The sequence below is a fragment of the Papaver somniferum genome, chromosome 5, assembly GCF_003573695.1.
Source record: "Papaver somniferum cultivar HN1 chromosome 5, ASM357369v1, whole genome shotgun sequence".
NCBI lineage: Eukaryota > Viridiplantae > Streptophyta > Magnoliopsida > Ranunculales > Papaveraceae > Papaver > Papaver somniferum.
In genome coordinates this window covers 114,663,204-114,735,292 of record NC_039362.1, presented here as the reverse complement: position 1 = coordinate 114,735,292, position 72,089 = coordinate 114,663,204, and the positions used below count along the sequence as shown (strand labels likewise).

The window sequence follows — 72,089 nt, the reverse complement described above, 5'->3', positions numbered from 1 at the left end:
ACCGAGCGGAAGTTGTTCACCTTGAGCCAATTTAATAGCGAAAGGAATTACAAAAGGCTTCAACAAGGTACCAGCATCTTCAAACACATCTCTGGACAGCCATAATCACAAGAAAGCAGCAATAGACAACATACTGTCGGGTTCATCAAGAGGGGCGTCTCGTGGCCACCAATGTGTCAACCAATGAGCGTAACAACCTTTACCAAAAACCTTGTTGATTCTCTCCATCTCAGCTGTTAAAGTTTTGGAAACTGCTTTCTCTTCAAGTTCTTCAGGAAAGTTACCTGTAATTGGAAGATGCAATAAAGCAACTACATCTTCCAAGGTAATAGTGAACTCTCCCCAGCTGCATATAAACGTGTGAGTTGGGATGCACCAGCGAGCAAGAAGAGATACAATACCTCGTGCGTCATGAAAGATATACAAATCTCCAGATGTTTGAACGGCCCTGGTAATTTGTGCTCTATCCAACATAGCTCTAACACGAGGAAATCCAAGCATGTGTCTAGACCATCCCGAGAACTTCTCTAAAGGGCGTTGAGAAAGATTGAATTCAATCATTGAAGCCTGGAATAATCCTCGTTCAAGACATAACCGAATAGCAGCACGAGGAGTCACCAATTTCTTTTGAGTGACCGTCCTGGGATTGATCAGAAGGCGATATACCGGGGACTTGAGACGATTTTCGGGCTCCTGAACCTCAAAGAAAGCGTCATCTATGTTTTGGACATTCTTGACTCCAGGTGTTTCGTATTCCTCACCAACGTAAGTCTCATCCGTGCATGTTTCCTGTATGGAGATATCATCATCTGCACACCTTTCATCTCTGGAAGCGTCATTGGATGGAGAATCAGACATCCTCGCAAATCTGCTGTGAAATCCACACAATGTTTCAGTCATCCGCGAATTCAATAAGATGATGGAATCATGCAAATCAAAACGCCGGTGTCTACAAACGGTAAATCTTGAACTCTTACCTCTTTCAATTTCACTAACAATAGTGTTTGCAATACAAGAGTTAACACACGAAATCAATTCGTTCCTTGAAACCTGCAATAACGAACAACACTTCATTAGTTCATGGAAAATGATTTTCTCATAAAATCATGTACATAATTTTCATAATGTGAACATTCGCACAACTGAACTATGATATTTACAATAAGACATGACTTCATCACAAATAAGTTGTATAGTTTAAAGGTTACTCAAAACCCATGTCTTGATTTTACAAAATAATAATTAATGCAATTTGTTCATATAAATTTTCAGAATTTATCTAATAAGAACAAATCCATGTGAATAAAAAAATGTCATCATGTTTCACATAAAATATGTCACGGATACATATATATAAAAAAAAATCTATTTTCCTTCGTATTAGCGTTTTATTAAAAACGAAGGTTTATGCTAGTTTTGTGAAAGCTCACACCTATTGTGATAAAATACTAATTCTCATGAAAGCTCATAAATAAAGTTTTATCACTAGACAAAAGTTCACATACATAAAAATATATATCTATTTTCCTCGAATGAGCATCGTCTTCTAAAACGGGGTTTATTTCGGTTTTGTGAAAGCTCACATCTATTAAGGTAAAATCTTGGTTCAAATGAAAGCTCATACACTAAGTTTTATCACTGGACCTAAGTTCACATACATATAAAAAATTCCTTCTAAATCAGGGATTATTATTAGTTTTCAAAACTAACGATCGAACGAACATACGTTTAATAAATAAGTGTTTTTCCACAAAACTCACATCAACATATACCCATGTATATAATTTTAACATGATGGAAGCTTGAACATCTCATGAAATCAGCAAACTTTGAAAAAAAATAAAATTGCACGTACCTGGTCGGCGCCGGCGGGTGAAAGACCGGCGAATTTTCTCCTACTGCTCTTGCTCGGCGTGAAGATGAGAGGGAGGTGAAGGTGGTGGTCGGTTGTGGGAGAAATAAAAAAAAGAAGGATGTAATTCCTTTTATACCTAATTTTATCTCCAAAACCTAATTCCTTAAGGATTTCCCTTTTGGGCCCGGCCCGTGAATCCTAAACCAACCAAGGTTCCACCATTGAATCAGCGGTTCTACACCAATTTATGTTCACTGGATGATGCTCTATTATGCCGCTGTGTTTCCACTCAAACCATGGTTTGCTCATTCAGTCGAAATCCGGTAATATCTTATCTTATGACTAAGTTCAATTACTTATCTTGTTTATACTTGGAAAATCACTATTCAATGCTGACTGAGGAACATGATTGTTCCTCACTAAGAAGGGGACTTAATGTAGATGGTGGATTTTCGACAAAGGGTAGAATTGTAAAACTATACTCCAAATTCGACAACCGGATGATTATTGAGACTCATGTCTCTCATTAAAGCATGAAAGCTCATGTCATAAATCTCTGACTGAGAAGGCTGTCTCTCATAGTACGTGTAGATGTGTAGTCTCTCAGCTGAGGCCACGGCACATTTCATGAATATTGAACAATTTCAGTAATTACTCCGGATCCGGCAATCAGATGAGTATTGAGACTCATGTCTCTGTACATGAAAGCTCATGCCACCTTTGATGGAGAAAGTCTCTCAGATAAGATGAAGATGTGCAGTCTTTCAGCTGAGGCCACGACACATCTCGTACTGTGTAGAATCGAAAGATTGGGCGGCTCCTAGACAGCATGCCTGCTAGTATAGAGCGACAACGTCTTCGGGATGTAACCAGATTTTCCCCGACTATGCAAGAGGAATATGATACTCCAACAAGTTCATATTGCTCAACCCTCAGATAATTAATGCTCCTAGACAGGAAACCCTTCTTGTATAGAGCTGGCAATTAATTATCTTAAATCGTCTGAATATCCAGCAATATTCTACGAGCCATCACCTGAATATCCAGCAATATTCTACGAATCGTCAATTAATCGCCTGAATATCCAGCAATATTCTACGATTCTTCGTTATATTTCATCACTTCAATTCGTGGTTCTTCCCAGCAGAATTCCACGGGTTAGTGATAAATACTCAACGAGACAGGCACCTAAGCATCGAATAAGCCCTGACAAAAATGGTGCAAGTGTAATTAACAAATAATGCACAGACCAGCATTTTGAATGCGCAAACGAACATTTCGGAAAATACGAATGAACGAGGAACCTATGCAAAATAAGAAGGAAAATAGTAAAAATATTAGCAGAGGCGTCAGGGGACTGGGCTCACCAACCGGCCGGTCATGCCGTGACCAGTCCCATGCCTAATTTTATATTTTTATCATATTTTACTAATTTCCCCTAAAATCACCTAATTTCATGTATTTTTCTCTAAAATCACATGATTTCATCAAAAAATAATAAAATTAGGGAAAGGTATCATGGGACCGAGCACCAGCCGGCCGTTCCTGGGCCGTGTCCGGTCCCACACCTCACGCCCCATTATTTTATTATTTCCTCTTAAATTATGAAAATTCCCTTGATTTCATGAATTTTCCCTAAAATCACCTAATTTCATGTATTTTTTCTCTAAAATCACATGATTTCATCAAAAAATAATAAAATTAGGGAAAGGTGTCGTGGGACCGAGCACTAGCTGGCCGTGGCCGGTCCCACACCTAACTCCCATTATTTTATTATTTCCTCTTAAATTATGAAAATTCCCTTGATTTCATGAATTTTCCCTAAAATTACCTAATTTCATGTATTTTCTCTAAAGTTATAGAAAATATTAAAAAATTAGGGAAAACTTGTGGGACCGGGCTCTAGCCGGTCGGCCATGCCCTAGACCGGTCCCACACGCATATTATTTTATTATTATTTGGTGTTTTGTTTCCTGATTTCATGAAAACTCCCTGATTTCAACAAAATATCTTGGTTTTCAACAAATACTTTTGATTTTATGAAAGTTAGCTAAAATGATCAAAAATTACATAAAATTGGAAAGAGTGGCTTGGGACCCGCGCTCATGGCCGACCGGACATGCCTTAGCCATGCCGGTCCTACACTCCCATTCCCTATTTTATTATTATTTTATCTCACATGAGAATTCCCTAATTTCACAAACTCTCCAGTTTCATGAAATTTCCCTCAAATCAGAGAAAACACATAAAATCACATAGAACTGGGATAAACATGTGGGACCGCGTCTGTCAGCCGGCCGGCCATGCCCTAGCCGTGCCGTTCCCACACCTTGAAATCCCATGTTTTATTTATTATTTTCATCATCTCATGTATTTTTGCCGGTTTCAGGAAAACCATGGATTTTGCATATTTTCTCCAGATGTTGCTCAAACGTGCATCAGAAAATATCAAAATTCTCAGGACTGAAGCACGGACACTATGGTGACACGGGCACATCCCCTTGACCGACCAAGGGTGACCCTGAGGCTTGCAAACATCTGGTCCCGCATGTTTTAATGATTTAAACCTAATTTGCTCAGTTGCTCATATTAGGTTCGAACTCTTTCCAAACAATTGGAAGTTCGCTCAAACGACCATCTACTGGTCCCACGACCGTCAAGAGCCGGTCTCATGACCTCTTGGTCGGCTCCTCATATTTTCTACATCAGGTTTTATGATTTGTTTCTCACACGAGCAATATTTCAGTAAATGATTAAACCAGCATTTAATCATTCTTTCACCAATTGGTCCTCAAGAGACTTTGGTATTTTTGCTCATTCGAGCATTTGGGTGTTATATAGTGAACCCGTCATCCCATGCACTCGGTCCTATGTGATTTGCAGTAAATCATCATCTCAGTAAAATTAGGGTTTTGAATCCAGAACTCTGCAGAAACGTGATTCTGATTCGAACACTCTGATAATTTTATGTTGATTCCATGATTAACATTCGTATTTATTTTGCTCGACTCAGCAGTCAGTAACTTAAATTAATATTTTATTTGGTCCAGCTACCAACAATTCATCAAAAGAACAATATTTGTTCAAACTAGCAACATTTGCTCGAACTAGCAATATTCGCTCGAACCGGCAATATTTAGTCAATTAGCAATATTCGCTCAGACTAGCAATATTTTCTCAAATCAAAGAATAGTGGCTCAACTATCAATATTCAACAATTAAGCAACACAGTTTTGCTCGTCTTAGGTTATGATGATACCTCGTCTCAGCAGACACGTTAAATTCATGAGTTTCGAAACATTTGCTAATCATGTTCAACTCAGCAATACATGGACTCATCGTTCCATAAAATCAGCAACTGACTCCACAATCACGAGATTTCAATCGTGTCACATGGGGGGATATTAACTAGGGTTTTGGTCTGGCGGTCTACGGCACGTGTGTTCACCCACGATGAGAATGTGAGCAAGTCGTGCAATCAGTTGGAAGAGTTAGCAAAGTAGTGGGTGGAAAGTTAACCAAGTCTCCGCACAATGAGTAATTGGTTTTAACACGATTTCCCCATTTCCCACTCTCTGATTCCAACAACTGTCACACTTCATGGGATCATGGTGTTTTCAACTCCGGCATTATAAAATGTCTCTGAATCCTGATTGAAGACAGAGGTTTTTCGAACAATCAAACAACATTCGCCAAAACGAGCAATTTCTCATAAAATTTCATACAGACAATCTTTCGTCTACACGAACTCATAGAAATTACTCTCAATTGAGCAAAATTCAATCATTCAGAGCATTTTCACGCTGAATTCACAACACACCTACAATCTCAGATCACCATTGATCTCACGCATTTCTCAGCTTCCTTCCTACAGATCAACCCATCCTCTCTTGTGACCGAATTGACTCTGGAACGGCCATTGCTCTTGGTTTAGGCCGGGGTCTTACAGATTGATCTCTCGAACTTAAAACACTCCCTTCTTGCAGTGCATCTGTGTGAGGTTCAACATTTTTCTTGGTTCAAGGAGTCTCCACACGGTCGACTCTTCAATTCCGTAAAAACCAGCAAATCGTTTTTCCCCACTCACACCTTGGTAACAAAGCATTCAATATTCACCGTTAGATGAAAAACTGATTAGACTCAAGCTAATATCTTTCAACCGTTAGATCGAAATTATCTTGTTACACATAAATGAAAAGTGACTTCATTTAGATATGCGTAACCGTACCTAAATGTGTACACCCCTTGTTGGCTTAACAGTAGTTAATCAAAGTTAGCCATATGAACACTTTCATATCAACCTTATTCATCTTAGCCATAACTAGTTCAAATGACTCGAATGAAACTAGTTGTAGAGTTGTTCAATCATTATATTCTCATAGAAGTATACAAGACACAATTGAAGCAAAATAGATTTTGATTCACTCGAACAATTCATGAACATTATATCCACATATTGCAAAAGATTGCATCCATTAATATATAAATGTATTAGTTCATGAAAAAACTGATTTTTGAACTTAACCTACTCAAGTATGCAAACGGGTACGCATACCTAAGTGGTCGGACTTAGTTTGGGTTCGCCAGTATGCGAACGGGTACACATACCTCCAAAGTTAGTTGAATTTCCGGACATGAGCTTTACGCCAGTACATATACGGGTATGCATACTAAGTTCCCGGACTTTCATTAAACCAACCAGTACGCATTATGGTATGCATACTATGGTTTCCGGACTTGGAGTAACTTGCAACAGTTAGCATACAAGTACGCATATTGTGCTATATCCAATCATGGTTAATTATTATAAAATCCCATTTCAATCATCGAAACATTCTTAGAAGACGACAATAGATGTCTCACACAAACTATTAGCTTCAAAGCAATTTTCAAGTGATCGAAAGATCAATACAAAACATTCTAAGTCTTCATCAAATGACTGTCTCACACAAATCATGTAAGATGTTACCAGGCGATTTTCACATGATCATCTTTTGACTTTCGTCAAGAATATAAAATGAACTTGGTTAAAGCGAAAGCTTACCAACACATATTTCGAGAAATATGTAAGCGAGTTAAACTCAACTCGAAATATTATATGTGTATAATCGAAGTCTATATAGCTATACGACTTTTGTCTCGAATATGAGATAGAGTAGATAGACTTTTGAGTGATAGATGAGTTCAATCCTTCACATACCTTTTGTTGATGAAGTTCCACAAGCTCCTCTTAGTATTTCTTAGTCTTCAATCGATAAACGCCGTGAAGTGTAATGCTCAACTACACTTACTATCTTAATCCGAGACTTACCTATAAGTAGAGTAGAAATAAAGACTTATAGTTTTGGAAACTAAACTTGACAACAAGCTTGAGATAGCAACGCTTGCGAGTTCGACCGAGCAGTGATCTAACACTTTGTATACCTCGGGATTGGAATTTTGAACAAGTTTAAGCACATTTGCCAAACCACTAGCCCTCTGTTGCAGTTTGTTGACATACCTTAATTTGTGTTTGTACTTGAAACATTTTGTGAGTCCGTGACCCTCAATGGTACATTAAGGACACGTCGTTTTGGATATTGATTCAGGAGTGGCATAAGCAACTAAACAAAGAGTACCTAAAAATTAACATAATTTTCATTAGTATATGAAAAACCCATTACATCCTCCAATGATTTTGATGAAAAATCATCAACCAAGTTATCAAGAGTGATATGAGTATTGGTACATTCCTCAAAATTGATAACCTCTTGACCTTTCATCCTCTTCGGAATCATCACGATCAGATGTTTCATCAAGTGTTGCATCCAAACTCTTGTTGCCATTGTATTTCCTGTGATTTGGACACTCATTAGCTAAGTGACCGAACCCTTTACACTTGAAGCATTGAGGCATATCCTTATTGTCATTATAGTTAGTCTCTATTTTTGACCGAAATACGACTATGTGGCTTAGCTGATGTAGGAGGATTTTCTCTAGTGAAGCTTTTATTTCTCTTCCTAAGAAGTTCTGTAAACTGTCTTGCGATCAGTGAAACTGAGTTATCAAGATATTCATCTGTAAAATCAGGGTCAACAAGATTGTTCATAGAGTTGTCAAGACTTTCACTTTTAAGAGTTTCAGTGTTTTTCAGTGCCTTGAACGCAATCACCTTTCCGGCTTTATATCGCAGCTCATAATCAAAGATCTTTAACTTTCCAACTAATGCGTTTCTAGAAAATGTAGCAGCGTTATTTCCTTCCATGATGGTATGTTTCTTAGACTCGTATTTTGCTGGTAAAGATCGGAGAATTTTCATCACAATGTCTTTTTGGGGAATATTCTTCCCTAACGCATAACATGCATTAACCATTCCATAATTTTTTTGATTGGACTCATCAAACGAATCTTCATCATACATACAAAGATTTTCCCAGTCATAATTTAGGTTTTGAAGCCTAGCTTCTTTTCCTGAGGTATCTCCTTCGAATACGGTTTCTAAAATATCCCAAGCATTTTTAGACATAGTGCACGAAGTCAGGTGCTGAACATATTGACTTATGGCGTGGATAATAGCATTTAACCCGTCAGAATTATGCTTTGTAGCACTTATCTCGGTTTCACTATATTCTGTTAATGGCTTCGCAATAATGGTTTCGTCTCTAACTGAAAAAACAGGGGTCTAACAACACCACCCAATATTTCGCTTAGCAATCTGTATGGACTAACTCCGAAATACTTTGCTAGAGAATCAACTAGACAGTCATACTCAATCTAGATAAAAGTATCTCAAGGAGTTAATATATCTCTCTTGATTTGATTTTTACTCAAGCTAAAAACAATAGCGAGTCTTTATCAAATTCAAGGATTAACTTGGACGGTACCAAAGACCAATGTCCAAGTGTTGATCAATGAAATCAACAACCACAAGGTCGGATATCTAATCGATTAAACTTTAACGCACAACCTGTGTTATTTCAATTATAAAGATAAAAAATATAATGCTGAAAATAAAATAACACAGACACCAGAAATTTTGTTAACGAGGAAACCGCAAATGCAGAAAGACCCCGGGACCTAGTCCAGATTGAATACACACTGTATTAAGCCGCTACAGACACTAGCCTACTCCAAGCTAACTTCAGACTGGACTATAGTTGAACCCCAATCAGTCTCCCACTAATTCAAGGTACAGTTGTACTCCTACGCCTCTGATCCCAGCAAGATACTACACACTTGATTCCCTTAGCTGATCTTACCCACAACCAAGAGTTGCTGCAACCCAAAATCGCAGACTTGATAATAAACAAATCTGTCTCACACAGAAAAGTCTATCAAAGGATAAATCTGTCTCCCACAGAAAAACCCTAGGTATTTGTTCCGTCTTAAGATATGAAATCAAGGTGAACAGGAACCAATTGATAATTCGGTCTTATATTCCCGAAGAACAGCCTAGATTAATCAATCACCTCTCTACAATCCTTCCTGACTACACAGGAGGTTTGTCGAGGAATCACAAACAGTGAGACGAAGATGTTTGTGACTTCTTTATCTTGCCTATCGGAGAACTCTCACGATCTCAAGCCAATCAATATATTGTCCTCGTACGATAGAATATGCAAGATCAGATCACACAACTACGATAAAAGTAGTATCGGTTTGGGTTCACAATCCCAATGAAGTCTTTAAGTCGTTAACCTGGTTTTAGAGAAGAAAACCAAAGGTTAGAGGAGAATTGACTCTAGCGAGAGCACTAGTATCACACAGACGTGTGGGGATTAGTTTTGCCCAATGCTAGATGTCTCCTATATATAGTCTTCAAATCAGAGTTTTTCCTGAGTTACAAAGCAATCCATATTCACCGTTAGATGAAAACATGATTTAGATTCAAGCTAATATTTCTCAACCGTTAGATCGAAAACTTAGCTTGTCACACACACTTGTGATATACGTCTATTGGGTTTGTGAAAACCATGCCCAAACGTGTACGTGTATGTTGGTTCAACATAGTAACCCAAAAGGTTAACCATATGATCATTTCATATTAACCTTGTTCTCGGACTTAAGGCAACCGGCAGAGTTTTCCAAACTCAGTAGAAAATCTCGGCAAGGAGACTTCCGCCAGTTCGCGGACTAAACACGCAAACGAGTTTTTGGAAAATCCCAGCAAAAATTCTCGGCAAGAGAAATTCCGTCAGTTCGCGTACTGAGTTCGCGGACTTGGCAAAGCCAATTCCTCCGTTTCTCTCAATCAACAAAGTTCGCAAACTTCGGATTAAGGAATAAGACTTATGCACATATGTGTTACCACACAATGCATATATCCATCATTGGTTATATTGACCTAAAATCTCATTCCAACCATTGAAACATTCTTATAGGACGTTATATAGTTGTTACACTATTTCTCGTCAAAGCGATTTTCAAAGTGATTGAAACAATATGACTTTCGTCATTAGGTGAAGATAAACCCGATCAAAGCGAAACGCTTTACCAACACATGATTTCGAGATATAGATAGGCGAGATATACTCGGATCGAAATATCAAATGTGTATGATCCAGTCTATATAGCATACGAATTCTGTCTGATAAGAAGTAGGAGATAGAAGAGATAAACTTTTGAGTGATAGATAAGTTCAAGTCTCCACATACCTTTTTGTTGATGAAGTTCCACGGTTCCTTGAGTAGATCTTCGTCGTTGTATGATGAATCGCCATGAAGTCCTTGAGCTCAACTACAGTTTTCTATCCTAGTCCGAGACTTAGCTATGTAGGCTAGAAATCAAGACTCATAGTTTTGATCACTAACATTGACAAACATGCTTGATATAGCAATGCATGCGAGGTCGGCCGAGCTATGCTCTAACAATGTCCCCCTTTGTCAATTTTAGTGACAAAACTATTAATACATATGGAATACAAAAAGATAAACTTTCGTGGCTCCTATTCCATAGTCTAATCTTCAACGTTCCCTGAAATCTTCGTCCTTCCAAGTACTCCAATGATCCCAAAGGTTGTAAGTTTAGCATCACCGTTGTTGATGATCCGTAGCTATAACAATGAGAGAAATCGAGATTCTCGATCATCATTATACAGTGACATAATATTATTATGTAACATCAAAGTCCAATTGTATCACGACTTTAACAATAATACTACGTTGATATGTATCACTCCCCTTTAGTCAATACTCCATCTCACATGGAAACCACTCCCCCTTACACAATGATCCAAAAACCATATGTATATGTAGTAGAACTACACATTAGTTCTCCCCCTTTTTGTCAATAAAATTGACAAAGGTACAAGAACGAGATCCTAATGAAATTTACGAGAAGAAACTTTCTTTCATATACTAAAAGAAAAAATACATACCAACTTAATTTAGATGCAATCATAAAGCCGAAGCTGAATGCATTCATCAAGGAGTTTTAAGATACAAGATAACCCCTATAAAATTCCACGAGCCGCACACCCCACAAGATATTACCATTAAGCACAAGTTCAAAAGAACTCTCCCCCATTTGATGTCATTCCCGAGAGAACAACAAGAGCGACCTTAATTTCGAAAGAAAAGAAGGATTTTTAATTGGACACCAAAAACCATAGGAATAATTTTCTATATCCAAAACTCAATCAAATTAACCACAAGTAAACCCATGATTAATTAGTTTAAATACACAACTAAATCAAACCACAAAAGTGATCAATTTAATTGAAAGTGCTCAACATAAGTAAACTTACGGAGCTACGACTAAGGTAATCATACGGAGATGACTAACTTAATCGTTCACATACTCAACATAAGGAAAACCTTGCGGAATATACGACTACATTAACCAATAGAACATGATAAGTATAGCCGTTCATATACTCAACACAAGGATTTGTGGAATATATGAAAACTCAACTAGACTAATTACAAGAGAACCCATAATTAATCTAATTGGAATGCAAACAACCAAACTAATCACGAAAGTAATCAATTTAATTGTCAAAAGATTTGCTCAACAAAAGAAGACTTTCAGAGCAAATAACTAAATAACCAACCAAGATGATTAATTTAGTTCATAATGCTCAACATATAGCATATTATGGAACAAGCAACCAGCCAATAAGAAAAATCGACTTAGTTGTATCGTGCTCAACATAGGACACACAATGGATCCTTCACGGTAATACAAAAAGAATGGATCAATGAAGATCAATACCGTGGATAAAATACAAGGATATATTCTATTTTCTATCATAACGACATAATTGACTTTATCCTTGTCACACAAAAGATTTTATCCTATTTTCCATCAAATACATGATTGCATAGGCATAAATTTTGTATTTGTCAAAAGTGCTTTCGTCCTTTCATCAATACGAATACCAATTCATGAACGACTTTACTTTTGACAACATATGGGACCTTCAAGTTCACGAACGAAAACAATACATATCCCATAATCAAATTGCAATATCACAAAATCATAAAGAACAATACTGCAATAACATCATCCTCCAAATATTTTTAGAATTTAATAAACAATAAACCTAAAAAATAACATAAGAAGATGAAAACAAAAAATAGCTATGTGTAGTCACAATCATCGCTATTAAAAGCACTAGTTATTCTTCCTACTAAACCAAAAAAGAAGACATACTAGGCAACTAAAAAGACTCAGTTTTCCTTGATGATTTCATACCTCTGAAATGGTCCATCAAAATAGGAGTCACTGATATCCTTGATCCTGTTGACTGTAGAGACACCATGTTCAAATGTTGACTTTCTGATCAATAGTGCGAGCATAATGGCGAGCCTTTGCGCAGTCAATGATAACTTTCTTCTGATTCCTGATCAAGATATTCTGAGTACCAAGGATTTTTGCATGTCCATCAATAAGCTGGTTTATCTGCAGTTGAAGGTTAGCAAGTTCGTTCTTGACTTCATTTTGAACACGAAACAGATCCTTGACAGATTCTCCAATCCAAGAGTTATACTCTTTTCTTTCAACCATCTTCTTCAAAATAAAATCTTGACCATAATCACATTCTTTGTGATCATCCTCAACCATAGGGTTAACTTCTCTTTGGAAACAGATTCCATAGAGTTCCTTTATGAAGAATAAAGAAACACATATAAGACTTATATATGTTCATGAGTACCCTAGATGGAAACCCTAAAGTTCCTTGAGGAGACACGGACGTTTGTGGGCCAGGAAAAGTACAAATGGCCCAAAATAGGAAAACTGCATACCATGTTGCTTTCAAAGAAACTCTATCTCCAAAAGATCACAGTGACAGAAGAAAGAAGTACTAACAACATTACATCATAAGATATACAAACTAGAGAAAAACAACACAATACTTGAGTATCTCACAAATCCTCATTCTTGTATCTCTCAAGTTAGACACAAGAATAGACTTTCTGCTACTAGGTAGCAGAGGGAGACATAGTCTTACCATAGGTTCTGGGAGAATAATAGTTATTTCCTCTAGAATATCTGAATTTAGCATTTCTTGTCCTTCCTTGGAAGTTTCTAGATACGGGAGAACGTCTCACAGTCCATCTGGGAATCACAGGTGAGGAATCTTTCTGATAATAAAGTCTGGGACCTCTAGAAATAGGTTCTAGGGGATTTTCCGTAATTGGTCTCCATACACTAGACTTAGATTTACCAAAGTTGTTCTTATAAGCACATGACATGCTTTCATAGGTAGTAAAATATATACCACTAAAATTTAACAATGTCCTGTAATGATTTATAGGAGAGAGATCACTTTTATAAGATGCCTGGTTTCCTGTGAAAGGGAGCTTTACTGCAGCAGTCGTCCGACTATTTACTCCATTGACAGTAGAAAGAAGCAATTTGTGAAGTTTAAAAACTTGTTTCTTTCTGGCAAAACAATGGATAGCATAAGGTACAGGTTCGTGGAGGAGAATTAACAACAGGCACTTATTTGAACTTCATATCCACCGGAGAAGATTGTAAGTTAAGAAAACTTTTCTTGACACAACCTTCATCTGGAGAAAACTTCATTCTGTACAGTAATTTATGAGAATTAGTTTGTGCAGAAGAACTTTTCATTAAGAAAGAGTTTTCCTTTTCCAAGGATTTGCACTGTCTATGGGCTAGAGCAAGTGAGGCTTCAAGTTTCTCTTTCTCAACACGAAGTCTGTCTAGATCGGATGAATGCGTCTTGATCAAACATTTTTCTCTAATTGAGCCTTCTTTAACCAGCTTTTCAAGATCACAAATCTTTTCACGCTGTATATTGTTTTCTTGAAGAAGTTTCTCAATTTCCTTAGAGAATGACCCTATAATGTTGTAAAGTACCTGTTCACGATCAATAGACCTCTCAAATTCACCAATGAGTTGTACATAATCCTTGATATCAACAAACTCTGTAGAATTTTTTGTAATTCTGATGAGCTCCATTTTAGCTTTAGCTATTATGTCCAATGTCTCATTGGAGGAAGAGTGGGTGACACAAGATGAGACAGTCTTCCTACCTAGGGATTTAGAAGAATCAGCTAAGGAGTGATCCTTTGAGGTATTTCCGAGACACTTGACAAAGTTAACAGCTTTAGGAGGCATTTTGGTATGCGTATGAGATTCTGTCCATAGACTCAGATTGCCACAAACACAGATTTATAAGGTATTTAACGTGTTTGCCTGCTCTGATACTAATTGAAAAAGCGGGGGTCTAACAACACCACCCAATATTTCGCTTAGCAATCTGTATGGACTAACTCCGAAATACTTTGCTAGAGAATCAACTAGACAGTCAAACTCAATCTAGATAAAAGTATCTCAAGGACTTAATATCTCTCTCTTGATTTGATTTTTACTCAAGCTAAAAACAATAGCGAGTCTTTATCAAATATAAGGATTAACTTGGACGGTACCAAAGACCAATGTCCAAGTGTTATTCAATGAAATCAACAACCACAAGGTCAGATCTCTAATCAATTAAACTTTAACGCACAACCTGTATTATTTCAATTATAAAGATAAACAATATAATGCAGAAAATTAAATAACACAGACACCAGAAATTTTGTCAACGAGGAAACCGCAAATGCAGAAAAACCTCGGGACCTAGTCCAGATTGAATACACATTGTATTAAGCCGCTACAAACACTAGCCTACTCCAAGCTAACTTCGGACTGGACTATAGTTGAACCCCAATCAATCTCCCTCTAATTCAAGGTACAGTTCTACTCCTACGCCTCTGATACCAACAGGATATTGCGCACTTGATTCCCTTAGCTGATCTTACCCACAACCAAGAGTTGCTGCAACCCAAAATCGCAGACTTAATAATAAACAAATCTATCTCACACAGAAAAGTCTATCAAAGGATAAATCTGTCTCCCACAGAAAAACCCTAGGTTTTTGTTCCGTCTTAAGATATGAAATCAAGGTGAACATGAACCAATTGATAATCTGGTCTTATATTCCCGAAGAACAACCTAGATTAATCAATCACCTCTCTACAATCCTTCCTGAATACACAGGCGGTTTGTCGAGGAATCACAAACAGCGAGACGAAGATGTTTGTGACTTCTTTATCTTGCCTATCGGAGAACTCTCACGATATCAAGACAACCAATAGATTGTACTCGTACGATATAAGATGCAAGATCAGATCACACAACTACGATAAAAGTAGTATCGATTTGGCTCACAATCCCAATGAAGTCTTTAAGTCGTTAACCTAGTTTTAGAGAAGAAAACCAAAGGTTAGAGGAGAATCGACTCTAGCGAGAGAACTAGTATCACACAGTCGTGTGGGGATTAGTTTTGCCCAATGCTAGATGTCTCCTATATATAGTCTTCAAATCAGAGTTTTGCCTGAGTTACAAAGCAATCCATATTCACCGTTATATGAAAACCTGATTCAGATTCAAGCTAATATTTCTCAACCGTTAGATCGAAAACTTAGCTTGTCACACACACTTGTGATATACGTTTACTGGGTTTGTGAAAACCGTGCCCAAACGTGTATGTGTATGTTGGTTCAACATAGTAACCCAAAAGGTTAACCATATGAGCATTTCATATTAACCTTGTTCTTCTTCACCATAACTAGTTCAATTGATTCAAATGAACTAGTTAGAGAGTTGTTCAATTGCTATGAGATCTTATGTAACTACACAAGACACAATTGAAACAAAGATGATTCGATTCGATTGAATCGGCTCATGAATTTATAGCCACGGTTTGCATAAAGCATTCCTTAGTAATTTAAGATTCATGTTCAGAGCACATCTTTAGATCATAACCCACTCAAGTATGCAAGCAAGTTCGTGGACTTAAGGCGGATACACTGGTCAAGACCCATCTGTCGAGCTGCTCTATCAATGTTGTATTCTTCTACCTGGAATTCTCCATTCATCACTGATACTAAGAAACCGGGAGTACAACTCAATATAAAAGATCTTTCTCCATCGCTCAAATCATCACCAGTACTCAACATGACATTCTCTTCAGAAGTATTGAAAGTGATCAATTGCGAAAAAAAGGAAGGAACCGACACCCATTTTTTAGCTCTTATTCTTGGAAGATTCCTTCTTTGGTGTGAAAAATCATTATAGAACTTACTATCATCAAAATATGAGACTAAGTTAGAACCCTTACCTGAAGAGGTTTGTCTGGTGGAGTTTGACAGCCTGTCAATGAGATTTGTCTATCTTGCAATTATTAGATTTAGATTATCTTCCGTAGCTGCATTGTGCAACTGGCAGAGTTTTCCAAACTCAGCAGAAAATCTCGGCAAGGAGACTTCCGCCAGTTCGAGGACTAAACACGCAAACGAGTTTTTGGAAAATCCCAGCAGAAATTCTCGGCAAGAGAACTTCCGTCAGTTCGCATACTGAGTTCGCAAACTGAGTTCGCGGACTTGGAAAAGTCAATACCTCCGGCTTCTCTCAATCAACAAAGTTCGCAAACTTCGGATTAAGGAATATGACTTTGCACATATGTGTTACCACACAATGCTTATATCCATCATTGGTTATATTGACCTAAACTCTCATTCCAACCATTGAAACATTCTTCTAGAACGTTATATAGTTGTTACATTATTTCTCGTCAAAAAGATTTTCAAAGTGATTGAAACAATATGACTTTCGTCATTAGGTGAAGATAAACCCGATCAAAGCGAAACGATTTACCAACACATGATTTCGAGATATAGATAGGCGAGATATACTCGGCTCGAAATATCAAATGTGTATGATCCAGTCTATATAGCATACGACTTTTGTCTCATAAGAAGTAGGAGATAGAAGAGATAGACTTTTGAGTGATAGATAAGTTCAAGTCTCCACATACCTTTTTGTTGATGAAGTTCCACGGTTCCTTGAGTAGATCTTCGTCGTTGTATGATGAATCGCCATGAAGTCCTTGAGATCAACTACACTTTTCTATCCTAGTCCGAGACTTAGCTATGTAGGCTAGAAATCAAGACTCATAGTTTTGATCACTAAAATTGACAAACATGCTTGATATAGCAACGCATGCGAGGTCGACCGAGCTATGCTCTAACACTAACAATTTGTAGTTGCAGGAAATCCTACAACACACCCCTTGTAATAATTTGTAGATCTAAACATAAAAATGATGATAAGAATGCTAAAATTGTAAAGAGACACAAGGTTTACGTGGTTCGATCAATTTGATCTACATCCACGGGGTTAGGTTTTACTATGATTATTTGTAATTACATCTTGATTACATGGAGACTCCATTAATGGGTATTTGGAGCTCTAGGTTCTTGAAGGAGGAAGAAGAAGGAGATAATAATAATACAACCAATTCTACTTTCTCTCCTAAAGTGTGCCTCTCTTTCTGATTATCTCTCCCCTTTCTCTCTCTTTATATAGGTGTTTACATAGTGGATGACAGCTAATGTACAACTAACATTTCCCCTAATTTCGGATCTGGCTTGCGGTATTTTTGCAAGCTTACAAATGTAACATTCGAAACATTCCTAATTTTTGCAAGATCATCACACTTTTCTCATGTTTAAGTTGATGTCATCTGTTATGTCGTTTCTGAAATCATCCTGCGATGTCTTCGCGATGTGTTGTTAATAATTTCGCAAGCATATTCTTCTGTGCGAGATTCTGATCCTACATCTTGCCTCTTTTTTCTTGAATATTGCTTGAAAAGCGATCTTTAAGAAAAAATCCACCTTGTTGTAGTTGTTGGAGGAACGAGCGAAAGAATATCGCACTTGAAAAGTACGTACTTGCCTCTATTCTTTTGTGAAGTTCTGGAACGTTGCGAAGTAAATTAGAAGTATCATCTTTTGAAGTATGCGAAGTATGAAGTATCCTTGAAGAAGTATAAGAAGCATGAAGTATCCTTGATGAAGTATAAGAAATATTCAATTCTCGAAATATAAGAAGTATCCGTCCTTGAATGAGAATAATAAATATTGCCTCTATTCATGCGAAATTATTACTCCATTTTTGGTGATTCTTGTCGAGAAGATAAAGAACATAAAATGTTTTCTTGGTAATCCATAGTTGCCTCTGTTCTTTATCTATGAGGGTAAAATCTTTGAGAAAATGTTGAATGTGCGAATTGCTTTTTCATTCTCATCTTGCCTCTGTCTCATGTTTTGTGCTCATGCGATAGTATAATCTCTTCAAGTTGCTTATAATTGTGCGAAATAATCATATCGTTCGGAATAATCACATTCTGCGAAATAATCACATTCTGCAAAATTCGGACACACTCTGTGAAATTCTGAATAACCCTACGAAATTCTAAATAATCCTGCGAAATTCTGAATACTCCTGCGAAATTCTGAATAGTTCTGCGGAATTCTGAATAGTTCTGCGAAATTCTGAATAGTTCTGCCAAATTTTGAATAGTTATGTGAAATTCTGAATACTCCTGCGCAATTCTGAATAGTTCTGCGGAATTATGATTAGTTCTGCGAAATTCTGAATAGTTCTGCGAAATTCTGAATAGTTATGCGAAATTCTGAATAGTTCTGCGAAATTCGGAATGGTTCTGCGATATTATTTCGTAAAGTTTTGTAAAATACTTATGCGAATCTAACGCTTATGTTATGAAATGTGTATGCGATGCTTATGCCATGAAATGCTTATGCGATGCTTTGATGATGCGAGTGTGATGCTTGTATGATGTGAATGCTTATCTATTGCAATGTATAGTCAATGTTTATGTTACTTAGCTCATTCTGCCGTCTAAAATTGATGTAGCTTTAAATTGCTTCCATTCTTCATTTCTCTGAATGTTTCTTTAGTGTATGCATTCATCTTCGTGTAGTTATTGTTCTTCACAAGTTCTTACTTGTGTTTCATCTTTCCTCTTTCCTGCACTATTAGTATCTCATAACCGTATGATCATAATATCAAGTCTTCGGCATTTTCACTGCCTCAGTTTCATTTTCATGTACATATTCGCAAGCTTATTTGCTTACTCATTTTCTTATGTGGTCTTATTTTGCCTTCCTAGTTAAAGGTCTTATTTTGCCACCTCTTGTCATTGCGACAAAATCGCATGACGTCTTTGCACTTTCATGCAAAAACCCATTGATCTTGTCTTAACTTTTTCTTTTGTATTATTGCCTCTTCAGGATTGTTGCGGCAATATGACAGGCCTAAATATTCTTGCAAAAATAAAGCCCCATGGCATTTCCGTCTTGCGACGAAATCGCAGGACGTCTTTACACTTTCATGTAATGACCCATTGATCTCGTCTTATCTTTTTCTCTAGTATTATTGCCTCTTCAGGATTGTTGCAAAAATATGGCAAGCATTAATACCCTTGCGAGTAAAAAGCCTCATGACATTTGCGTCTTAAGACACTTATCAGCTCCCTAATGGAGGGTGCCGCCCTTATCTCCCTCCTGGTTGCCCCTTCAAGGAGGCATACTTCTACCATACAAGGTTAGCTCCTCCCATCTGGTCTTAACAACAACCAGTTGTTTTCGTAGCCTCTTATCCCTTTTTCCTATATGGCTTATGGTTACGATACTACACCCTAAGTGGGGTTTTCTTCGGGCCGAGTGCAGTATAAGCCAAGACTTGTCAAGAATGGCAAGGACGCTTCAAACGCCCCTGACACTCTTGACTCAACCGTGTACCTCGGCGCCTTGATCAGATTCTGCACTCCTTGGGAGAGTCCTTATTACCTTAGTCGCCCAACCTAAGTCATATGCTTAAGCCGAGAATCCAAGGTGCCTCTCCCGGATGGGCTTTATTGACCCCAAATCTCCATGACTCAGGTTCCAGGGGCGGTGTAACCTTTCCCTGAGCCATGCAACAGGTACCCCCTTATATGACGTACTTTAGGTCTTACATTTTCCTCTTGCGAAATTTTATTCACGGACTAGGGTGTACGCCATAAAGGTTCGCCCCTATCTGCGAAATTTTATTCACGTTTCCGCGAAATTTTCGCGTCTCTTTGTTTCTACAAAATGTTCGCGTTTCTTTATTCTCTCATTCATATTTTCATTTATGTCATCTCTTTCATTCTCATAATATCATATCATTTGAATCAAAATAAACATTCAAGAGAAATTCTAATACATGGTAACTCTGAAATCTTTGTAGTTGTGAAATCTTTGTAATTCTGCGATTCTATCGCGTTTTGTAAACCAAATCAAAAATCTTTTTATTCTCTGCAAAAGAAATATTCTAGAGAAATATATAAATTGAATTTTCTCAGTTTTCTGTAATTTTGAAATATCGAAATCTCTGTAATTTTGAAGTCTTTGTAATCTTGAAATCTTAGTAATCTTTATAATCTTTGAAATCTTGAAATCCTTGTAATCGTGTGATTGAATCGCTTTTTGTAAATCAAATAAAAAAATGTTTTTATTCGTTCTTAGTATAAAGTAAAATGTTCAAGGAAGTGATACTTATCTTTCATGTGAGTCGCTGTCAAAGAAGTGAATAAATGCCTTGAAATGTATGAATTTCGCGCAGCAAAAAGAAGTGTGAGAAGTGAGACTTGAACCCTTGACCTTCTTCTTGGATTTTCTCGCACCATACGAACTGTGCTAAGCCTCTCTTGCGAAATAATCAAAGTTCTTGCGAAGTAATCAAATTCCAACCGTGTGAGAGGCACTTCTGTATAAATTTCGTATAACAAAAATAAACATGTGAGAAGCAAGAATTGATCCCGCGACCTGCTGCTTGCATTCATGCCTCCTGACAAACTGTGCAAGCTTCTTCTTTGTGAAATATCTCTGCGAAATTATCATCAACTCTCTTCTGTGCGAAATAATCATCAACTCTTTTATGTGCGAACCAAGTGTGCGAAATTTCTCATGCGAAATAATCAAAAAAAAATATGCGAGTGGCAAGAATTGATCCCATGACATTCTCTTTGCGAAGTATCACACTGAACCATCTGTGACAACTCTGTTGTGCGAAATAACTAAACAACTGTAAACCTTTATCCTCATCTTCACTCTTAATAGCTTAAATATAAATATGTGAAAAAGGCACGCGTGAGGTGGGAATCGAACACGCGACAATGAGCTCATAAAATTCGCACATGACCAATTGTGCTTCCTCTTGTTTGCGAAATAATGAAACAATATTGTGAAACTATTCATTTTTTCGCTCTCTGTAAAAAAGAAGAAAACTATGTTCGCAGGCGAATTCGAATTTCCGACCACGAACGCACATACTGCTCTCTGGACCAATTGTGCAAGAACCTCTCTGCGAAATTAACGCATAACTTTTTTCCGTATTCTTTTATTCTCCCATGCAAATGAGAAGAAAATGAAAAATATGTGTCTCTGTGAATTCGAACCCGTGACCTATTTGTTGTTCGCTCAGCCTTGAACCATCTGTGCGAATTTCTGTTTGTGACAGAAATCACAACTTCTGACTGTTATCATTATCTTCGTCTTTCCTTTGTTTCTTCACAAAATGCCTCTTGCTTTCTCCTGAACATGAAAATCTTCCATTGAAACTTCCATTTTTTCCTTAAATTTCACCACAACAACTAATTTTTTTCTCTCTCACTCTTTTCATGTCTTTGAATTGTTGATGATGTTTACTCCCTGAAAGTGTGATTTCTTCCATAAAATTTCCATTTTTGAACCTAAATTTTGTAGATCTAGAAAAATATGAAAAATAGCTAATCTTCATGGAAATTTCTTGAACCAACAAGTTACAGGAAGGATAAATCCTTTGCTCGCTCCCTGTTTCTAGCGCCAAAAATGTAGTTGCAGGAAATCCTACAACACACCCCTTGTAATAATTTGTAGACATAAAAATGATAATAAGAATGCTAAAATTGTAAAGAGACACAAGGTTTACGTGGTTCGATCAATTTTATCTACATCCACATGGTTAGGTTTTACTATGATTATTTGTAATTACATCTTGATTACATGGAGACTCCATTAATGAGTATTTGGAGCTCTAGGTTCTTGAAGGAGGAAGAAGAAGGAGATAATAATAATACAACCAATTCTACTTTCTCTCTCTACAGAATGTATCCTCTCCTAAAGTGTGTCTCTCTTTCTGATTCTCTCTCTTGCCTTTCTCTCTCTTGCCTTTCTCTTTATATAGGTGTTTACATAGTGGATGACAACTAATGTACAACTAACATTTCCCCTAATTTCGGATATGGCTTGCGGTATTTTCGCAAGCTTACAAATGTAACATTCGCAACATTCCTAATTTTCGCAAGATCATCACACTTTTCTCATGTTTAAGTTGATGTCATCTGTTATGTCGTTTCTGAAATCATCCTACGATGTCTTCACGATGTGTTGTTAATAATTTCGCAAGCATATTCTTCTGTGCGAGATTTTGATCCTACACAATTGTCGGAGGAATGTATCATGTAACCACAAATTTCCATGTCTGAAAGTCACGGCTTGTAGAAAGAAACGCATAACAATTTTTCAGTATAAGTAATTTATGCCATCAGAGGATGGAGGTACGTTTATCGAGATTGTACTCCTGTCCATATAGTCATATTGCTTCAAACACAGACTTATTAGGTCTTAAACGTGTTTGCCTACTCTGATACCAACTGAAAATGCGGGGTACCAAAATACACCACCAACTTTTTCTTAGGGAACATGTATGGACAAACCTAAATACAATTTCGAGAGTTCAACTTAATGAATCTCAATCAAGGAATAATATTCAGAGTTATATCTCTTTCTCCCACAATCAGAAAGTTTACAGAGACTAGTCCATGAACATGATTTACGTGCAAGAGTATCTGGTCAATTCCAAAGATAAATATCCAAGAATCAATAAAGTCATATCCAAAATACAAGGATGGAAGTATCTACTTTAATTGATTTACGTACAACCTGTGATATTTCAATTATAAAGATAAACAATGTAATGTGGAAAAGAAATAACACAGACACCAAAAAATTTGTTAACGAGGGAACCTCAAATACAGAAAAACCCCGGGACCTAGTCCAGATTGAACACCAAACTGTATTAAGCCGCTACAAATTTTATCCTACTACAAATAACTTCAGACTAAAATGTAGTTGAGACCGAATTAAACCTTCACAGAAATTCAGTGACAATCGCACTCCTTACGCCTCTTGAACCCCAACATGACTCCACGCAAGTGATTCCCTTAGCTGACGTCCTTTACGGCCTAAGAGTTGCTTCAATTAAATTGAAGAGTTCAAACCAATATGCTTCCCACAGATAAGCCTATATGTGATTTCCTTTTTGATCGATAGATCATGGTGAGACTGGAAATCGATAGCAATAGACAAAGTCTAGATAACCTCAAAATTCGGTCTTATGACTCCTGAAGAGCATCCTAGATTCTTATTCACCTCACAAGTATTAAACCTTTGGAATCACAAAGTCTGAGACGAAGAGAACTTTGCGATTTATATCTATCTTGTTTGAGTGAGAAGATCAACAATCAAAACAAGATCAGGATACTCAAACTATCAAGCTAAAGATAGTTGGACCTGGCTTCACGAATCCCTAGGTGAAGTCTTTTTAGTCGCTAAACCCTAGAATGGTTTGAGGGAAATGGCGACTCTATTTTACAACTAGGATACACAAAGATGGTGTCGGGGATTCAAAAATCCCATTGGCCTGACTTTCTCCCTTATATAGACTTTCAAAGTATAGGTTGCTTTAATTGTTAGCTAAGATAACTTTGGAACCAAGAAAAAACATTAAATGAATCTATGAAATGAGATTAACATACTAAGATATATACTCTGGTTAGGATGAACCGTAACTGAACTGTGTACAAAGGCATTGTTCATGGACGGTTACCCGAAACTAGCCGATTGAACCATAAGCTTAATCATTTTTATATAACATTTAAGACTTTAAGCTTGAGCCACAACCATAGGTTAAATGAGATCAATCATGTCTATACAGTGTTTTATAGATTTATTCAAATGCCAATTATCTCACAATAATAATTTCTTATGCATTTGAAAATATTCGACAGGCCAAGTACGTGTATCAGGTACATGTACTCTACCTTGTTCATGACTATTTTTGTCATGGTACATGTACCGCGTATGTGTACCCTTAAGGAAAAAACGATTTCAGGAACTCATAGAACTTTCCGGTTTGCATACCGGGTATGGATACTACACTGGTTTCAAAACCAACAGTTCCTTTACGGTATGCATATTAGGTATGCGCATCATTCCTGGTTCACGAGCAACATATGCGCATACCTGGTTCACGAGCAACAAACTTTTTATGGTATGGATAACAGGTATGCGTACCTGAAAATTATTGTAGAACTATATAGCTACGTCGGTACGTGTACTGGGTACATGTACTATGACTCCGGGCCTATAACAATTCTCCCAGTATGTGAAACTGGTATGCATACTTTCATGTATCCAGATTTACAATAGTTCTATATTTTTCTCTAAATTAATTCGAAACATTCCTAAATAACATCAATGACACATATCACTGTTCCAAGCTATTTTCGAATGATAATATTGAATCACGATTTAGATTATGAATAATAAATTGTTTTCAACCGAAATTCATCAAGTATGAACAAATGTTCATTAAGCTTAGTCATATATATTTCGAGAACGAACTACCAAGATAAACTTGACTCGAAATTCTTGATATGCTTGTGATAGTCTAATTAGTCATGCAACGTAGTCTCATAGATAGAAGGATGAATATAACTTGAGAAATATGTGGTTCAGTCTTCCCTTACCATTTATTGAAGAAGTTATCCAAAATCTTCGGTTGATCTTCTCCTTCAAACGGTAGAACACAGTGATGTCCGATTCTCAACTACACACTTCTATCCTAATCGAGACTTGACTAATTGTATACTAGAAATCGAGACATAGTTTTGATCAACTAAATTTGACAACAAGCTTGATATAACAACACTCGTGAGTTCGACCGAGCAATGCTCTAACATTATTGACTTATTGATTTGGTATCTTCTTTATTGTTGGGTATAAATTGCTTTTTCTTAATGAAATTTGGTGCAATTGTTATATTTCCATTGGATTATCTTTGTTTCATTTTCTTCTGGTTAAGAAAAACCATGACAATTCAATGATTTGATTTGTGTCTACTGTTTTTGCTTAACAAAATACAGAATCATTTGTTTTAGTCTCTTCGATTCCGGGTAAGAAAAACTAAGTTAAATTTGTTTTAGTTTAGGCTAATCAAATGTAGGATTAAGTTATTCAAGTCTAATCGAAGTCCTTGACAAGAAAACTAGTTAACTAACTTAGTCTTTGTCTTGTCTAAAGGAAGGTCTAAGTTATTTTATGAATAATTAGAACATGATAAGAAAACTTTAGTTAATTCTGATCTCTTTTTTGTGTCTTATCGAATTATGCAATTGTACATAGACAATCGGTTCAGTTAAGAACTAAGTTTTTTAGAGCATTGCTCGGTCGAACTCGCATGCGTTGCTATCTCAAGCATGTTTGTCAATGTTGTCTTGATTTCTAGCCTATATAGCTAAAGGTCTCGGACTAGGATAGAAAGTGTAGTTGAGCTCAAGATTCCATGGAAATCATCATACAAGAGAAGGACTACTCAAGGAACTGGTGGATCTTCATCGACTAAAAGGTATGTGGAGACTTGAAATTATTTGTCACTCAAAATTCTATCTACTCTATCTCCTACTCTTGATACAAAAGTCGTTTGGATATATAGACTTTCATTATACACATTTGCTATTTCGAGCCGAGTGTAACTCGCCTATCTATTTCTCGAAATATGTGTTGGTAAGCTTTCGCTTTTGCGAAATTCATCTTTACCTAGTGACGAATGTCATGTTATGTTTCAATCACTTTGGAAATTGCTCTGACGAAAAATGGTCTGTGAATAACGGCTATATAAAGTCCTCTGAGATGTTTCAATGATTGAAATGAGAGTTTAGATTACATAACCATTGGTAGGATATAAGCATTGTTTTGGAAACACATATATGTATAAAGTCCTTATTCCTTGAACCAAAGTTTGCAAACTTTGTTGATCAAGAGAAACGGAATGTGGCGTGAGCCAAGTCCGCGAACTCAGTCCGCGAATTGGTGGAAGTTTTCGACCCGAGAATTTCTGCTAGAGTTTGTGAACTCCTTCCGTGAGCTTAAGTCCGCGAACCCAGTCCGCGAACTTGAGCAGGTTATATCTAAAATCAGTTGTTCTTGAACTCATGTTTATATAAACTAATGAATGCTTTTGCAAACCGTGGCTATAAAGTTCATGAACCGATTTGAGTGAATCAAACCGTTTTTGCTTCGATTGTGTCTTGTGTAGTTACATAAGATCTAAGCAATTGAACAACTCTCTAACTAGTTCATTTGAGTCATTTGAACTAGTTATGGTGAAGAAGAATATGGTGGATATGAAAGTGATCATATGGATAACCATTTGGTTAACTATTGTTGAACCAACAAATGTTAATGTTTGGGAACGGCTACATAAACCCAAAATTGGACATTTCATTTGTGTGTAACAAGCTAAGTTTTCGATCCAACGGTTGAGAAATATTAGCTTGAATCGAATTAGGTTTTCATCTAACGGTGAATATTAGCTTGCTTTGTTACCAAGCTAACATTGATTGCAAATCCTGATTTGAAAGACTATATAAGGGAGAACTCTAGTAACTGGGAAACCTAATCCACACACCTTATGTGTGATACTAGTTGCATAGCTAGAGTCGATTCTCCTTTAACGTTTGGTTTCTTCTTCTAAAACCAGGTTAACGACTTAAAGACTTCATTGGGATTGTGAAGCCAGACCGATACTAATTTTCTTGTAGTTGTGTGATCTGATCTTGCATCTTCTATCGTTACGAGTACAATTGTAATAATTGGCTCGAGATTTATATCTCGAATAGGCAAGATAAAAAAGTAATCACAAACACTTCGTCTCATCGTTTGTGATTCCATAATATTTCTTTTTTTTTCGCTGCGTCGATTAGGATTATTGTGAGGTGATTGATAATACTAGGTTGTTCTTCGGGAATATAAGTTCGGTTTATCAATTGGTTCCTGTTCACCTTGATTTATCAAAATACGGAACAAAACTCGTAGGTATATTCGTGGGAGACGGATTTATCTATTACCGTAGACTTTTCTGTGTGATACAGATTTGTTTATTAAAGTCTTCGACTTTGGGTCGTAGCAACTCTTAGTTGTGGGTGAGATCAGCTAAGGGAATCAAGTACGTAGCATCCTGCTCGGATCAGAGACGTAGGATCATAACTGTACCTTGGATCAGTGTGAGATTGATTGGGGTTCAACTATAGTCCAGACCGAAGTTAGTTTGGAGTAGGCTAGTGTCTGTAGCGGCTTAATACAATGTGTGTTCAATCTGGACTAGGTCCCGGGATTTTTATGCATTTGCGGTTTCCTCGTTAACAAAATTCTGGTGTTTGTGTTATTTCTTTTCCGCATTATATTTTGTTATATAATTGAAATATCACAGGTTATGCGTTGTTCAATCAATTAGAATATCCGACCTTTTGGTTGTTTATTTAAATTGATTGACACTTGGATATTGGTCTTTGGTACCATCCAAGTTATCTCTCTAGTATTTGATAAAGAATAGCAGATTTCTATTTGCTTGAGTATATATCAAATCGAGAGATTGAGATATAAACTCTTTGATATACTTTTTATCTAGATTGAGTCTGACTGTCTAGTTGATTCTCTAGAAAGTATATTGGAGTTTGTCCATACAGATTGCTAAGTGAAATATTGGGTGTGGTTGTTGTACCCCCACTTTTTCAAAGTTATCTTAGTTGATCTACCAGACTAAGGGAAAATTGCTTCGGGAAATTGTTTTCTTGATAACATACTAAAACAAGATTACTTTTCTAGTTTCGGTTTTAGTATTGGTTATCTAAAATGGTATGTGAAACCTTCGTGGTTAACTCTCGTAGGTTGTACAATTCTTATGGATTTGTAAGATCCTTTCGGTTTGCTCTTTTGTTTATTCGTTCCTTTGTCATTTTTGTGACAAAAGGGGGAGAAATATATGGAGTAAACAAGTGATTTATGATCACTAGGAAAGGATACATGTGCTTAAACGTTATATCTAACGAAAAAGTAAAGCATAGACTAAGGGGAGAAACATATCATCTTGATGTGTAGTATTTCATACTACAGAAGGGGAATAACAAGGATGTTCGGATTGAATATTTACCTAGCTTTCCTTTAGGGGGAGTAAATCTTTTGTTATTCAAATGTCAACAACGGTATTTATTTTTTGAATATGTGCAGGATATCCTGCTGTTGAAACTTGGAATCAAGCATATGTAGAATGAGTTATTTTGTAATTCGTTTATCTCCATATGTAATAGACTATTATCACTAAAATTGACAAAGGGGGAGATTGTTAGAGCATTGCTTGGTTGATCACACCAAGAGTTGGTATGTCAAGTTTGGTTGTCATATTTTAGTATCAAAACTCATCTAGAATAGCTTGATTAGTTACTAGAGTCAACTTTGTTTAGGTTAGACTAGAAAGTCTGGGAATTTTGAGACTTACAAGTATTACTCTGAAAACCTGAAGAATGTGAAAAAATAACGACTATAACGAAGACATCATCCTTCCACTTGAGGTTAGTAATACTGACTTGACTTGTTTCCACTCCTAATGTATCTTTCAAGTCGGTTTATATTGAAAACATTACATATGAAGCTATATTTATGGCACTCTAGGGATTAGACTTGGTCACATCATTATGATCAAAGTATCAAGGAATTATGTTGAATTACGAAGTATAACGCTTATCTTTTGAACTTCATAAATACGACATCAGTATAATCTATGTATTTAGTTACTTGAATAAACTATTGGACTTAGCAAAAAAAAGATTATGTGTGGGATATAGATGTCATTTCATCCTAGGAAACTATGTATTATTACATTGGTTTAAGGAAGTAGATGTATGAATTTGTTTCATAATCGAAAGGGAAATCAACAAGTGTATTGGTCCGGTTTTTCATTGAATAATATTTGGATGACCAATGCAAGATGACAAGGTAGAACCAATCTTAAGTTATGTTGAGAATCAAGGTAGAACCGTCATATCCTATATTGTGTGACGAGGTATAACCGATCCTAACTAGTATTGGGAGACAAGGTATAACCGGTCATAACCTATATCTAGTGACATGGTGTAACTGATCCTAACTAGTGTTGAGAGATAAGGTATAACCGGTCATAACCTATATTGTATGACAAGGTATAACCAATCCTAACTAGTATTAGGAAGCAAGTATAACCGGTCATAACCTATATTTGGAGTCATGGTATAACCGGTCCTAACTTAGTTTGGGATGCTAGAACTGGTCCCAAGAGCAAAACCGAGTTTCCAATAATCACATATTTTTTTATGTTGTGTGGGAATTTGGAATTAGGGTTTGCTAAATATTATTTGAACATGTGCATAAATCTTATCATTATGTTAGAGCATAGCTCGGTTGAACCCACCAAGTGTTGGTATGTCAAGTTTGGTTGTCATATTATAGTGAGCCAAAAATCATTTAAAGAGTCGCTTGATTATGTGCTAGAGTCAACTTCGTATAGGTTAGATTGAAAGTACTAGGATATGAGACATTACAAGTATTGCGAAGACTTGAAGTAGTGAAGAAGTAAGGAGCTACAACGACAACATCATCCTTACACTTGAGGTTAGTGATATTTGACTTGAACTGTTTCATTCCCTAACGTATCTTTCAATTCGTGCATATTGAAAACAAAACTGCGAAGTATGAATGATTATACTCTAGTTAGACATAGTATTAAGGAATACAATACGAGGTTTATTGATTAACCATTAAACTTTGTAGATAAGACATCGACATAATCATTTGAATGCTATTGTGATTATGTATGGGTATAAGGTGAAGATTTCATCCTAGGAAACAATGTTTTACATTTTTTTAAGGAAGTAAATTCATGAACTTGTTTTGTGAATTGGAAGAGAAATCGCCAGGCATTATTGGTATTGTTATTCATTGCATATCTTTTGAACTACCAATATGTGTGATTAATATAACCGCTCATGACTTGTTTATGTTCTTGGTAAAACTATTCACAAAGGCCTGACTTTTGTATTGGTATGACTTTTATTAGTGAAACCTATCTTAAGTAATCACCTGTGATGGTATGATCTATTTAGTGTTATTGGTATGACCGACTCTGGGTAAAGGGGAACCGATCCTAGTAAGAGGTGCAACCTATCACAAAGGGGAATCGATCCTTGTATGAGGTGCAGCAAGTTTTTAGCAGAAAGGGGAACCGATCCTATGGACATGTGCATCAAGTACAAGTTAGATACCATATATATGTGGGGAACCGATCCTAGTACTTAGTCAACGTAATTTTGGTAACTAGCGTGACAATGCAAAATAGTCACATGAAGGTAAAACCGAAACTTGTTTTGGTAGAACCATGAAACCCATGTTTAGTGATTGAGTGTTCTTGATCAATCACGTAGTTCTTGGAAGTCAGATGAACCAATTCTAAACTTATTTGGAAGTGTGGCAAATCGGTTTCAAGATTGTAAGTATGAAAGAGGACTTACAAAGTAAAGATGTCGACATACTTTGAACATGTGCAGTAACGCTTATCTTTAATTGTTCAAAGATATTCCTTAATAGCTAAAGGAAGAAAATCCCGGATCGAATAAAATAAATTGAGAATATTTTATTTAAGGTTCTTAATTTTATTTTTGGAAAATGAAAATTAGTAATGTGCATTTACTAGTTGGAGATTTTCTAAGGATTTTCGGTCATTATTTGGATAAAGCATTTTCAAGAATTATGGAAATCGAATCTGGAATATATTGCATATCTTGAGAATATTTTCGGTTTTGGAAATTCCTTGGTGTCCAAACTTCCTTGGTCTATAAATATAAAAGTTTGCATTTCGAGCAAACTAATCATCAGAGACAGCAAAACTATCTCAGTTGTGCTGCTACTGGTGAAGCCGCCTATTCGGATCGGAGAGTAACCTAATTAGGCGAAATCTCTTACGACCGCTCAGTTTAAAGACTTCTTTGGGATTGAGAAGCTCTATTAGTACCGTTGGTGGCAAACTAGATAACTGCGGTTTATCTTTTGTTTTCGATTGATTTGATTGACTAACGGTGGTTGAACTTTGATTTCTAGTTTGTTTATGCTTGAGAATCTTCTCTTCTGATATAAGATTCACTCAAACTAGATCGAAGTTTCAACGGGGATCTTTAGACTGTTTGTATATCTAAAGACGTCTTGTGATAATCCATTGTTAACAGACTCCTTTCTATGCCTGATTGATCACAAGAGATTTAAGTCGATTATGTGCAGGTGTTTATTGAAGATCTAAGAAGATTTGAAGACAAAGAAGACTTTGAAGATTTCTGATTTGGGTTCATAATCTTTAGTGTGCACAATACTTGTTTCGATAAAAGAGGATCCAACTATAATCGGTTTATCATTGTGGTAGATTAGATTGATTAGTTGTGTAGATCGGCATCCATACAATTCTTTGTGATTAAAACTATTGATTGCAAAATCTTAACAATTACGTTGGTAGTTGATGATAAGATAGATCTAAGAACCTGACAAAGGAGTTTTTTGAGATAAACAGAAGAGCCTTTTGTCGAACTCACATCACTTGGTTGAAAAGAGTTGATACCAAACAAATTTGTTGTTCCTTTACTGTTTGGAATACGAACCAAAGAAATTGTTCCAAGTACGTGACTTATTACAGGTCGGAGGCGTGGGAATACAGACAGAACTAGGTGAACTATAGGTTTAGTTGATTGCTCTCAACTATACGAAGTTGGTTTGATTTTGTATAGCGGCTTAATCCTGAGAGTATTCAATTCTGGAAAAGGTCCCGGGGTTTTTCTGCATTTGCGGTTTCCTCGTTAACAAAATCTTGTTGTGTCATTTACTTTTATTTTCCGCAATTATAATTGTTGTTATTATAATTTAAAGTAAATTACACAAAAGTTAATTCCTATTTACTTGATAAGTAATCCTATTGTGTTTGGTTAAGTCCGAACCTTTTATCAAGTAAACATACTTCATTGTTGTATTGTCTCTATCTCGTATCCATAGACGATCATACCAAGTGTGAACCAATTTGTTCTATTGTATCGACTCAGTCTATAGGCAATCACTTTCGGAGAAAGGACTTATAGGTGGAAAAGTTTTAGTTTGAGGTATATTTGGGTACCCTCGTCTTTTCAATTGGTATCAGAGCAGGCAAACATGAAAAGATCTAACAATCTGTGTTTGGTGCGATCCAACCTATAAGAAAATGAATCTAATGAGTGATTCAGTTAACGTAAGTCAAGATGAGAAATCTTCACTTGAAGATAACATCTTCTGTGAATCTACTGAACATGCTGACCCATATAATGTAGACTCTGGTGATTGGAAAACTTGCCTAAAAAAGCAACTTGATGAGATTTCTGAAGATGGTGACTCAGAAATTGATCAAGATGTTGAAGATTATCTATCTGAATTTTCCTCATTACTAGGAGTTGTCTCCACAAAAAAACTGTCTTCCTCAGATGTAATTGGACTTCTTCTATGGATATCAGAATTCCATATATCTACTTAAAGACTACAAAGAAAGTCTACACTCAAAAACTCTTGAGTTTGAGAATCTCAACAGGAAATATTACTTGTTGAATAAGAAACTTGTTGAGTTAGAAGCAAATCCTCTTGAGTGTATAACATGAAACAATCAACGAGTAACGAACACCATGAGCCGGATTTCTTCATAAAAAATCCTCTTGAGGATCAACTTGATGAAGCTCTTGAAAGAATCAAGGTCTTAGAAGAGGACTCAATGATATCACAATCAATTTATCTTCCATGTTGGACAGGGGCGGATCTACATGTTGACTTGGGATGGCTTAAGCCAGCCCAAAGTCAAGGAAAACTCAACATTTTACAGTGGTATTGAGTTTGATAAAAAAGATTCATGCCTAAATTATAGGCTTAAGCCACCCCCAAAAATTCAATTAGTTTTAAAGCCACACCTAACTTCATTTTCCAGTTCCGCCACTGATGTTGGATGCAGGGAGAAGTCATGGCGACAAACGTGGATTAGGATATGATGAAATTGATACTTTTTCAATCAACAAGGAAGTAAAATTCTTAAAGGTTGTTTGCCCTTCCACTCCAGAAAATCCACCTGAACAAGCTTGTACGCCTGAGACACCCAAGTGCTCAATTGAGATTCCGACGGAAACCATCTCCAGAAGCAGCAGAAGAAGATTCCAACCAAGGATCAACATAGTAGCCGAACATCTCATAAAGGTAAAAATAAAAACTTTATTCCTTTCAATAAGCATTGTTATTATTGTAGAGATAAAGGTCATATGCAAAGGGATTGTAAAATTCGAAAGATGCAAAACGCTCTATCATTTGTATCTAAAGAATTGAAAAGTGTCATCTCCAAAAACCTCTCAGATCATCACTGTCCTGTGAGACAAACGAATTTTTACAAAAATTCAAAATCATATCCTAAAAGAAACATTTCTAAAAGGAAAAATTATAGAAAAGGTAATACTTTTATCAATGGGGATATGAGATCTGATTTTTCAAGATGGAAAGATGTAATGTCACTAGAAACGAAGAACCTTCATTCAAAGTCCACCTACAAGTGGATACCAAAATCTGAGAAGGTTTCCAAAAGGAAGTCATCTAAAACAATCTCTAAGAAAAACAATCCTGTTGTAATCTTATACAAAGATGACTATGAATGTCTAGTGCTTAGGCACAAAAAGGATCTAGAGATATCTAGTGATATCAATGTGAAAGCATCTTTCGATGATTTGCTACACTGTAGAAAAACAAAAGGGGAGTTAACCTTAACTCTATGACTTCTCAAAAATTGCGATAGCCTCTTCGCATGTTTAGGCTAGGTTTTTGTTTCGATTTTTGTGTAGAAAAGCTTTCCTATTTGAGCTGCTTCCTTGAAAAAGGAAAACCAGGGTCTATAAATTGGTACGATTATTCTCTTGCAATATCACAATCTTTTGATACAATGCTTTCCTCTTATAAAGATAGTGAGGAAGACTTAACTGATGAACAGAGAACCAATCTCATTATGACTGTTCAGCATCGACACTGGCTCAAAGAAAGAATTTCTCAAACAAGAGGTGTTCTTGCTGAAATCTAGGTTCTAGTTGAAGAACTTGAGAAACATGAAGTGGTTGCAGACAAGTCTCTTGAGACATGCTTCAAAAGTTTGAACACTGAAGAAACCTTAGTGAACAATAAGAGCACCACTAGAGATTAAGATATATGTTGTAACACTTAATCCAGGAAAATAGACATCATTTTTTGATTTCTTTTAATGATTGTATTAGGTCTATTATGAATAAAACTATCTTACTATTATGAATAAAATTATTTTATTTATAATTTTTCTTGTGATAGTTTTTGATTTACATAGCATGTGCTTGAATGCTTTATGTTATTGCTATGTATGTTTATGGGATGTTTGATTTCGATTTTACTACCTTGATATTCGATTTCATAATGTTGTGAACCCATATGGTTTGGGTCTTTTTGATTCAGCAGGATTAAGTTCTATCCCATGTTGGTAGGCTTTATCAAAGGATCATGAGGGGTTCTGATAGAAACAATATGTTGAATCGTTTGGTTTAGTATAAAAGCTATGTGTTTCGAGGTTTTCAACTTTTGCTTGCAATAGTTAAAAACCGGTTTTCAACCTTTCTCTGGTAAAGGTTGGTTGTTGTTATTCTTTAATTTCGCATAAGGATGACAACATAATGATATTTCGTTATCAATTCTCCCCTGGAAGAAGATGCAATTTTTTTTCTCGGTCAACAAAAAATAGAGTAAAAAAACGAAACTGTACAGGGACTAGGTCTTACTAGCGCATAGTCGTGAAGCCATCATTAATAAAAGACCTATTTGAAACGAAAATACACCTCTCCAGGCCATTCTACAGAAAGAATGAAACCTGGCCCACCCTTATAAAACTCAAAAATATCTTCAGCCAGCAAACATGCTTGCTTGGCCAAAGCATCAGCTGAAAAATTAACTTCCCTATAGCTATGAATATAGCGTATATTGGTATAGAAGCTCTTCGCCATTCTCCACTTCTGCATTAGTTGCCAAGGCAATTCACCTTTTTGAAACGCTTGGATGCAACTCATCGAATCTGACCGAATACAAAGGTTTTTGACACCCTATCTTTTGGCTAGCATCGCACCATAAATAACAGCACATACTTCCGCATAAAAGTTTTCTGCCAGCCAAGACCGACACTAAGGACGCCAAGCACAGCCGAGTTGGAATCACGGAAAGTAACACCAGAACCAGCTTGTCCTGGATTTCCAAGTGATGCACCATCACAACAAATCATAATTTCACCTGGGTTAAGAGAAGACCAACTAACCTCAACTAGAGTGGATATTTTACAAGCTCTATGTCGCACCTTGAAATAGTTCAAAATGCGCAAGTCATCCAAATTGTTATACACATGACCCTTCATCCGAATTGAGTTATCACGAATTATCTGATAAACTCTCCCTTTAAAGCCGAGCCAATGAACCGCAATATCTTCCAAATAAACCTTATTCCGCAGCTTCCATAATTATGTGACAATTGCAAGATTAGCAACAAGCCACAGATCCTTGATCATCCTGTTGCGGCCCTTTGCAGCCTTATAAGAGGCCACAAGATCTTCATTTGGCTTCAGTTTAAAAATTCCATCCGCCCAAGCCCAAATCCGCTTAACAATTCTGCAATGCCAAGTGATATGACTCATAGTCTCACCGTTCTTCCTGCACAGACGGCACATAGTAGGCATGCTCCTACCAGTCTTCTCACCATTCTTCTTCAGTTGCACAACATTGTTTTGCCCATACCTTCCAATATTGTACACTCAAAGTAGGATGCACAACTTTCCTAGTGAACAAAGTCCCAATAGGCAGAACTTCAGTTGGCGCCTTAATAGCAGCCTTTGCAGACTTAACTGAAAAAACGCCCTTGCTATCCAAATCCCAAATCTTGTAGTCTTCACCACCAGCAATAAGAGGTAAATTATCAACATCAATGTTGCAACGCAACATCAAATTTCTTGTTCTTTGAGGAATGACCCAAGCACCCTCAACAATAATATCACTAACCTTGGCCTTAAAATCATTAGGGCCTTTGGAAGTGATTCCAAGCCTCTCCAAAATCGAAAAATCACCACACCAATTATCAAAAAATAGGGAAGTATTAGCACCATTACCAATAATTGAGCGGGTATGTCTCTGAACAAAATTGTAAACCAATCTGATTCCTGGAAAAACCGAAGAACCAAGCTTATAGTCAATCAGGTTGCCATTTGTTTTGAAGTACTTCGCCCTCAAGAATCTGGCCCAAGTTTTATCTGAGTCCCTAATAGAAACCCACAACTACATAAGCATTGCCTTGTTAACATCCAAAAGCTTTCGAATACCAAGGCCACCTTCACGCTTTGAACAACACAAATTATCATAAAAAACTGTAAAGTATTTACGGTTTTTTATGATAATTTGTGTTGTTCAAAGCGTGAAGGTGGCCTCAGCATCACTAGACCAAAGAAAATTTCGAATGGTCCTCTCAACCTGTTTAATAACCGTACATGGTAACTTATACACCTCCATGGAATGAATAACATAGCTTGAAATCACCGATTTTATCAAAACTAGCCTAGCTTGAAAAAATAAAAGCTCACCCTTCCAACCAGACAACTTGTCCATAATCTTCTCTACTACTTGACGAACATGAATATGTCGAACAATGCCAGGCTTCAATTGAATTCCCAAATATTTATCAGGGAATAAAGATCTTTCCATGCCTAAATAATTTGAAATAGCAATCGCGCGAGAACCTCTATCACCACCATAGTAAAACTTGCTTTTGGCATAACTCACGCACTGGCCAGAAGCTCGTTGATACATCCCGAGCATATCCTTCAAATTCTGCAGGCTATGAAGATTGCCTCTACAGAAAATAAGAATATCATCCGCAAAGACAAAATGTGTAGGCGCCACACCTTTCTTACTGACCATAGTGTGCATACTACGAGCTGCAAACATCTTAGAGAGATTACAACTTAAGACATCCTCAATAAGAACAAAAATCAAAGGTGATAGGGGATCACCTTGCCGCGAACCTCTAGAAATACTAAAGAAACCTTAATCATTACAGAAATCCGAGCAAAACTTAGAATATTAAGAAGCCACTTACACCAGGTCTCGGAAAAGCCATATTGACGAAAAACTTCAACTATGAAATCCCAACTGACAGTATCAAAGGCTTGGGAAATATCCAGTTTGAGTTCAACATTTTCATGCTTCATTTCCGTGCTGAACTCATTGATCAATTCCGACGCCAAAGCTATATTTTCATGAATATTCCGACCCTTCATAAACGCCACTTTCTCCTCAAAAATCAACTTGTTAAGCACAGTACCAAGTCTGGTAGCCATAATCTTTGTAATGATTTTGAAAAAAAAAAGTTACTTTACCAATTGGCCTATAATCTTTTATAGCATCAGATTTATTATTTTTTGGGATTAGAACAATAAAACTAGAGTAAATGCCATTGGGAATTTTTCGCATCGCCCAACAGTTTGCAATGTCATTAAAAAGATCTCTAGAAATAATATTCCAGCAATGTCTATAGAAAGAACTTGTAAAACCGTCAGGGCCAGGTGCCGAATCCGCGCCTAAGTCGAAAACTGCAGCCTTAACTTCATCCAAAGAAGGAATAGCATCCATAAAAGCACTTTCAGCAGATGAAATGCTTTCATGCTCAGTATCGAAAAGCTTTGAATCAATGTCAACTTCACCACCGTTGAATTTTGCTTGATAATGATTAACAATGTAATCATTAATCTCATCCTGCAAAAACAAAGTAGAGTTAGAAGAAACTTTCAGTTCAGAGATTGTATTTTGGCTCCTCCTCATGCGAATGCTATTATGGAAAAATCGAGTGTTTTGGTCACCATCCTCCAACCAAGTAACTCTGGATTTCATTTTAAGCATAACTGCCAACTCCGTACGCACATCATCAACAACCTTTTTAGCATCCGCAACCTTCACAAATTGTAATTCATTCCTATGATCATAATCTAGCAGATAACTCTCAACTTCAAATCTTAGTTCAACTTGTCTTAAACGAAATTGAACATCACCAAACACCGTTCTATTCCAAATCTTCAAGGCCTCCTTTAATCTTTTCAATTTAGAAGTAAACACAAAAGGAGGCGCACCCTCAAGAGGCATCTTCCAATTTTCTTCCACCAATTGCATAAAAATAGGATGTGAAAGCCACATCTTTTGAATTCTAAATGGCACTCGGCTAGGCCTTGGATTTTCAAAAGCAAACCCAAAAAGAGGAGAATGATCCGAACAAATCCTAGGCAAAGCCTTACACCTACGATTTGCATATTTATCATACCAAGCTTCATTAACAATCGCTCTATCATGCTTAGAGACAATTCTTTGCAAACCACTCCCGCAATTGGTCCAAGTATACTTTTTTCCAATAGCATCAGCTTCAACCAAACCATTGTCAGAAATCCAGCTTCGAAACTCATTCATATAAATTTCTTTAATCGGCCTACCACCCTTCTTCTCATCCAAGCGCAAAACGCAATTAAAATCCCCCAACACCAACCAAGGAATAGATATAAAATCAAGCCCCAATTGCCGCTAAAGTCTTCTCCTTGCCACCGTATCACAAGAAGCATGAACTGTCGTGAAAAAATCTCCAGAAAAATTCAAAGTGATAGCTTGTTTTGAAGAGGACAGCACATCTGTCCTGACCAGAGAATTTCACCACAAGACCCAAATGTTACCCTTTTCACCATCAACCTCATTATTAATAACATCTTCACAAAAATCAAACATTATTAACTTCCTAACAAAACGCGTAGTGCAAAAAAACCTGCGGTTCCGCAATACAAATTATGTCAGGCTTATGCAAGTGATAAAGCTCTTCCAACTTGGCCCTTGCACCATCCTTATCCAAGCCTTGAGTATTCCAGTAAAAGACACGCATTATTTAACTCTATCCTTCGGAGGGCTTGCCGAACCCCTGTTTGAGTTTTTTCCCCCTCGAGTAGTAACTTGGCTAACATTAGGCACAATGACAGGCTTCTTTTTAGTAGCTTTTGGGTTTGTGTTCTTTTTATTTTTAGCTTGATCCTTCTTCTCACGTTCCCACTGCTCTTGCAAAGCATTCTCTAAATCCCTTGTTTCATCTTCAACAGTATTAGTAGTACTCGATGATTGTAGAGTACTAGGATGATTCTCCATAACAATGGTTTCTTCTTCCTCCTCATTCTCCTCGGTGCCAATATCAAACATGTGGGAGGTCTCAAGAGGCTCCGTTGTGTTTGCTGGCGCATTCTTTTTAGTTTTTTTAGCAGGAGAGCTAAAACCATCACCTTCAACTTGCTCCATGATATACATAGTAGGAAATTCCCATGTTGCAATAGCTTCAACGTCGGGCACAACTGAACCATGCATGGCAGCATCCGTGTCAGCTGGCGTGGCAGGTTGTTGCATTGCAGCTTGCGTGGCAAGAAGCGTAGCAGCATGCGATGCAGCTTGTCTGTCAGCTTGCTCTTCGGCTTGTTTCTTCTTTTCCATGATTAGTCTTAGAGCATTCTGTAGCTTTGTTAAAGCTAAATCCTGTTCCATCTTTGCCAAATCCGCTTCTTTTGCCAAACGATTTGCAATTTGTCTTTGTTCTTCGTAAAAAGCAAATAGTTCTTCCTCCTCCTTATTTAGATTACTAGAATCTGAAGTAATAGCGTCATCCTCATCTTCATGTGTAATATGAATTGGTTCATTAGCATTGTTACTTGCTTGATTAGCAGATCGTTCCTCAGGCAAAGTACTTTGTCCAATCTCCTCATTACGAACTGTATCATCAACATTAGAACTTGTAGATGGGCTGGGAAAGTGCGTATGCACCCCAGCAAACTTCACACCAGCAATCACAAGGTCATTAGAATTTTCACCATCATCCGACTGGTTGATATTATCCACACCTTTGCCAGTTGGATTTTTTGGAGGATTTACAACCGGTGGATCTTCCTTTCTATACTTCCTCATATCCCAAACATTCTTTAGCTCGTCTATCTCCTTTTGGATAGACGCTTTCTTCTCAGGATCAGTTTCAACATCCAATTTCTTCTTCAAGTCCTTAGACTTCTTGGAACGACAATCATCCCCACTATGACCAATAGATTTACAATGCTCACAGAAATCAGGCATGTTCAGTATCTCATAATCAAGGTAAAAAACCATCAGGAAAATCTTCATCATCAATAACAATACTCTCAAAAGGTTTTGAAAAATCAATATCAACTAGAACCGCAGCAAAGTACCCATATTCCTTCCTTAGAGTTCTTGGATCAACACAAACTGGCTTACCAATACCGCGAGCCAATCTGAACAGAATTTCTTCATTCCAATATTCTAGATGGAGGCGCGTAAAACGCACCCATACAGCTGCTCATGTAACCTTCTCCGATTCAGGATTGAACTGTGGCGTCCATGGCATCACCTTAAGTTGTTGCTCTTTAATCTTCCACAGACCTTCATAACTAACTCTCTTTCGATCAACTTCATTGAACAATTTAATCACATAGTAGCCCTTAATCCAAGGAATAAATTGAACATCACCTGTTAGCTTCCATTGATTGCATAAACTGTGTTTAACTTCTTCAAACTTCGCGCCTAGAGTTTTAAAATCAAAACGACCAACAAGGCTGTACTTCCAAATATCCTTTGATCGTTGGATAACATCCTTTGGAATTTTAACCACAATCTCCCCTGTAGAAGAATGAACTGGAGGATGTGACAAAGATTCCGCATCAATTGCTGACATAACATGCGATCGCTTCTTAACTACATTAACATATGAACGCTTTCCCGATTCAGGTTGGCTATTATTAATAGGGCTTCCAACTTCAGCAGCGTTTCTTGTTTTTGGAACATAAACCTGCTTGGATTTGGAACATGTTCGATTAAGCTGAGTTGATCGAAAAATTGTACGTGAACGATCATGTCGATCAGGTGGAGCTGGTGGATTTTTCGCCATTAATTGACGCAAAATCGTTGGAACAGAAGATCACCGTGTAGATAAAAGAAAAGAGAAAAAACCGTAGCTTTTCCGGACAAACTCTAGGTTTCGTTTTTTTTTTCCTGGAAGAAGATGCAAACATATTGGAGAACAGGATGCGAAATTTGAGGCAACGAGTTTGTTAGTTAATCGTTTTCCTGTTTAAGAAAAGCCTGATTTTATTTCATATATTTATTGCTTTTGCTTAACAAAATTTCGGTACAATTGATGTTTTATTCCATTATTTGTGTATGGATGTATGTGTGATTCAATTGGTTCCGGTTAAGAAAAACTATTGTTATGTTGCTTTATTGTTTGATATCAATCGTTTAGGCTTACAAAATTTCGGTGCTTTAATGTCTATGTTGTTTCAATTGCTTCTGGTTGAGGTAAATAATTATGCAAGTTAATTTATTTGGTTTGTATGAATTGTTTATGGCTTAACGAAAGAAAAGGTTTATGGGATGAATTGTTTAGTCCAATTCAATTCGGGATAAGAGAAACTAAGTTAATTCTGATCTTATTTAGACTTATCAAAGTGTAGGTTTCGGTTATTCAAATCTAATCGAATGCCTTAACAAGAAATGCTAGTTAACTAACCTAGTACTTGTCTTGTTTAAAATTTAAAGGTCTAAGTTATATGGATAATTAGAACCTGATGAGAAAAATAGAGTTATCTTTATTTTGGTCTTATCGAACAAGCGATTGTATTTGTACAATCGGTTCAGCAAAGGAACTAAGGTACTTAGTCGATTTTTGGTTTGCTAAACTATTAGGGAAAATTGCTTTAGGCAATTGTTTTCTTGGTAACTGTTGATGGTGGTCTTTAGTTCGGGGTCAAAATCGTAAAACCCTATATTTAGCGTTGTGATCCTGCAAAGGAATAAATGCCACTTGAAAGTAACGAGTGCTCAAACCTCTTTATTTACACATGTATTGAATAACTCAGTATATATACATGAAATTCACTCAGAATGGTACGTGCAACAACAATCCCAAATATTCTGTGAATTATGTTAGCATTATTAATTAATGTATGATTTGCCTAGTATTTTCCATGCTATGTTCTCAGCCGAACTCTCATCATTGACATGACATGAAGATTAAGTGTTCACTCTCAGCAGAGTAGCATGAATCTCCCGAAGTGCCAATATTGAGATCTGCATGAAATACCCACACAGGCTACATCACTCTCTGACAAAGAGAGTCTTGTATCGACGCGCTTCTAATTAAAGGACATCTCGATCGAACATGTTTAATTTCCTTAAGGGAAATCTAGACTGTCCATATCAGTCTCAGAAACGATCACGGACACACAATTTGGCCGTGAAATTATACAATCCTAACCAAACCCTGACAGGAATAGGCAATCGTCGTGATGACCACCGGCGGGCCCACTAATTTCATAACCGACCGAACATCACCCATGCATCTCCCAGCGTTGTCAAACGCCAACCCTAAGTAGGGTGGTCGCGCTGTTTGGGAGAAGCTCGATCGAGCATAGACTGTCCAAGACAGTCTTAAAATCATCGCAACCGTCCAACTTCGCCAGCTTGGTTGGACGGATTGTATCATCCCACGAGTGATCAGGAAAGTACTATCACGCACGCCGGCGGCCCCACTCTCCCCTCACCCGATCGGTTTGCTCACGGCGGGGCCATAAAGCATGAAACGCTTTCCCAAACTATGGCAGGCGTGATACTTCTAAAGCCCCAATTTGGGACGCGGAAGTACACTAGCGTCTTAGATCAATCACGACCATCTAACTTATCCAGCCTATTTGGATGGCTTAGATTGTATTTTGGACCATCAGGAAGGTGCACATAGTTCACCGTCAGCCCAACATTGTCCCCACGTGATCGATTTCCCTAAGGGAAGCCAACGACATGCCAAACCGCTTGGTCAAACTCGCGTGGACGTGGCTGTCTTCAAACCCTAATTTGTGTTTTGCGGCAATGTATTTCTGTCACAAATTGATCGTGGCCACTCATCTTCGCCGGTCGAATTGAGTAGCCTAGATCCTATTTTTGATGAACCAAGAGGTGTAGACATGCACGCCGGCAGCCTGTCTCATGCATGCCCAATCGGCCCGTGTGGATTAGCCCACGGTGCTTGGATTCGGTTGGCCAAAGTAGGTACGACGCATGGTCCCTAAACCCTAAATTTCGTCAACGGCGATACACAACTGTTGTAAATCATCTTGTTCGTCCATCTTTACATGCATAGTTGGACGATGTAGATTTATTTCTAGTAAACCTGCAAAGCAGCATGACAACCACCAGCCGCCTCCCTTTCACAGGGAGTGATCGACCAAGTGACAGCTTGTTTACACAGCCCTCAAACGATCGTCCAAAGATAGTCTGGCATGTTTCCATTTTAAGACGCTCAATCCGCGACTTATTCAATCAAGCTTTAAAACAATGATGTTTCATACACATCGATTAGTTTGAGCTACTTAAATGCGATGTTTCACATGCATCGAATACATACAATATTTTATATTGGCCTCATAAACAACTTAGTTGTTTCACCTAATAGCACCATGTTATTCTCCGCGGGTCCCACGACTTGACCTACTTATTCGCGACATCAAACATGTCACAAACTGGGGGATGCTTACTGGGGTATTGGTCTGGCGGTTTACAGCATGCGGCGTGCAACGTGCCCATTACGAGAACGTGTTAGGAAAAGACAGACGGTTAACAATGATGGAGTAGTGGGTGAAGGCGTGGTAACGCAATGATCACCAGCTCTTACACAACTCCATTACTCCACCACTTAACTTCCTCCACTTCCTACGAGATCAGGGTTGCGCTCAAATGACTTGTAAAAATATATTTTCAATCTATTTCGAAACACAGAACATAAGTGTTATCAACACAAGTATCCAGAAACCATTTTCTGATATGCAAGTCACATACAACCACACCTTCATATTTCAACATTCTGATCTCAAACACCTTCTCCGCTTCTCTCCGTAAGATCAACCCTTTTCCTTCACCTTGTGACCGAAATGAATCTGGAACGACCATTTCTTGGTTTAGGCCAGAGTCTTACAGATTGATTTCTCGAACCTAAAAGAATTCCCGTGAAGTGCATTTGTTTAGGGTTTAGATTCGTTTCTCATCCAACACACCCCAAATTACCAAAAACAGCAGAATCAGTTTTTACCCCAAAACAACTGGCGACCACAGTGGGAGATTAATCTCTCGGTTGCAAAATCAATTTTCAATTTCATTTCAATTTCTCAAAATTCAAAATAGTGGATCTTAGGTCTGGATCAGCGACCAATTCCGATGGAACTATCACTGAAAACACTCTCGGCGTTGATGTCCTTGTCAGTAGCGCTAACATACAGCCTGTGAATACGATCAATGCATCTCGTGGAACTACGTCCTCTACCACCAACACCAGTGGAGCAGGAGATATGCCCTCGGTAACACCTCCCATCACCAGAGCCAGAGAAGCCGCAAACCCCAACATTTCTTTAAGTGTAACGCCTCCAGTCGTCACCAGAGCAGCTGCTACTCCCCCAACAGGACGAGGGGCCGGAGGAATCAGAGGAGGCCAACCTCCTATTACCATTTTTGATTTGATGGAGAGGCAAGAAATTCTCTCTAAGGCTCAGACAGACATGGATTCGACTCAGAAAGAGGTACTCACTTTCCTCAGGACATTAACAGAACGATTGCCACAAGAGTCACGACATCCCCTGGAACCAACAAGGAGTACCTTCAACACGCCTGGCGCGAGTGCTTCAGCAGGACGTGCCTACCTAGATGAAGAAGACCGTATTGCTCCTGAACGCCCATGGGAAAGGCCATCCAACTTCATTACTCGTGAGGATCTGGAACGACTTCTCCAAAATCGAGGCAATGAAAACCCGGTGGACCTGCACCAACACCAACCTCCATATTCTCCTGATGTGAAGCGAGTTCCCGTACCGAGAGGATATTCCTCTCCTCATTTTTCCCTTTATGATGGTACTGGTAACGCTCGCGAACACATTTCTCGTTTTCTGGAATCTTTGGGAGAACACGAATACAATCACGTCCTCCGCCTGAAAGAATTCTCAAAATCGCTTACTGGAAGAGCATACACCTAGTATAACAACAACGCACCAAACAGCATATCGAACTGGTGTGAGATGGTCACCGCCTTTTACAAGAAGTATTTCTTCGTGTCCGAGAAAATCACTTTCTCGGACTTGGGAAGAATGTTTCAGCGAAACAACGAGCGTCCGGACGATTACGTCAAGAGATTCAGAATCCAAGCTTTGGATTGTCACGACCCGAATGTGACCGAACAAAAATTGGTGGAGTCGTGCATTAACGGTATGGTTCCCATCTATCGTGATTTCTTGGAGAACTTACGCTTCCAGACATTCTCTGAACTTCATGAAGCTGCTAAACCATCGGCTACAACCGCACCATCACTTTTAGAAAGAGCCAGGCCGACCAGGGGTGAGGATGCACGCGAAACCCGAGGAAATAGGCGTCTTATCAACAAACAATACAACACCGGTCCTTCCGTAAGCGTGGTGGGTGAAATAGGAAAAATGAAAGATCCAGCGATGGAGCAACAACCCAAACGCGCAGCGCCAGCGCAGACGACCCCATCCCGGAAAGCCGAGGCTAAAACTCCTGAAGCCGGAGATGCTGCTCCAGATTTCCCATTTCCAATATATGAAGTCATTGAACTACTGGAAGCACGGATTCAAGATTTTAGATGGTGGATTTTCGACAAAGGCTAAAATCGTAAACTCATAATTATACGAAGCTCTGATTCAGCAATCAGACGTGAGTATCGAGACACGGGTCTCTCATCGAATTCTCAACGGAGAGTACTTTCTCTCAGAGTACATGTAGATATGTAGTCTCACGACTGGACAACGACATATCTCATGAATACTGAATACTTTCAGTGATTATTTCTATATAGTATCACGAGATGGACGGCTCCTAGACAGCTTGCTCTGCTAGTATAGAGCGATAACGTCTTCAGGAACAAACAACAAGTTTACCTTGACTATATAAAGGATATGACTTACCGACAAGCTCATATCGGGATAATTAATGCTCCTAGACAACTTGCTCTGCTAGTATAGAGCCACAAAGTTAATTATTCCTAATTAAGATTAATTCTGCCGTGACATTCACTACTGAATTCCCAGAATAATCTATTATTGCTCCTATTCCATGATCGAATCCACGACTGGTCCCATGGAATGGGAATAACAATTGCTCTTATTCCATGGTCGAATCCACGACTGGTCCCATGGAATGGCAATAAACAATTGTTCTGATTCTATGACCGAATCCACAGCTTGATCTCATAGAATAGAAATAACTATATTATCTCATTACTCCGATTTCATGATCGAATCCACAACTGGTCTCATAAATGGTAATAAATAAATCTTAATTACTCTGATTCTATGGTCGAATCTACGATCCCATGGAATGGTAATGCTCACTTTATAATTCTGAATTCGTAGTCGAATCCTCAGCTGATCTTATGAATTAATAATAAACATTTTATTGCTCAGTTTTTTGAATTATTCTCCACCGAATTCCACAATTATTAATAAATAATCAACAACTGGGCGTCTGAGCTACCTCTAAGTAAGCCCCGGTTCAAATGGTGAAGGTGTATTCAACGACGATACACTAACAGTCACCGCACGAACGAGTATTTCAAAAATACAACGAAACGATAAACCTATGCAAAATAGAGAAGAAAATAATAAATAATTAAAAATATTGACCAGGGTGCTGGGAGCACGGACACACGACCGACCGACCGTTTCGTGGTCAATCCCACACCAGTTTTATATTTTTAATGCATTTTTATTATTTTCCATGATTTGATGAAAATTCTCTCATTTTATCAAACTCCTGAAGAACCATGAATTGCTCCCTCCTTCGTCCCATGTAGTCGCTCCCTTCTTCGTCCCATGGTTAAACTCCTGACGAAATATGAATTGATCATCAATTGATCAAATTATGGTTTCTGAATCCAATGATCATCATTCCAGATTCCAACCTTAATAATTTTACGACGACCTCATGGTCATTAATTTTATTAATTATGATCGGTTCAACGACCAGTATTCTAATTAATATTTTTGGTACGCTGCCAATAATCCATCAGATGAGCAACACATGCTCAGACGATCAAATATTCAACAATTCATCACATGGGAAACACTTGCTCAGATGATAAATATTTGCTCAAACCAAGGAATATTGGTCCAACAATCAATATTCAATGATCCATCGAATGAGCAATACTTGCTCACTTCATCGTAAGAACTATACCTCTGTCTCATGACATGTTCAATTCATGAGTTTCAGAACATCATGTTCAATTCAGCAACTACATGGACTCGTCGTCCCATCAAACCACGAAGTCATCAATTGACTAACAAACCACGAGACGTCAATCGTGTCACTTGGGGGATATCACTTAGGGTTTTGGTCTGGCGGTCTACGCCACGTGTGTTCAAACACACGATGGAATGCGAGCAAGTTGTGCAATCAGTTGAAGGAATTCACGAGGTAGTGGGTGGAAAATCGACCAAGTCTCCACACGTTGAGAAACTGGTTTCAAACACGATCTCCACTTCCCCACTCCTTAATTCCATCAACTGTCACACTTCATGGAATCATGGTGTCTAAAATTCCAGCAATATAAATAAGTCTCTGAATCATGATTGAATCATCGGCATCAAAAGTACCATCAATCTCATGTCTCATCGACAACACGAGATCATCAACTCATCAATTGAGCAACTACTCTCAATTGAGCAATTTCAATCATTCAGAATTCAGAATTCACACACCCACAATCTTTGATTACCATTGATTCCACACATTTCCCAGCTTCCCTCCTACAGATCAACCCATCCTCTCTTGTGGTCGAATTTACTCTGGAACGGTCATTGTCTTGATTTAGGACGGAGTACTATAGATTGATCTATAGAATCTAAAGCACCCCCTTTGCAGCGGTGTATCTGTGTGAGGTTTAACATTTCGCTCGGTTCGAGGAGTCTCCTCCGTACGGTCGTCTCCTCAATTCCTTAAAAACCAGCAAATCGTTTTTCCCCATCTACAGATTGGCGACCACAGTGGGCGATTAATCTCTCGGTTGCAATCTAACAATCTCACAAGATGGTTGGTCTTAGGACTAATTCAACTAATTCAGATCAGAATATTTCAAACGGCAACATTCCTCATGTTACACCTGGCGGCATGGAAGGCAGAGGGATCCCGACTTTGGCAGAGTTGGCTCAAATCCTAGAGGTCCATACCAGGAACATGGACCTGATGAAGGAGACGATAAACCACATCCTCGAATTTCTCATCAGATTAACATCCGAGTTAGGCGGTATCTCCGCTCCAGAAGCCTCAACACCGGGGACTGAAGCGTCATCTGACCTTCAAATCAACAGCTTCACCACATACGAGAAGCCGGTGGAACAAGAGGTCACACATTTGATTGAAAATCTATGTGAACTCCTGCACTTCTCCAGGGATCAGCGCACAGACACATTTTCAGCACTCAACCAGATATCATCCAGCGTGTAAATAACGCCACCAACACCATCAGTTGAAGAAGTCTCCCTAGTGCCTGGGCATTTGATCGACAACATCTCTTTTAGAGAAGAAGATCGCATGACGGATGAAGGACACAACCGGGTATTGTATGTCACTGGTTTCATCAAAGGAACCGAATTTAGAAGAGCTCTTGTCGACACCGGTGCTTCCACCAACATTGTCACTATGAAGACTCTCAAGATGGCCAGATTCCCACAAGGTAAAATCGTTCGCTATCCCATCCTAATGACATGATTTGAAGGAAGTCAAATCCATACATATGGATATGCATACATAGATTTGAGGGTGGGGCCGATTCGATCGAAAGCAAAGTTTCATGTGATCGAGCAAGAACCTGACTACTACATAATACTGTGACACCCATGGCTCCATGATAACAAGGTGGTTCCTTCAACATACCATCAATGCATGAAGGCCCTGCTCGACAACAAGATCGTTTGCTCCATGATAACAAGCTGGAAGACTATCGAAAAGGCTGATAACGATCCGTCATCCTCAGCTGCTAAAATGATCAAATCACCTACTACACCGACTAAACGCCATAATGGTCAAGTCTCAACTCCAGGGTCAAACTTCACGACCGATCGAGATGTAGAAGGGAGAGTCATTTATCGCCGACGGAAATATTAGCAATTAATCGGGGAGAACGATGAAAAGTCTCCCCACCATGAAGAATCGTGTCAGAGTGAGCTATCACTTGAAGAAGAAGTCCAGGATTCCCCACGACAACTGCAGGACGGCACTGACCCTACCACTGACGATCTTGAAACAATCAACATTGGGACTGCAGACGATCCAAGGCCAATCCTAATCAGTTCAGCACTATCACCAGAGGAGAGGACCGAGCTGATAAAATTTTTGAAAGAATATCAAGATGTCTTCGCCTGGACGTACGAAGAAATATCGGGTATGGATGACAAACTCGTCACCGATCACCTGCACATCGTCCCTGGTTCAAAAGCTGTCAAACAACCGCCCAGACAATTTAGACACGAAGTCGAGGAGCAAATCAAGGTCGAAATCCAGAAACTGTTAGCAGCAGGGTTCATCAAGCCTATTCTTCATCCAACGTGGCTAGCAAATGTGGTACATGTTAAGAAGAAAAATGGTCAAATCAGATGTTGTGTCGACTTCAGGAACTTGAATAAATGTTGTCCAAAGGATGATTTTCCTCTACCCAACATTGACATGCTCGTCGATGCAACCAGTGATCACGGTATGTCCTCATTCATGGATGGCTATAGTGGGTACAACCAGATCAATATGTATGAACATGACGCCAACAAGACTGCGTTCCGTACTCCCATTGGGAATTTTCACTACACTATGATGCCCTTTGGATTAAAGAATGCTGGTGCCACCTATCAACGAGCCATGACTTCCATATTCCACGACATGATGCACAAGCAAGTAGAAGACTATGTTGATGATGTGGTGGTAAAATCGAAGACTCGAGCATCTCATCTCGAAGTTCTAAGACAGGTGTTTGAAAGATGCATAGAATACAAATTAAAAATGAATCCTTTAAAATGCGCATTCGGAGTTTCTTACGGAAAATTCTTAGGATTCCTGGTCACGGCTGAAGGGATCAAAGTCGACCCGGACAAGGCAAAAGCTATTACCACCATGCCTCCTCCACGAACTGTGAAGGAACTACAGAGCTTTATGGGAAAGGTAAATTATATTCGACGCTTCATTCCTGGATTAGCTCAACTCATTGCTTCGTTCACAGCTCTGCTGAAAAAGGAGCAAGCTTCACCTGGACAGCTGTTCAACAAGAAGCTTTCCATAAAATACAACAGATATTATTGTCACCGGCCGTCATGAGGTCTCCAGTACAGGGACGACCTCTGATTCTTTACATAGCCTCCAGTGACATCGCCATCGGCACACTCCTCGCTCAGGAAGACGACGAAGGCGTCGAACGACCGATTTACTACTTCAGCCGCACAATGAGATACGCTCAACTCCGATATCCAAAGGACGAAAGGGCATGCATGGCATTGGTACATGCAATCCATAAGTTCAGACATTACTTACTATCTAACAAGGTCGTACTCATCTCCAAAGTTGATCCCATAAAGTTCTTTCTATCAAAGCCAGCCTTGATAGGGACACCAGCGAAGTGGCTACTCCAGATGTCAGAATTTGATATAGCTTGCACGCCACCTAAAGCCATCAAAGGTCAAGCAGTCGCAGACTTTCTCGCTGCTTTTCCAGGGGAAGACACAACAACACTACATGAAGAAGTGCCCGGCGAATTCCCAGACATCTTGGTCATCAAGGAAGAAACATGGCTTCTATACTTTGATGGATCTGCCACCCCTAGTAGTGACACCGGAGGAGCGGGCGTAGTGCTGGTGTCTCCATCTGGTGAAGTTTTCTCACATTCGTTCAAGTTGGATTTCCACTGCACCAACAACTCAGCGGAATATGAAGTCTTCCTATTAGGATTATCTTTGGCCAAGCAAGCAGGAGCAACACACCTCGAGATAAGGGGAGATTCAAAATTATTGATCAAACAGATGAATGAAACATATTATCTTAAAGAAATCACACTTGCTCCATCCAGAACCGAAGCTCAACGACTGTTGACCTATTTTGCTGACGCAACGATCGTCCATACTGGACGGACTAACAATAGGCATGCTGATTTCCTAGCAACTCTCGCCTCCAAGCTGCATTTCGAAGGAGCACAAAAAAAGATCACTGTACAGAAGCGTACAGTATCTTCGACTTGGCTCACTCAGATCGAAGATATTCCAGCGAACGATTGGCGAGCACCCATCATTCATGAATTGAGCAGCTCTATTTCAGAAGGCCAAGTCAGCCTCAAGGAATTGAAGAACTACTTATTGCTTCATGGAGAGATATACTATCGAAACCCTGATGGATATCTATCACGATGTCTTGGGAGCGACGAAGCGGAAGAACAGCTCAAGCGCATACATGAGGAAGTCTGTGGGAAAACGTTAGTGGTAACACTTTACAGAAAGCTTCAAAGAATGGGGTACTACTGGCCATCCATGGAGACTCAGTCAAGAGATTTACAAGGATCTTGTCCTGATTTCCAAACACCTCCTCATCACTTGGAGGTTTTGACGGTCCACCACACTGGGGACTGGAGGGATCCTTACATCAAATACCTCAGGGACAACGAACTACCACTGGAAAAGAAGCAAGCAGTCAAACTCATTCAGAAAGCTAAGAGATTCGTCTATCTCGATGGGATCTTATACCGCAAAATCTTTGGTGGAAATTTACTGAGCTGCTTAGCCGAACATGAAATCCCTACAATCCTGAAGGAAGTACATGATGGAGAACATCAAGGAAAGAGGAAACTATTTCTTCAAATTCATGAGAAGTATTATTGGACGACCATGGAAGATGATGCAGCCGCACACGTTCAGAGGTGTCACCAATGCCAAACCCATGGTAATCTCATCCACACTCCTTGTCTCCCGTTGAATTCTGTGAATAGTCCGTGACCTTTCTACAGCTGGGGACTAGATATCATTGGGAAGATCAATCCAGCATCTTCAAAACAACATGAATACATCATCACTGCGACAGAGTACTTCAACAAGTGGGTCGAAGCTATTCCTCTTCGAAGCACTACTGGAGTTACGATTGCCGCCTTCATCAAAGAGCACATAATATGCAAATTCGGAGTTCCTAAGCATATCATCACAGATAACGGAACTCCTTTTCCGAATCAAGATGTTGAGAAGCTGCTCAATAAATATGGGATCAAACAAATCTTCTCCACGCCTTACTATCCACAAGGAAATGGTCAAGCAGAAAGTACCAACAAAACTTTGATCAGGATTATCAGTCGGACGATTCATGACAATCCTCGATCATGGCATGAGCAATTACCCATGGCTCTATGGGCTTACATAACTGCACCAAGGATCTCAATCAGTACTTCTCCATATTCCCTTGTCTATGGAGCCGACGCCATACTTCCAGCAGAAATCAAAGTTCCCTCAGCCAGGATTGCAGCATCCAGTGGTGTACAATGGGATGAGGCTGAAATCTCCAGATCAAGAATCGCTAAGCTAGATATGCTTGAACAAGGAAAACCAAGGTGGAAAAATATGTGGAAGCTTACAAACAGAGGATCTCCAGAGCCTACAACAAAATGGTAAGACCTCGAACATTTCAAGTAGGAGATTTGGTATTAAAGACGGCAAAGCACATTCAACAAGACATGTCTGCTCCTAAGTTCTCTCCTAAATGGGAAGGGCCGTATGTTGTTATCAAAGCAGTCTCTAGCGGATACTATAAAATTTTAGCAATCAACGGAGGAAAGGAAGGAAACATCATCAATGGAAAATGGCTCAAAACTTATTATGCCTGATCCATGAAATACACTATCTCTTCATCATTTAAAGCATTTTCAAAATGTAATTTCATTCCTCCAAAGAGCATGCGGATGCTCCTTTGTTCAGTAAACATTCTATAAATGAGAAAAATTCATTCACACCATGATCAATTGTTTCACCTAACTAGAAATTCAGAGTTATTCAAAAAACAACAACCACAAATGCTCACTCAGAGTAAACCATCCAGCAACGGATAGTCCCTGTAAGAAGCCTCGTCAAGATTCTTCTGAAAATTCTTGGTATTTGCCTTCAAGTCTTACACCGCTTTCTCAACCCTTGCTGACTCCAGAGCCAGTATCCTCTCCTCATCCAGTAAAGCTGCATTCATGGAAATTTCATCAGCAGCCTCTGCCGCCTTATGAACCTTGATTATCTCAAGACGACGACGGAGCCAGCTTACATTGAATCGCAATATCTTACAATTAGAGATCATTTCATCCCATTGGTGCAGTTCATGGTTTTTGACGTCTCGCAAGTGCATCTGATTCATTTCCTCTATGATCGGCAATATCCCCGCTACCGTGGTTAAAAGGGTTGGAAGAAAACCTTTCCACACTTCTGTGGTAGCAATGTGACCATACTTCTTCCAGATCTTGGTGTACATAGACGCATAACATTTGGGAATCACGAATCCGCCGACCATTTCGAATAAAAGTCCAGCGGTTGGGTATTCACGAGCATGGACACTGTCTCCAGTCTCCACGGATCCTGCAGAATCTTCACATGCCTGGTTACTGCTTTCCTCAACCTCAACCACAGTCACGGACTTTCCACTCTTTCTTCGTCTAGCATCGACGACGACACGGACATCCGCCTACGATGAAACGAAGGAGTGTTAATCTCGGGACTCAGCACAATCTCAAGAGTCATAGGTTTACTTACAGATGATCCAGCTTCAGCACGAGCCGATCCATACCGGGCAGGAGCTCTAACAGTCCGCTTAGGCCTTGCATTATGAGGAGTAGTATTCTTCTTACAGTCCTACGACAAATCATTCCCTTGTGATCAACAATCTCGATTGAACAGAGACAAGAAAGGAGGAGAAGAAAACGTGTACAACTTACTGAGATAGATGTTGTTATTTCACGCTTCGACTGAAGATCATCTTGATAATAAATGCTATTGCTCGACATGACGACAAGAGGGTAGGATCAAAACTTCTCTGCACGATGAAACTGACTCAGGAATGGAAGAAATATTTGCGTGGATCATAGATTTGGAGTCTTGAATATATATATATATCAGGCGATAGTCATATAATCAACTCAGTTACGAGTTTCACTGAAACCCTAGGCTTCAAAGATCAATACCGAAGACGCGGAGGAAAATAACGCACTGGGGACTGAACATCACGGGTCAAAGGATAGGCCACGCGACCTTGTACACGTCAAGAATTCTCAACCGTGTGTTATTTTACTTCTCATGAAAATCGACAAGTCATGATGAATTTGTATATATGGACATTGGTCCATGTCATGGATTAGAAGAAATCGACGTTAACAAAATGTTCATCATTCAGAAGAAAAGTGTAATTGAAGTAAAGTCGTTTAAACAGTCAAAAGAAAGATATCCACTATGAAGACTAAAAAGGGAATGCTCTAACGTCTAAAGAAGATGGAAGTAAAACTACTCGTCGGACTCATCCGAATTGTCAGCTTCATCGTCACTGTCCTTCTCGGAATTATCTTCTTCAGAGTCACTGTCAGGATCATTGGTGAAGTCCGATGGACGGAAGATAACATCATCATCTGAATCCGAGTTATCTTCTGCTGCAGCTTCAGCTTCAATTTTCTTCATCATCCTCTGATGCTCTCTTTCATATCGATCAGGCTTAATGTAACGCTCGGATGGTTCCCATGTGATCTCTCCTTCAGAAGCGTCAGCATCAGAATCAGAAGGCACCCCATCCAAGAATTGACGCTTCTCCTCAACCCTCTGTCTCTTACGCCGGGTGCGATCTTTTTCACGTTGATGGGCATCCTCCTTTTTGTCTTCAGCTCTTTTCTTTTCGAGTTCAGCAAAAGATACTCTTCGCTCACCCAAGGGAACATTAGGCTTCGCCCCTTCCTGGGTAATCCTAGCCTTTGATTTCGCTACAGGAGCGTCGGAATCCTCATCAGAAGAGCCAGAGGAAGAAGAGGAATACCAGTAATCGTAATTGCTGTTATTGTTGGTCGACATTTTCTGGAACCGAAAGATCAAAGATTACTACTATGTAAACAAACCAACATCATAAAAAATGGTAGCTCTTAACTCTTACCTTTTATACTTCCACTAAAAATAGTGATAGTAATGCTAGATTTAACACCTCAAAATCGTTCGTCTCTTCGAAAACTGCAAAAAACGAACGAAACTTTATTTAGTTTCCGAAACTGATTTTCCATGAAACCACGGACACAATTTTCATAATGTGAACATTCACATAACTGACCTATGAAGTTCATAACAATACAATATTCTATCATAAATATATTGTCTATCTTTGAAGAATCCTCAAAACCCACGTTTTGATTTTTCGAAAAAACAGCAATTAATGCAACTTGCATACATAAATTCTCAAGGATTTTATCTAACGAAAACTAACTCATGAAAATAAAATATATCATCATATTTTGCACAATATATGTCACGGCTGCATATATATATATATAAAACTATTTTTCCTTCGTATCATCATTATTTGTCTTTAAAACGAAGGTTTATTTCAAAAAATATTGTGAAAGCTCACATCTCATACATATGATAAAGTTTTGTATTTACATGAAAGCTCATAAGAAATTTTTTATCACTGGACGCAAGTTCATCATATGAATTTTCCTTCGAGTCGTCGTAATTTGTCTTTAAAACGAAGGATTATTTCGATTTCGTGAAAATTTACTCCTTTTATGATAAAACCGTGGTACACATGAAATCTCATACACTAAGTTTTATCACTGGGCCTAGGTCCATATACTAAAAAAAAAATCTCTCCTAAATCAGGGATTATAGTTAGTTTTCAAAACTAACGATTGAACGAACATACGTTTTCAAAAAAACGAGGGTTTTTTCATAAAACTCACACTAATATACACACATGTATATAAATTCATCATGATCAAAGCATGAAAAACCCATGATACTCATGTACATCAGCAAAAAAAAAAAAAACGCACCTGGTCGGCCGGAATTTGGCTGGCAGCAACGGCGACGGCGGCACCGGCGGCGACGCTGATCGGCGGAGAACTTCTCCTGCTCCTGTTGACGTGAAGGTGGTGGAGGGGTGATGGAAGCACTGGTCTTGGAGTTAAAAAAAAAAGGATTAGTCCCTTTTATATCAATTTTATTTCCAAAACCTAATTTTCTAAGGATTTCCTTATTGGGCCCGAGCCGCGAATCCTAACCGACCACGAACTCGTCGTCTAAACCAGCGGTTCAACACCAATTTATGCTAATCAAACGACGCTCCAATCATGACATTGAATCCTTCATCAAGTCGTGGTTTTCTCATGCTCTCTAAATCCGGTAACGTCTCAACTTACGACTAAGTTCAATTAATGGTATTATTATTTATGGCCGGAAAATCACCATTTAATGCTGACTGAGGAACACAGCTTTCCTCAGTAAGAAGGGGACTTAATGTAGATGGTGGATTTTCGACAAAGGCTAAAATCGTAAACTCATAATTATACGAAGCTCTGATTCAGCAATCAGACGTGAGTATCGAGGCACGGGTCTCTCATCGAATTCTCAACGGAGAGTACTTTCTCTCAGAGTACATGTAGATATGTAGTCTCACGACTGGACAACAGCATATCTCATGAATACTGAATACTTTCAGTGATTATTTCTATATAGTATCACGAGATGGACGGCTCCTAGACAACTTTCTCTGCTAGTATAGAGCGATAACGTCTTCAGGAACAAACAACAAGTTTACCCTAACTATATAAAGGATATGACTTACCGACAAGCTCATATAAGGATAATTAATGCTCCTAGACAGCTTGCTCTACTAATATAGAGCCACAAAGTTAATTATTCCTAATTAAGATTAATTCTACCGTGACATTCACTACTGAATTCCCAGAAAAATTTATTATTGCTCCTATTCCATGGTCGAATCCACGACTGGTCCCATGGAATGGTAATAAAAATTGCTCATATTCCATGGTAGAATCGACGACTGGTCCCATGGAATGGCAATAAACAATTGTTCTGATTCTATGATCGAATCCACAGCTTGATCTCATAGAATAACAATAACTATATTATCTTATTACTCCGATTTCATGGTCGAATCCACAACTGGTCTCATAAATGGTAATAGATAAATCTTAATTACTCTGTTTCTATGGTCGAATCTACGATCCCATGGAATGGTAATGCTCACTTTATAATTCTGAATTCGTAGTCGAATCCTCAGCTGATCTTATGAATTAATAATAAACATCTTATTGCTCAGTTTTTTGAATTATTCTCCACCGAATTCCACAATTAGTAATAAATAATCAACAACCGGGCGTCTGAGCTACCTCTAAGTAAGCCCCGATTCAAATGGTGAAGGTGTATTCAACGACGATACACTAACAGTCACCGCACGAACGAGTATTTCAAAAATACAACGAAACGATGAACCTATGCAAAATAGAGAAGAAAATAATAAATAATTAAAAATATTGACCAGGGTGCTGGGAGCACGGACACACGACCGACCGACCGTGTCGTGGTCAATCCCACACCAGTTTTATATTTTTAATTCATTTTTATTATTTTCCATGATTTGATGAAAATTCTCTCATTTTATCAAATCTCCTTCGTCTCGAGGAAACTCCTCGGTTTCATGGTACTTCCATAAATCCATAAAAAATAATATAAAATTAAGGAAAAGAGTGTGGGGCGTGACCATTGGCCAACCGGCCATGCCTTGGTCCCAACCGGCCCCACACCCCACGGTTCCTTATTATTATTTTATTATTATTATTATTATTATTATTATTATTATTATTATTATTTCTCTAATTTCATGAAAAAACTCCTTGATTTCATGGTATTTTTTCACAAACCATCATATAATAATAAATAAAATAAAATTATGAAAAACTTGTGGGACCGGGCCACTAGCCGGCCGGCCATGCCCTAGCCGGTCCCACACGCCCTTTGCTTTATTATTTTATTATTATTTATCCTATTTTTCCTTGAATTCATCAAATTCCTTGATTTTATGGTATTTCTCTCAAATTAGGAAAAATTCTCTCAAATCATCAAAAATACCTAAAAAATATTAAAAAAAATTATGAAAAACTCGTGGGACCGGTCCATAGCCGGTCGGCCATGCCTCCATGGTCCCACACGCCCATGTTTTTATTATTTTAATATTTTGCTTCCATGAACTCATGAAAACTCCTTCAATTCATGGAAACTCCCTAAATTCATCAAATTTCTCAAAATTCATGAATTTTTCATAAAATCATCAAAATATTATAAATTAAGGAAAAGGCACCACGGGACCGTGGTCACGACCGGACGACCGTGCCTTGACCACGGAGGTCCCACGCCTCCTCATTCCTTATTTTATAATTATTTTTCATCATCTCTTGGTGTTTTCCTCAGTTTCGTCGAAACCCTAATTTTGGCATATTTTCTCGAATGGATGCTCAGTTGCACGCCAGAAAATATCAAAATTCTCAGGACTAAGACGCGGACGCCTTGGGGACACGAGCACGCTATCTTGACCGACCAATATTGGCTCTTTGGCTCACGGAAGCCGGTCCCATCAATTTTCACAGTTTTGACCTAATTTGCACAATTGCTCGTATTAGGTCCAAAACTCTTCCAAACACTTTGGATTTTCATGAAGTGATCGTCAGGCGGTCACGTGACAACCCAAGGCCGGTTTTATGAATCTATGGTCGGTCCCTCGCCTCGTCATAATTAATTAGGTTTTCTCACCTAAGGCTCAGACGACCATTTTCGAATAAATGATTAAACCAGCATTTAATCATTCTTTCACCAACAAATCGTCAACTCTACAAGGAGTTCTTCGTATTTGCTCACGTGAGCATATGGACACTACGTGGTTGATCCACGGTCCCATGTCATTGCTCCCTCCTTCGTCCCATGGTTAAACTCTTGACGAACCATGAATTGATCATCAATTGATCAAATTAGGGTTTCTGAATCCAAGGATCATCATTCCAGATTCCAACCTTAATAATTTTACGACGGCCTCATGGTCATTTATTTTATTAATTATGCTCGGTTCAACGACCAGTATTCTAATTAATATTTTTGGTACGCTGCCAATAATCCATCAGATGAGCAACACATGCTCAGACGATCAAATATTCAACAATTCATCACATGGGAAACACTTGCTCAGATGATAAATATTTTCTCAAACCAAGGAATATTGGTCCAACAATCAATATTCAACGATTCATCGAATGAGCAATACTTGCTCACTTCATCGTAATAATTATACTTCTGTCTCATGACATGTTTAATTCATGAGTTTCAGAACATCATGTTTAATTCAGCAACTACATGGACTCATCGTCCCATCAAACCAAGAAGTCATCAATTGACTAACAAACCACGAGATGTCAATCGTGTCACTTGGGGGGATATCACTTAGGTTTTTGGTCTGGCGGTCTACGACACATGTGTTAAAACACACGATGGAATGTGAGCAAGTCGTGCAATCATTGGAAGGAATTCACGAGGTAGTGGGTGGAAAATCGACCAAGTCTCCACACGTTGAGCAACTGGTTTCAAACACGATCTCCACTTCCCCACTCCTTGATTCCATCAACTGTCACACTTCATGGAATCATGGTGTCTAAAGTTCCAGCAATATAAATAAGTCTCTGAATCATGATTGAATCATCGGCATCAACAGTATCATCAATCTCACGTCTCATCGACAACACGAGATCATCAACTCATCAATTGAGCAACTACTCTCAATTGAGCAATTTCAATCATTCAGAGATTATGATATTCAGAATTCACACACCCACAATCTTTGATTACCATTGATTCCACACATTTCGCAGCTTCCCTCCTACAGATCAACCCATCCTCTCTTGTGACCGAATTTACTCTGGAACGGTCATTGTCTTGATTTAGGCCGGAGTACTACAAATTGATATCTCGAATCTAAAGCACCCCCTTTGCAGCGGTGCATCTGTGTGAGGTTTAACATTTCACTCGGTTCGAGGAGTCGCCTCCGTACGGTCGTCTCCTCAATTCCTTAAAAACCAGCAAATCGTTTTTCCCCATCTACAAAGATGATGCTATTAAGATACCTCCTCTTAGACGTCCGCCAACTGAAGAAGAAATGACGAATCCCAAATACTGTCGTTACCACAGGTTCGTCAATCACCCAACCAGTGGCTGCAACAAGTTGAAGCGCATTTTCAAAGAGAAGGTGGATGCATGAGAACTTCAACTATGAAACGAAGGAGTTAACAAAGACCCCCTTCATGTCCGGAGTTGCATGATTTCTGGGGACTCAGTTCACAAGACTTTGCAGTCTATGATGGAACGATTGTGTGAAATTCTATATTTCTCTAAGGCACAACGTCAAGACATGTTTGTGTCTCTTAAGCGCGTCGTATCAAGCAAACGTCTGTTTCCAGTTAAGGAAGTTGCTCCTGAGCCTCAATCCTTCTTAGGAAACATGAGATGTAATTGAGGACTCCTAACCGTCATTCGCTTGAAGGATGTCGAGTTCGACAACGTGCTGATTGATGTAGCATCTGATTTCAACATTGTCACCGTTAAGGCCCTGAAAGCTACAAAGATTTCGAAGCAGGAAGTTGTTCATTTCCCAACCATAATTAAAAATTATGAAGGAGAGGCTATAGACGCTTATGGGTACATTGATCTCGAAATCAAGATAGGAGACGCTCTAACACGCGGTAGGTTTCATATTGTGAAAGATTACCCGAACTATGATATGATTCTGGGGAGCTCATGGGTACATAACAACAAAGCAAAGTTAGGGGTGTGTCCTTTGCCAGTGTCTATACCTGAAAGGATTACCAACAAGCCATCAAATCTCGAAGATTACATGTTGTCGTATCAACAACTGGACGGTGTGACGCAATTACCTGAAGAGAAACCATCAGCATACGTTAGAAGATTTCGAACCCAAGTAAGTCTTATCGAACAACCCTTTTTGCAACCAGTCACTCCTCCTTCTGCTAAGTCTCGGGGACTCGCTCCAATCAACAACCCATCTGCCACTAGGAGATGTGAATGGGATGTTGGTCCTTTTAAACGCTTTGTTAAAAGTTTAGAAGCCGTCTCGGTCAAAGTCGGAAAGCCCAAGGATTAAGTAGCCGTACAACGCCCAAACCCATTTCAAATTGGAGATTTGGTAATGAAGGCCACCGCGTTTCAAGTTGGAGATGTAACAGTGAAAGTGATCGCTCAGTTATCTTAGGCGGTTACTGCAAGCTCATTAATGCTGACAAACTAGAAGGCGTGACGATTCACTCACGATGGCTCGAACCCTGCAATACCTAAAACGCCGTGCTACCATTTCCTCCAGCGTTCTCCATACCTAAAACGCTGTGCTACCTTTTCCTCCAGCGTTCTCTTTAGTATTTCCTTCAGCAATTTCCCCGTTTTCATGCAATATTTGTAATTCCTCCAAAATGATTGCACTGCTTGCATTCATAATTAGGGTTTCATTATTGTTAATCAAAATATTATTTCCTTTTAGGAATCTCTTTTCCCCTGAATAAAGTCTTGAGCAAACCTAAACCCTCATTACCCACCAATTCAAATCAGAAATACAAAACCCTAAAGAGAAACATCTTATATCTTTCGAGAAACATTGAAGGCCTACATACAGGAAGAAAAGGGCAAAGAGGATTCATATGATTATTAGGGTAAGCACTTGGGAGAACGATTTACTCCAACAATGAAGCAGCATCACCACAATGGGATTTGCGAAACTCTGCCTACTGGAAAATAGGTTCGTGGTTAATCTTTGGTTTCCATTATCGCATCATTCTTCATTGTTTGGAATCGTGGGCAATCATCACAAAGACAGTACATATAAAACGCATCACTGGTTGTATGCGTGAATTGATGACCCTACTGGAGAGCGTCATAATTGGGTATCAAGGTAATGTGAATAGAAGAACCATTGTTCAATTAAAACGAAACTCAGTCACGCTGAGCATAAAAAGGAATGCCTGCAAGCTATGAAAACGTTCAACAATGAAAAAAAGCAACAAAGGGAAATCTAGTCATTGGGAGAATCAACAACATTGTCACAGAAACTGTTGGAAAATGCTGCAACGCCTTCATTGCAAGCCTGCATCCTCTAGGGAAGCATCGACTTCCCCTTTTAATGCCGCTTCGATGCCTTCCTCTATAGCTTCCTCAATATTTCCTCCAGGAGATGCACCGACATCATCCTTAGAAGCTTTTTCGACATCTTCTCCGGATGCCACTACTATGATCTCTTCAGCAGCCACTTCAGTATTTCCTCCGGCAGTTTCTCCAACACTTTCTACGAAAGCTACTTCGATTCCTCCTTCAAGAACTTCCCCAACAGCCTTTTGAGGAAACTCTGGTTCGTCCATGTCAGAATCGAGGATGATGATTCCGTTACAAACATGGTAATCATACTTGTTCTCACTGGAAGGACGCTCATGCTCGATCCTTCGCCACTTTAGCCGAGCCGCAAACCTTTCAGCTCTCGCGCTCGGCAACTGAGACGCTTCGCTGCGCCTCCATTCTTCCTCCATGCCGACCGAAGTCAAGAAAACCTGAGCACGCTCCCGAACGAAACGTAGTTGCAGAAGAGACATACCCTATATAGCACGACCGGCTTCACGAAACAGAGGATCTGTTTTGACCATCACCTCCTCAAACGCACTAGCCTTGGGTTTGTCGACTTCAAAGCTCTTCTCTGGAGAAGTAAAAGAGTAACCATCACCAGCAGTTCCCATCGTGCACTGCAAAAAGGGACGTTATGATCATACTGTCAGCTGGTAAATAAAAATCGTTATTATCAATCAAAAACTAAACTGCATAATGAACATGGAGCAATACCTGGAACGAAGAAGAAAAGAAATTATGCGATGGGAGAAAGGCTCAGCGTCTTCTTTATATTCCGCAAATCAGTTAGATCCCGCGAAGAAAAGGAGTCTATACTTTCCGTGAATAAAGGCTCCGGATACGGGATAACAATCAAGTAGATACTTATCTATCTGATGATAACCGACGTGTAAAGGAAACGTGCCTTACTCAAGAACCAAGCCAAGCCACTATCCTGGTAATGTGCATCGACCTCGTCTTGTGAATTTCTTTGTCTATCACCATCTAGTGCTTACCCCGTAACAATGTCACCGTTACGTGCTAAGCAGGGGACTTAATGTTGATGGTGGTTTTTAGTTCGGGGTCAAAATCGTAAAACCCTATATTTAGCATTGTGATTCTGCAAAGGAATAAAGGTCACTTGAAAGTAACGAGTGCTCAAACCTCTTTATTTACACATGTATTGAACAACTCAGTATATATACATGAAATTCACTCAGAATGGTACGTGCAACAGCAATCCCAAATATTCTGTGAATTCTTTAAGCATTATTAATTAATCTATGATTTTCCTAGTATTTTCCGTGCTATGTTCTCAGCCGAACTCTCATCATTGACATGACATGACGATTAAGTGTTCACTCTCAGCAGAGTAGCATGAATCTCCCGAAGTGCCAATATTGAGATCTGCATGAAATACCCACATGCTACATCACTCTCTGACAAAGAGAGTCTCGTATCGACGCGCTTCTAATTAAAGGACAGCTCGATCGAACATGTTTAATTTCCTTAAGGGAAATCTAGACCGTCCATATCAGTCAGGAATAGACAATTTGGCCGTGCAATTTAACAAGCCTAACCAAACCTTGGCAGGAATAGGCAATCGTCGTGATGACCACCGGCGGGCCCACTAATGCCGTAACCGACCGAGCATAACCCATGCATCTCCCAGCGCTGTCAAACGCCAACCCTAGGTAGGGTGGTCACGCTGTTTGGGAGAAGATCGATGGAGCATAGACTGTCCAAGACAGTCTTATAATCTTCGTAACCGTCCAACTTCTCCAACTTGGTTGGACGGATTAGATCATCCCATGAGTGATCAGGGAAGTACTAGCACGCACGCCGGCGGCCCCACTCTCCCCTCACCCGATCGGTTTGCTCACGGATGGGCCATAAAGCATGAAACGCTTGCCCAAACCTGGGCAGGCGTGATGCTTCTAAAGCCCCAATTTGGGTCGCGGAAGTACACTACTGTCTTAGATCGATCACGACCATCCAACTTAGCCAGCCTATTTGGATGCCTTAGATTGTATTTTGGACCATCAGGAAGGTGCACATAAGTTCATTGTCAGCCCAACATTGTCCTCACGTGATCGATTTCTCTAAGGGAAGCCAACGGCATGCCAAACCGCTTGGTCAAACTCGCGTGGACGTGGTTGTCTTCAAACCCTAATTTGTGCTTTGCGGCAATGTATTTCTGTCGCAAATTGATCGTGGCCACTCATCTTCGCCGGTCGAATTGAGTGTCCTAGATCCGATTTTTGATGAACCAAGAGGTGTAGACATGCGCGTCGGAAGCCTGTGTCCATACATGCCCGATCTGCCCGTGTGGATTAGCCCACGGTGCTTGGATTCGGTTGGCCAAAGTAGGGATGGCGTATGGTCCCTAAACCCTAAATTTCATCAACGGCGATACACAACTGCTGTAAATCATCTTGTTCGTCCAGCTTTACATGCATAGTTGGACGATGTAGATTTATTTCCAGTAAACCTGCAAAGCAACATGACAACCACCAGCCGCCTCCCTTTCACAGGGAGTGATCGACCAAGTGACGGCTTGTTTACACAGCCCTCAAACGATCGTCTAAAGATAGTCCGGCATGCTTCCATTTTAAGACGCTCAATCCGCGACTTATTCAATCAAGCTTTAAAACAATGATGCTTCATACACATCGATTAGTTTGAGCTGCTTAAATGTGATGTTTCACATGCATCGAATTCATACAATATTTTATATTGGCCTCATAAACAACTTAGTTGTTTCACCTAATAGCACCATGCTATTCTCCGCGGGTCCCACGACTTGACCCACTTATTCGAGACATCAAACATGTCACAAAATGGGGGATGCTTACTGGGGTATTGGTCTGGCGGTTTACAGCGTGCGACGTGCAACACGCCCATTACGAGAACGTGATAAGAAAATACGGACTGATGGAGTAGTGGGTGAAGGCGTGGTAACGCAATGATCACTACCTCTTACACAACTCCATTACTCCACCACTTAACTTCCTCCACTTCCTACGAGATCAGGGTTGCGCTCAAATGACTTGTATAAATAGATTTTCAATCTATTTCGAAACACAGAACACAAGTGTTATCAACACAAGTAGCCAGAAACCATTTTCTGATACGCAAGTCATAAATAGCCACACCTTCATAGTTCAACATTCTGATCTCAAGCACCTTCTCTGCTTCCCTCCCTAAGATCAACCCTTCTCCTTCACCTTGTGACCGAATTGAATCTGGAAAGACCATTTCTTGGTTTAGGCCAGAGTCTTACAGATTTATTTCTCGAACCTAAAAGCATTCCCGTGCAGTGCGTTTGTTTAGGGTTTAGATTCGTTTCTCATTCAACACACCCCAAATTACCAAAAACAGCAAAATCAGTTTCTACCCCAAAACAGTAACATATCAAAATAAAATTACTTTGTAGTTTCGGTTTTGATATTGGTTATCAAAAATGGTGTGTGGAACCCTCGTGATTAACTCTATAGGTTGCAAGTCTTGTGAGATTTGTAAGATCCTTTCGGTTTGTCCTTTAGTTTTTCGTTTCTTTGTCATTTTGTGACAAAAAGGGGGAGAAATATATGGAGTAAACAAGTGATACTGGTATTGATTTATACTGATTGGTATCACTAAGGGAAAGGACATTGGTGCTTAAACGTTTATCTAACGAAAGAGTAAAATTGTAGACTAGGGGGGTAGCATATCATATGATACTTGTAGTTATATGGACTACAAAGGGAATAACAAAGACGTGCGGATTGATTAAATCTACCTATCTTACCTTTAGGGGGGGTATTAACTACGTTATTATAATGTCAACAACTGAATGTGTACAGGTTATTGTGTTGTTGAATTCGGGAATCAAGTGTATCTGTAATGAATTCTTGTAATTTGTTTATCCATATGATGTAAGAGTTTTGTCACTAAAATTGACAAAGGGGGAGATTGTTAGAGCATAGATCGGTTGAACCCACCAAGCATTGGTATGTCAAGTTTGGTTGTCATATTTTAGTGAGTAAAAACTCATTTAAAGAGTCGCTTGATTATGTACTAGAGTCAACTTCGTATAGGTTAGCTTGAAAGTATTAGGATATGAGACATTACAAGTATTGTGAAGACTTGAAGAAGTAAAGAAGTAAGGATCTACAACGACAACATCATCCTTCCACTTGAGGTTAGTGATATTTGACTTGAATTGTTTCATTCTATAACGTATCTTTCAAGTCGTGCATATTGAAAACAAAACTGCGAAGCATGAATGATTATACTCTAGTTAAACATAGTATTAAGGAATACAGTACGAGGTTTATTGCTTAACCATTAAATTTTGTAGATAAGACATCGACATAATCATTTGAATGCTATTGTGATTATGTATGGGTATAAGGTGAAGATTTCATCCTAGGAAATAATGTTTTACATTTGTTTTAAGGAAGTAAATTCATGAACTTGTTTTGTGAATCGAAAGAGAAATTGCCAGGCATTATTGGTATTGTTATTCATTGCATATCTTTTGAACTACCAATATGTGTGATTAATATAACCGCTCATGACTTGTTTATGTTCTTGGTAAAACTATTCACAAAGGCCTGACTTTTGTATTGGCATGACTTTTATTAGTGAAACCGATCTTAAGTAATCACCTGAGATGGTATGATCTATTTAGTATTATTGGTATGACCGACTCTGGGTAAAGGGGAACCGATCCTAGTAAGAGGCTCAAACTATCACAAAGGGGAATCGATCCTTGTATGAGGTGCAGCAAGTTTTTAGAAGAAAGGGGAACCAATCCTATGGACATGTGCAGCAAGTACAAGTTAGATACCATATATATGTGGGGAACCGATCCTAGTACCTAGTCAACGTAATTTTGGTAACTAGCGTGACTATGCAAAGTAGTCACATGGAGGTAGAACCGAAACTTGTTTTGGTAGAAACATGAAACCCATGTTTAGTGATTGAGTGTTCTTGATCAATCACGTAGTTCTTGAAAGTCAAATGAACCAATTCTAAACTTATTTGGAAGTGTGGCAAATCGGTTTCAAGATTGTAAGTATGAAAGAGGACTTACAATGTAAAGATGTCGACATACTTTGAACACGTGCAGTAACGCTTATCTTTAATTATTCAAAGATATTCCTTAATATCTAAAGGAAGAAAATCCCGGATCGAATAAAATAAATTGAGAATCTTTTATTTAAGGTTTTTAATTTTATTTTTGGAAAATGAAAATTAGTAATGTGCATTTACTAGTTGGAGATTTTCTAAGAGATTTTCGGTCATCATTTGGACAAAGCATTTCCAGGAATTATGGAAACCGAATATGGAATATATTGCATATCTTGAGAATGTTTTCGGTTTTGAAAATTCCTTGGTGTCCAAACTTCCTTGGTCTACAAATATCAAAGTTTGCATTTCGAGCAAACTAATCCTCAGAGACGGCAAAACCATCTCAGTTGTGCTGCTACTGGTGAAGCCGCCTATTCGGAGAGGAGAGTAACCTAATTAGGCGAAATATCTTACGTCCGCTCAGTTTAAAGACTTTTTTGGGATTGAGAAGCTCTATTAGTACCATTGGTGGGAAACTAGATAATTCGGTTTATCTTTTGTTTTCGATTGATTTGATTGACTAACGGTGGTTGAACTTTGATTGCACCTAGTTTGTTTATGCTTGAGAATCTTCTCTTCTGATATAAGATTCACTCAAACTAGATCGAAGTTTCGACGGGGATCTTTAGACTGTTTGTAGATCTAAAGACGTCTTGTGATATTATTATTTTTTTTCTAGGTCAAAATGGTTTATTAAAGCAAAAAAAACGTAATTACAAGAATTACAAAATGGGAGGCTCGTGGCCTCCCCACCCCTATAAACCAAAGGGGAATAAAATAACAACAAAATAACGCTAAAAGCTCATAAAATAAGCTTCTAAACACAAATAAATAACAAAAAGAGGAGATCTAGGAATATTAATATCGTTTGCGCCCCTTATTTCCAACTCTAAAATTCCTCTTCTTGGAAAGAAGACCAGCAATTATTTGTGTCAAATCAGGGTCTCCATAAGGATCCTTGTATTCATCTTCATAAATATCTTCATATTCATCTTCTTCTGAAGCATAATTTCCACCAGGCACAAGCTTAATAGGAGATTGAACTTTTTTCTTCGTTGACATTCTATCCATTTGCTCCTTTTTTTCCTTGAAATATTCAAAAACGTCTTGTGATAATCAATTGTTAACAAACTCTGTTCTGTGCATGATTGATTACAAGAGATTCAAGTTGATTGTGTGCAGGTGTTTATTGAAGATCTAAGAAGACTTTGAAGATTTCTGATTTGGGTTCATAATCTTTGGTGTGCATAATACTTGTTTCGGTAAAAGAAGATCCAACTATAATCGGTTTATCCTTGTGGTAGATTAGATTGATTAGTTGTGTAGATCGGCATCAATACAATTCTTTGTGATTAAAAGTATTGATTGCAAAATCTTAACAATTACTTTGGTAGTTGATGATAAGATAGATCTAAGAACCTAACAAAGGAGTTTATTGAGATAAAAAAAAGAGCCTTTTGTCGAGCTCACATCACTTGGTTGAAAAATTTTGATACCAAACAGATTTGTTGTTCCTTTACCGTTTAGAATACGAACCAAAGGAATTTTTCCAAGTACGTGACTTATTACAGGTCGGAGGCGTGGGAATACAGACGGAACTAGGTGAACTATAGGATTAGTTGTTTGGTATCAACTATACGAAGTTGGTTTGATTTTGTATAGCGGCTTAATCCTGAGAGTATTCAATTCTGGACAAGGTCTCGGGGTTTTTCTGCATTTGCGGTTTCCTCGCTAACAGAATCTTGCTGTGTCATTTACTTCTATTTTCCGCAATTATAATTGTTGTTATTATAATGTAAAGTGAATTACACAAACGTTAATTCCTATTTACTTGATAAGTAATCCTATTGTGTTTGGTTAAGTCCGAACCTTTTACAAGTAAACATACTTCGTTGTTGTATTGTCTCGATCTAGTATCCATAGACGATCACACCAAGTGTAAACCGATTTTTTGTATTGTCTCGACTCAGTCAACAGACAATCACTTTCGGAGAAAGGACTTATAGATAGAAAAGTTTTAGTTTGAGGTATATTTGGGTACCCTCGTCTTTTCACATTAATTGTTCAAAGATATTCCTTGATGATCAAGGTGATCCCAAACCAACATACTGAAAAGCATCTAAGTATGATTTTCGATTTTATATGTTTTAATTACCAGCAATTAAAAGCATATACTCTAGAAAAGGATTATTAGTTAGTGTGTGAAACTAATAATAAAAAATTTCTAAGAGAGATTTCGGAAATATTGTTTGACATTAATTGGAAATAGGAAAACGGAAATTAGGTACTTTATTGCATATCTTGAGAATATTTTCGGTTTTGGAATTTCCTAGTTTTCCAAACAACCATGGTCTATAAATACTTGAGTTTGCATTTCCTGCAAACTAACTAAGAGCCAGGCAAACTTCGTTCGTGTTTTTTCTGGTCGAGCCGTCTATCCGAAGAGGAAAATGCTCTAATTAGGCGAAATCTCTTACGACTGCTCGTTTAAAGACTTCTGTGGGATCAAGAAGCTCTACGAGTATCGTTGGTGGGAAACTAGATAATTGCATTGTTATTTTAGTTTTCGATTATTGATTTGATTGACTAACAGTTGTTTAAACTTTGATTGCACCTAGTTTGATTATTCTTGAGAGCCGTCTCTTCTGACATAAGGGTCACTCAAACTAGATCAAAGTATCAACGTGATCTTTAGAACTGTTGTTAGATCTAAATACATCTTGTGATAATCCATTTTTAATAGAATTCATTCTGTGCGTGATTGATCGCAAGACGATTCAAGTTTTTGTGTGCATGTACTTTAAAGATAATTGAATATTTGAAGACGAAGAAGATTTATCTAATTAGTTCTCGTATCTTGTGAATTTTGTGCACATCTTGATCGGATGGGATCAAACTAGATATTGTTTATCTTTGATAGACTTGTGATTATCTAGTTGATAAGATCGCCATCACTTTATAGTTTCTCTTTGAGTTCTATATTGTTTGATTGCAAATCCGAAAATTGATTATTTTGGTAATTAAGATTCAGATTGATCTAACCAGACAAAGGAGTTTATTAGATTAAACATAAGAGCCTTCGTCAACGACTCAACATATTTTTTTCTTAAAGATTGAATAAAGTGGTTACCAAACAGATTTATTCCTTTACTATTTGGAATACAATCAAAAGGAGTAAAAAAACTTGAGATAGTGATTTCTATCTTGAGATTCACGTGCGTGACCAAAAGGTTGAAAACGTAAGGATACTAAGGGAACTAAGTAACTAGGGGTAGTTTACTTGGTCTCAATTATACAAAGTTGGCTTTTGTTCTTTGTATAGCAGCTTAATTTTAAGAGTATTCAAAATTGACTAGGTCCCGGGGTTTTTCTGCATTTGCAGTTTCCTCGTAAACAAAATCTTGTTGTGTTATTTACTTTTCTTCTGCATTATAATTGTCTTATTATAATAAATAAAATTACACTTGTACGTTTGACTTTGATCATATAGTCAATCGGTCTTGTACCGTAACTATTGTCAAGTGAATATCAAATTGTTGTATTGTCTCGAGTTTGTCCATAGACGATCACACTTGGTATCGGACTTATAGGTTGAATTAAAAAGATTGTGGGTAGTGGGTACCCTCATCTTTTCAATACAGCATAAATTCTTTATATGTTGGAAATTGAATCCTGAATTTAAAAGTGTTCTCACAAACTCCTGGGTTAAGAGAGATAATGGGTCTTCGAGCTTTATTGTTGTTGGTAAACTTAAGAATCTTAAGCAAGATCTCAGTAGATGGAGTGTAAACTTTATTGGTCATATTAAAACTACTATTACTAAACTGAATTCGGAAATCGAGAAGTTGCAGTCAATGCCATATACTCCTTATATAGGTAATTATATATTGAATTATTCTAAGCAGCTTGACTATTTTACTCAGTATGATAAAAATACTCAATTTTTTCATAACTCAGTGAAGCTTAGGATTGACTGTTAAATTCTCTTTATTCCAATTTTCTGTATAATACTTCACAAAATCAACAACTGTTAAATTTCTTTGTTTTCTATCAATTCTACGCCTAAATTTTATAATCCTTCTATTGAAGAAAGTTATCTTTTATGCAAAAATGAAATAGAATCAGTTCTGCATTTATTCATTCTATGTAAGGATTGTCTCTGCAAGACTTGGTTTCTTCTGATTTCTTTTGGATTGAAGATTTTTTT

The 72,089-nt window shown here is 38.3% G+C and overlaps 1 protein-coding gene across 1 annotated transcript; it reads right to left on the bottom strand.

The window, feature by feature from the left end:
- Window positions 1-35,527: 35,527 nt before the first annotated feature.
- Window positions 35,528-38,906, bottom strand: LOC113279482. The gene is made up of 5 exons (XM_026528176.1): window positions 37,884-38,906; window positions 37,549-37,792; window positions 37,034-37,387; window positions 36,198-36,616; window positions 35,528-35,914 (listed from the first exon to the last, which is right to left on the bottom strand). The coding sequence occupies exons 1-5, from the start codon at window positions 38,904-38,906 to the stop codon at window positions 35,528-35,530; spliced, it is 2,427 nt and encodes an 808-aa protein (XP_026383961.1).
- Window positions 38,907-72,089: the final 33,183 nt, after the last annotated feature.

Excerpts from the sequence above, each read along its gene's own strand:
- LOC113279482 (XM_026528176.1), bottom strand. The coding sequence starts at position 38,906 with ATGAATGAGTTTCGAAGCTGGATTTCTGACAATGGTTTGGTTGAAGCT. Across the intron at positions 36,617-37,033 it reads CAAGTTGTCTGGTTGGAAGG|GAATCAGATTGGTTTACAAT; the intron begins GTGAGCTTTTAT and ends CGGTTTTTCCAG. Across the intron at positions 35,915-36,197 it reads TGAGTGTACAATATTGGAAG|CTGCGGAATAAGGTTTATTT; the intron begins GTATGGGCAAAA and ends TAATTATGGAAG.